Source organism: Cuculus canorus, chromosome Z (genome assembly GCF_017976375.1).
Source record: "Cuculus canorus isolate bCucCan1 chromosome Z, bCucCan1.pri, whole genome shotgun sequence".
Lineage (NCBI taxonomy): Eukaryota > Metazoa > Chordata > Aves > Cuculiformes > Cuculidae > Cuculus > Cuculus canorus.
Window position 1 is genome coordinate 44,094,427 of NC_071441.1, and position 70,572 is coordinate 44,164,998.

The 70,572-nt window shown below is 41.5% G+C and overlaps 3 protein-coding genes across 3 annotated transcripts; 1 reads left to right on the top strand and 2 right to left on the bottom strand.

Moving 5' to 3' along the window:
* Positions 1-6,361: 6,361 nt before the first annotated feature.
* On the top strand, positions 6,362-30,562 carry PDE6B (phosphodiesterase 6B). The gene is made up of 22 exons (XM_009564697.2): positions 6,362-7,515; positions 9,780-9,932; positions 10,269-10,358; positions 13,307-13,447; positions 15,126-15,200; positions 15,291-15,355; positions 16,428-16,494; positions 16,638-16,685; positions 16,906-17,055; positions 18,008-18,151; positions 18,725-18,790; positions 19,419-19,565; positions 21,083-21,190; positions 22,234-22,343; positions 23,347-23,434; positions 23,939-24,039; positions 25,385-25,492; positions 26,174-26,237; positions 26,961-27,035; positions 27,901-27,984; positions 28,263-28,419; positions 29,337-30,562. Exons 1-22 carry the CDS (start codon positions 7,105-7,107, stop codon positions 29,393-29,395), a joined length of 2,511 nt encoding a protein of 836 aa, XP_009562992.1. The 5' UTR covers positions 6,362-7,104; the 3' UTR covers positions 29,396-30,562.
* Positions 30,563-32,987: 2,425 nt separating this feature from the next.
* On the bottom strand, positions 32,988-35,836 carry ATP5ME (ATP synthase membrane subunit e). The gene is made up of 4 exons (XM_054054418.1): positions 35,732-35,836; positions 35,514-35,568; positions 34,840-34,938; positions 32,988-33,127 (listed from the first exon to the last, which is right to left on the bottom strand). Exons 1-4 carry the CDS (start codon positions 35,765-35,767, stop codon positions 33,102-33,104), a joined length of 216 nt encoding a protein of 71 aa, XP_053910393.1. The 5' UTR covers positions 35,768-35,836; the 3' UTR covers positions 32,988-33,101.
* A 1,556-nt stretch (positions 35,837-37,392) lies between these two features.
* TMEM175 (transmembrane protein 175) lies at positions 37,393-51,172 on the bottom strand. The gene is made up of 10 exons (XM_054054711.1): positions 51,036-51,172; positions 50,282-50,320; positions 48,572-48,669; positions 46,614-46,665; positions 45,308-45,343; positions 44,016-44,099; positions 43,197-43,361; positions 41,847-41,925; positions 40,225-40,366; positions 37,393-39,691 (listed from the first exon to the last, which is right to left on the bottom strand). The coding sequence occupies exons 1-10, from the start codon at positions 51,150-51,152 to the stop codon at positions 39,028-39,030; spliced, it is 1,476 nt and encodes a 491-aa protein (XP_053910686.1). The 5' UTR covers positions 51,153-51,172; the 3' UTR covers positions 37,393-39,027.
* Positions 51,173-70,572: the final 19,400 nt, after the last annotated feature.

A 70,572-nucleotide genomic window follows, 5' to 3' on the forward strand; every position in this document is an offset into this window, starting at 1 on the left:
GTGCAAGTGAAGGGCTGCCACTTTCAGAAACCCAGGACTTGTTCTAGAGTGTTGGGCAGCGCAGCCTCCAGCTTCTAAGGCACTGTCATTCCCTTGAGCAAAGTACCTGTTTTTACAGCAGGTGCTCTTATGCCTTCTCTTAATATTAGGCAACCACTAAAACAATCAAACAACAAAATACTGGCATTTATTTTAAAAGACTGCAACATTGCATTTAGGGGGAGGTTGGGTTTTTCTTCAGAAATAGAATAAAGCAACTAACTAAGAACTAGATTCACATTAACCTGAAGAGGTACTTTCTGTCTCTTAACAATTTATGGAGCTATTCCAACATGCTTGTTGATTGTTGCTTATTCAGAACACACTACTGATCTAAGGTAAAACTTGTATTTATCTTGTCCGTAACACAATCTCCTTTCCATGAGAACTACTAAGATTCAAGTCTCTGTTTCCTGCAACTCACCAGTACAATATTTAAATTAGTAAGCTATTTTTAAAGTAATTCTCCAAAAGAATTAATAAGGTGAGTGTTGATGTTCCCTGGTCATGACAAGATGACCACCTTGTCATGTCCCACCTGCTAGTTGCCTGACACGGGGTAAGAGTTCCCAGGTGGCATGGTCATATAAATGTGTGGTACCACATAAAGGTCCTTAGCCAGCCACAGAGGGGAAAGAAAGGCCAAGAGATGATGCTGAGCAAGAGCCCTGACATTTTGCACACTAACCGTCTGTGTAGCGAGAGACAACCGTATACATCTGGAGGAGCAGGCTGGACTTCGGGGCAGAAAACAACCCTGGTCCAGGACGGGTAAGGGGCATGGCTCTGCTCCTCACTTGGCCCACGTGGCTCTGGGCAGGAAAGCTTATTCTTGGATACAAGCAGGTGGTATCAGAAAATTACTTGGTAAATCAGATAAGCTGCAATCTCGTTATGCCAACAGATGAGCGGGCCAGAAATATTTGAGTGTAGCTGTCAATATAGCATCCTGTAAAGATAATGCCTAATCAGATTCATCACTTGCAGTTCCCCTATCTGCAGCCTTTCGGTTAGGAGGAAAATATTGTTCCCATGAAAGAAGGACAAAAGCATCTTCAAACCTGGCATCCCCAACGCTTGCCATCACCCTTTCTGTTTTGCAGGCAATATCCGCACCATCTGCCTTGGACACAGTCCCATAAACAGCTTTAACAGTGCTGCTTCTCTTGGGCAGTATGTTTTACTCCATGTCAGCTGGATGATTTTAATTTGCAATTGAAGTTTTTAGTAGTGTCCACTCTACTACTAGGGAGGGACTGTGATATGAGTTGTAGGGAAGGGGGAGAATTTTGTTTCCAGAGACTCCAGACACCAGCCAAGCCTTCAGGACAGTTAAAGTATTTGGAGTTCCCATTTGAAACACTGTTTAAAGGACATCCACCAATACTCAACAAGGCAGAGGTCTTATGCCAACTCTGCAATTCAGTTTTAAAGCTATTAAAAACAAATGTGTGCAACCACACGTGCACAGACATTATTACATTGTGTGACAGCTTAGTGCAAGTTTCCTAAAATAGCAGTTTCATCCTCCTCAAAATCCTTCGTTGTCTGCCTAAGTCCAATCAAACAGTATTATCCTGTTGAAAGCTTAGACAGTACCTACCTCAGTTATCATTAGTAAGCCAGCAGTGGCTTTCATGGTGCCACCTAAGTTTCTCTGAAGGCCTAGGGGGCACCTGCAGCCTTTGCACCATGCTTTAAATGCTGGGTACATCACCCCAATCTTCTCCAAAGGATTTGTTCTGGCACCGCTGCTTCTCTTTTTGCAGGTCATTTCGATTTCCACCCACCATTCCTATACGGTTTCAGTTGCACTGCAGTTATACAGCCCTGATTTGCCTTAACTGATATTACATCTTTGATATTTCTCCACTTCTGCAGCAATAAACTTCAGTAATTTAGGATATTTATTCCTTCGTCTTGTTAAGAGGAAATCGTCTTGTTAAGTTTCGAACTCTGTGTGCAGAAAAAAAGTCGAGCTTGGATATTTTGTATTTTGAACCTGGAGTATCATTGTTGGACACTGCTTGTTTTTCTTACAAATACTTCAATATGAAAACATTTATCTTGAACTGAATAGAAGGCTTCATACCAAACAAAGTAGGAACATCTGGGAAGTTTGGGTGCAAATAAATGCCAGCTCCAACTCAATGTGAATAGTTCATCCATTTGCAATTTTTCAGACAAATCACAATGCAAAAGCACATGCACATCCCTTAATACACCCACCAAGCCTGTTTGTGTCAGCTTATACATAAAGAGTGAAGCAATAAAGCCTGGAAAACACCATATGTTACCAAGCCCGAAAGACCTTCTGTTCAGACGTAAGGACATCCTGAGTACATCCTCTGACTGTACAGCTCTGTGCTGTGACACCTATTTCATATACAGCCTGATTCCTGGATATTGGAATAATTCAGGGAAGTGGCTATAAGCTCTGAGGGGACCTTCTTTCCTTCCACAAATCTGAACTCCTTGCACAAGGGAGTCCCTTTTCTTCCCCATTATTGTGGGATGAAACAAGGCTCATGCTTTACAGCACAGTGAAAAGGCCTAGACTGATACCGGAATGAATGCCTTGCAAAGCAGAAGGATGCCTTTCTTCATTGTGAATTAATCGTCAAGAAAATTACTCCTGTTCAGCAGATCTACACTTGTGCAAGTGAAGTTTTTCCTGGCATCCAGGTAAATGTTTTCCTCACACATGACTGGCCTGCGAGGCCATGGATTGTGGCAGGCTGGGCCAACAGAAAAATGGGCTTCCCTCTGGGTATAAGTTTTTTTTGTCCATACCACTTCTAGCAGGTCAGTGTCCTTGCATGTACATCACTTCTGACGAGAGGTGTTCACTGGAAAAGAAACGACGTCTCTTTTTCTACAGATATCTAAGATAAGGTGAAAGTAATCTCTTCCCACCGCTGTCGAAACCATTTCAGTGCTGATCTGAAATCTCTGGTCTGTTATGGAGGACAGCCTTTTTCTTAGCAGTAGTCTTTTAGACTTTTTGGGACTGTTTTGTTTAGAAAAGGATGACTCAAAGGACACAACAAACCTCAGTCTTTCCTCAGAGGTCACGTTTTCCCACTGTCCTCCAGGTGACACATTTTTTAGTACATCTTGGCATAATCTGTTATACGATAGAAGGTTCATCCTTACGGACATACACCTCCTTCAGCCTGGCAGTGCAGCCTGTGATAACCCGAGGTAGTGACTCACCCCCATGAATTCATCAGGTGACTGTTCTCCACAAAAGCAACACCTTCCACACACCCTTGGTGAATTCTAGTGTCCTTCTCCTGTACACACCTATATGCAATTTAGTTTATGGACGGTGCTCAAACATATTTACAGACACCTGACTGAGGCTCATATGCTGCCTTAATATACACTGATGCTTAATATGCCTGCATGGAAATACTGAGATGCTCTACACCTAAGACGTCCTCTGCAGAGACTCTTACTCAAGAAGTTCTTACATTTCATTAGTAAGCTATTAACAATGACACTCCAGCTTCTAAATACATTTGCTACAACCTTTTAACAGTTTCATCTAAACCTTTTCCTTAAGAGACAGACTCTCTTGTTTATCATTCCCTCATTAATCAAGACCTGTGGCAGTCACTATTTTCCTTGTCTTCACAGACTTCTTACTCTGGCACAAAAGAAGTTACACCAGCATGACACAGTTTATTCTTGAAAAAACTACACTGGCTGTTACTTTTCTCCTCTGCTTGTTAAAGAAACATGTATATTCTTACATTTTCTTAGAAGCTAGATTTAAAGTGGTTTGTCGTGGAATTGTCCAGTTCTACCTTTTTGTGCCTTTTTTTAAATAATCCTACCATCTACTTTTTCCCAGCATTTCAGGACTTCAGAAGATCATAGAACCATAGAACAGTTCGGGTTGGAAGGGACATTAAAGATCATCCAGTTCCAACCTCCCTGCCATGGGCAGGGACACCTCCCACTAGATCAGGCTGACCAAGGCCCCATCCAACCTGGCCTTGAACATAGGGATGGGGCAGCCACAGCTTCCCTGGGCAACCTGTGCCAGTGCCTCACCACTCTCGTGGTGCAGGAATTCTTCCTAATGTCTAGTCTAAATCTGCCCCTCTCCAGTTTATACCCACTCCCCCTCGTCCTATCACCACAAGCCTTTATGAATAGCCCCTCTCCATCTTTCTTGTAGCCCCTTCAGGTACTGCAAGGTCACTATAAGGTCTCCTCAGAGCATCCTCTTCTCCAGGCTGAACAAGCCCAACTCTCTCAGCCCGTCCTCATATAGAAGGTGCTCCAGCCCTCCGATCGTCTTTGTGGCCCTCCTCTGGACCTGCTCCAACAGCTCCATATCCTTCTTTCATTGAGGATTTCAGAACTGGACACGGTATTCCAGATGAGGTCCCACAAGAGAGGAATAGAGGGGCAGAATCACTTCCCTCGACCTTCTGGCCACGCTTCTTTTGATGCAGCCCAGGATATGGTTGGCCTTCTGGGCTGCAAGTACACGTTGCCGGCTCATGTCAAGCTTCTCGTCGACCAGCACCCCCAAGTCCTTCTCTGCAAGGCTGCTCTCAATCACATCATCTCCCACCATGTACTGAAAATGAGGATTGCCCCAACCCAGGTGTAGGACCTTACACTTGGCCTTGTTGAACCTCATGAGATTCTCACAGCCCCACTTCTCCAGTCTGTCCAGATGTTCTCGATTCTGTCCAGGTCAAGATCCTCTGTTAATTATCAGAAAAAGCTATTAACAATGTAGAATTTACTTTACACAACACTCTGAGCACTCCAGTCCTTCAATTACTTTTGTTGTTAATCTTATTCTTCCTAAAATAATAATAGAAAATGTTCACTGTCCTTCATGTTCCTCATCTAATCTCATTTTACCTTTCTGATTTCTCATTTTTACTCATTCACAGTATTTTTATACTCACTTTCAATAATTTTACCACGCTTACACATTTTCTGTCTGCTTTTCTGCTGCTTAAGATTAAAAAGGGCACATAATTTACAAAATGGCCTGTTTTTTCCAGTTTCAAACTCTCATTTTGGGGTCTCACTAACCTAAACTGTCTGCCACGCTGAAGTTCTTAGCTAGTTCTTTCCCTTGCTTACAGTCAAAACTAAAGACAATTTTCTTTTGCTCTTTCTGCCCGACTTGCTGAATGACCCAAAACCTGAAGAATGGCCATCCTTACAGATGTTAGGCAATTGAAATTCCCTGGTGCTACCAAGTCCTGTGCTTGGGACAGTCCTGCTTGTTGCTTATGAAAGGCTTCACCCACCCTCAATCTGGAGACCTGGAGCAGACACCCACTAAGATACTGCTGAGCTAGTCCTCATGCCTCTGTTAGAACATGGACATTGGAGGCAGTGCATAAACCCCTGGAACACATCACCTCCTTCAAGCCTTTTTGAGCAGTAATTCTATTTTAGTATTCTGACTGTGAGAATCACCAGAGCAAGTCTCTGTCATGGTAACATAAAGGTATCTAAGACATTCAACCAGTTGATGCAACATCTCCCATACTGTCTCTCCAATGATCCGTGGAACTGAAAGAAGGCATAGGAGAAAATGGAGTTTTAAGTAATAATGAAATTATAAATAATATAAATAATAAGACCTTTATCGCAGCTTCCCCCATTTTACCTGCAACCTTCTGAAAGGATGTCTCTTAACCCTCTTCCCCTATGTTCCCATGCCTTTGTGCAAGGGTATTCACCTCTTATTTCAGAAGTGGACATGGGTGGATCAGCAGCTCTCTGTCCCATCCTTCCTGCTGACGGGGGCTCTCTCCATCTGTCCCACTCCTGAGTTCCAGACTCCTCTACATAAACGTTTCCAACACTGAAACCACAGCCTCTTCTTTCATCATCCTCCTCCCAGGCACTCACATTCACTTTTGGGCAGGCCTGCAGCACTTCCAGCAGAAGTGGTGGCACCAAGGGATGGACAATCTAAACCTTTATTTCTTGAGCGGGTGAGCCTTGGTTATCTACCAGCACACAGCGCTGGAAATTAAGCCTGTTCCACCCTGATGAAAATCCTTATGCATTTTTTAATTCCACTTGAAGACTAGTGGCCTCTGTGGCATTTTGCCTCCCAACATGACACTGATCCCCATCTGCTGTTTGCACTGCATGGTGGCTTCATTGATCTGAAACAACTTCTGACCTTCACATCCATAATTGCCACCCTTTCTGCACCGATAGTGATGAGGGAGGTTTTTCTACCCTCCTGGATGGTTGTTCTTTTAATATCTGGAAAGCTTCCCATAATTCCTGACAATCTCCTGATTCCTTCCTAAAAGCATGTCTCTAACAGACATGTTTTCTTCTCCTCATTCTTACTAGCAAGGAAAAGAGGTCCTAGAGCTCACAAATTCAGTTCAAATCTGGACTAAAGCATTCAAGATTGGTGCTTCTGTTTGAGAACAGGCCTTATAGCAGCAGATAAATAACAAAGTAATAGTAGAGGGAGCCCTGAAAGAGCAGCATTACCTCACTATTTTTGTTCTGATCACTATGTTCTTTTGTGGAGGATGCACTTGTTACTACTGCAGGGAGCTGGGAGAGCAGAAATAATAAGATGCTCACCTTGCAGCAAAGGATTAGGCCCAAGCAGTATATATTTAATTAGACTTTAAAGAGCTTATTTCATTGTTAGGAGATGCAGTCCTTCCCTGTTGCTGCTGCCTCAATATAATTGTTTCAGTAAGTGTTCTGCTTATCAAGAGAAAGGAGAGTGTTTTCAGATATTGCGAGTACTCCGTTTATGTTTGCACTTAGATTAAGAAGAAGAAAGTTGACTCAAAGCTCTTGTAGAGGTCACTTAATCTGTTTGGTTGAGAAGATCTGTCCTCCCACAGACTCCCCTTCGGCACTATAAAGGAATACCTCTTACTGATGACAAGCTCTCTTTGCAGTGTTACCTCACCCTTGGTCATTCTAGAAGCAACATCTTCTATTACAAAATTTAGGAACGACATCAAAAATTAGAGTGTTGTTTGCATAGACAACATCTTTGGACTATCACCTACTGCAAAATCCAGGGCATTCACGATGAGCATCAGTGAAGACGACGTGGAGAAGTTTCTTGATGGTAACCCTGCTTTTGCCAAGAAGTACTTTGAGAAGAAACTAAGAACAGAGTCATCAGATAGCAATGAGAGTGACATCCTTTTTGAGTTGATCCAAGACATGCAAGAAAGCATCAATATGGAGAAAGTTGTTTTCAAGACCTTGAGAAGAATCAGGTCCCTTATTCATGCTGACCGCTGTAGTCTTTTCATGTACAGGCAGAGAAATGGCACACCTGAACTGGCAACAAGGCTTTTCAACATTCAAGAGGGAAGCACCCTGGAGGAATGCCTGGTCTCCCCAGACTGTGAAATTGTCTATCCATTGGACATAGGCATTGTGGGCTACGTTGCGCAAACCAAGAAAACCATGAACATCAAGGATGTCAGTGAGGTAGGTTTTCTATTTATTCATTCACTCAATAGGTAAAAGACTCACATGATTGCTAGTACAAGGGGGTCAAGAGGCAGCAGGACATTTTGGTGCTCGGTCAAACCTCTTGTGGTGTAATAGGTGTATAGTGGAAATGGACGCACAAGTGGTAAGTCTGTAAATTGCTTCAAATTTTATTTATGGAGTAAGATGAAGTAAGCACAGGAATTACATTAGGTGTTAATGTCTACAAACAAGTACACTGTCACACTTTAATCGTCTAATTAAAAAAAAAAATAAATCATATTAAGTCCAGCAGAGAAGAGAGAGTGAGATACAGTCAGATGTCCACTGAATGCACATGGAATTTTCCACACATATTTATGTTCCAATAGTAATTGCCAAAGAGACAGAAACCCTTTACATTAAGTCCAGAAAGAATTTTCAACCACAAATGACATTTGGAAATGTTTGCTGTCTGGTGTAGCTTGAGTCAGGTGCATTTAGAGGTGTTTTTATCAACCAGAGGGAGTGAATTTCAGAACAAGTGGGTTAATTGCAGCCTGCCTGTAGGTGATCTTCATCAGAAGCAGCAAGAGACAAACTTTGACCAAAAAAAACCCTCTTTCACCAAACGCTGCACACTGCAATACCAGGATGGATCAAAAGAAATGGAATGTTTCATTTTTATGCCTTCCTAACAATATTTATGCCCTCATAGTCCTGAGTTGAATCATGCAAAACTGTAAGGCAGCACTTACAATCCGCTTGTTCTAATCATATGTATAAAACTAAAATCCATGTGACCCAAATATGACATTTGGGATTATTCCATCTATTGTTTGCTAGTTACAAAGAGACCATCTGTCTATCCATCCATTATTGCTCAATACAAGCCTATCCAAATCCTTCAGCAAAAACTTCCTTGTCCTCCACAGAATTTTTTTAGGGAGACGGAGAGAAGAGCAATAAAATTTTGCTTAAAATTCTTAAAGCTCTTTGACTTTAGACATTTCTTCAAGAATATGGAAGGATTTCATTGCTGTGAGCCAAGTGCTAGACTGCAATTCTAGAACTTTCAGGAAGTGCCATAAGGTGATTTCTTTGAGGAAGACACAGAGACTAAATGCTTGGTCTACCCCAACTGGCAGAGAATGCCAGCAGTGGGGGAAGTGTGGGGAGAATGAGCATTAGGGAGCATTCTTTCTGGTGCAGCCTTCTGAATGTGGTCAGAGCTCCAGGGCTTTTTTCTAACCCAACTAGAAGGACTTGTAGCTGATAAGATGTTCAGCTGAGCAGGGACAACACCTTGGGTCAGCAAGACCATCCCTGCACTCACTAATGGCAAGTGATGGTGGTGTCAATAAGGCCCTGTGCAGGTGAGGTGATACCTGACTACCCTTACTCTATTTTGTTTTCTACTGGGATGGTGGTCTGTGGCATTCATATAAGGAACAAATGGATGAATTACCTTTGTTCCGCCCCTCCAGCATGACCTAGCCCTCTCCCAGTGGTGTGAATGGCAATTCCCTCACGAGCAGCTTCCTTGGCAGCCTGATCCATAGTGATGCTAGCTACAAGTTGCAACCACTGCCAAATTGCTCCTGGGGCAGAAGTGGATGGGTTGCTCTCAGGGGCAGGGAGAGAGTGCCAGGAATGACACACACTGCTGGTGTCAGATGCATCCTCCACTGGGATACCTTTCCAATCATCTCCCATGCACAAAGACCCAGCAACATGAGAGGAAATGCCTGGAAGAACATTTTCAAGAGAAATAAGGGGTAGATGTCTTTATGGACGCTGCAGCAGCTTCAGGGTCCAGGCAAAGGCAGGAGGAAATTGACGGTGTATAACAGACAGCACTGGTTTCTAGATTATGGCTACGCAGTGCTGTGTGGTGACTGAACCCACTTTGCAGTGTCAATGAGAAGTCAGAGGAGAGGATGGAGGAGGTACTGCTAAAGATGTCAGTGATCTGATGATGACCAGTGGAGAGCCTGCTTGTTCTGACATATTTTGACGTGTTAAAGTTTATGATTTGCAAGACATCTGCAAAAAGTGAAAAATGCATGTATTGTAGTCAGAAGCCATAGCCAGTTCTCAATACTAGTTTTGTCCTCTGAACCTTGTCCAATTTTATGCTAATTCATTTCTCCTCAATAATTTTCTAAGCAAAACTTTCTTTAGGCAGCTTACTTCCAGGCGCTGTGCTTTAACTCAATTTTAAGACTACAGACATTGTGGAAAATGCTTAATTAGTAAATTTTCTGGTTTTATTTTAACAGTGTGCCCAGTTCAGTCCATTTGTTGATGAGCTCACTGACTACACTACAAAAAACATCCTTGCGACACCCATCTTGAATGGCAAAGACTTAGTTGCTGTTATTGTGGCTATTAATAAACAGAACGGCCCACACTTCACCAGCTCTGATGAAACAGTAAGTGGTCAGTAGCTCAGTTTCTATCAATCAGTTATCATTTTTGCCATGTAACGTGGCCTGTTCTACACTAGGGGTGTCTGCTTTAGAGAAGTTCCACTGGTGTGAATTTCCCTACAGGGGTCTCGCCCTCTAATGGAAGAGGCTTATTATGAGAATGCTTATCTCAGAAATCTTTCAGGGAAGTTACACTGGGATAAGCCTTATCTCACACCAGTGCAAAGCAAAATATTTAGCCGGGGGAATTACCATGACGTTGCTAGAGAGGTCTTGTGAAATACAGTATACATGAGGCTGCTGATGCATTTGACTCATTCTTGTTGTTTGCCTTTCCAGCTTTTTCTGAAGTACCTGAATTTTGCCTCTTTGAACTTGAAAATTTATCACTTGAGTTATCTTCACAATTGTGAGACTCGAAGAGGCCAGGTAAGAGTGAAAATGCAATTAGGCTATATCTGAAAATCTAATCAGTGCATTCTACTTATTTCAAAAGTGTAGCTGGTCTGCTTCAGAGATTGTTCCTGACAAGTAGAAAGAAAAATGTTCCTTCTTCTGCTTGCAGTTACTGCTCCTTCCCCAGAGTTCTTTATTAGTCTCTCTTCCTGCTGCTGTTGGCAAAAAAGTAGGAACTGACACAGTAGCACCAGCTTCAGTAGGACTGAGGTCCAGAGGTTTTGTTGAACTCAGGCATTGAAACAATCTTGGAGTATTTAAAAACTTCAGCCAGCAACACCAAGAGATTTCCTCAAACAATTAAGAACGTGGGGCTTTCTTTTTCTTATCTGCTTATTAAAAGTTGCCATCAGATTTCTTCTTAGTGCCAGCAAAATGATTCTCATATGCTTGTTTCATTGGCCTCCCTCAGTAGAAATGAACAAAGATAAAAGGTTTAGGGTATTCTGAACTGAAATAGTTCAGCCACCATCGTTTTGCATAACTTTGGTTACGAGACTAGTCTCAAATCTATTGGGATGGATGTCAATCCATGTAATCACTTCCTGCAGCAGGCAACTGGTTGTCATTGTAGAAGACATGCAGTCATGTCTATGCTTTTTGACAGCCATGCACTTGTCTCTAGTGGGGTTTCTTGTGGGGATAAATGCCTGTTTCAGCAAAATGGATGCAGAGTGAAAGCATTTTTTAGAAGTTTTGGGATAATAATTTACCCATGGCAAGTGGCGTTCCTTAGGGTTCATAATTGGGACCAGTGTTGTTCAACATCTTTGTCAGAGACCTGCACAATGGGTTTAAGTGCACCCTCAGCAAATTTGCCAATGACACCAAGCTGTGTGGTGTTGTTGACAAGACAGACAGAAGGGATGTCATCCAGAAGGACTATGACAGGCTTAGGAGGAGGGCCAGCATGAACCTCATGAATTTCAACAAGGCCAGGTGCAAGGTCCTGCATGCAGACTGGGGCAATTCTAAGCACAAATGCAGGCTGAGTGGACAATGGATTGAGAGAAGCCCTGAAGAGAAACTCAGCATGAGTCAGCGATGTGCCCTTGCAGCCCAGAAAGCCAACCGTACCTGTGTGCATCCAAAGAAGTGCAGCCAGCAGGTCAAGGGAGTTGATTCTTCCCCTCTACTCTGCGTTTGTGAGACCTCACCTGGAGCACTGCATTCAGTTCTGAGTCCTCAGTACAGGAAGGACATAGATCTGCTAAAGTGAGTCCAGAGGAAGGCCACGAAGATGATCAGAGAGCTGGATCACCTCCTGTGCAAGAACAGACTGAGAGAGTCCAGCTCATTTAGCCTAGAAAAGAGAAGGTTCTGGGAACACTTATAGTAGCCTTCCAGTACTAAAAGGGAGCCTACAGAAAGGCTGGGGAGGGGCTCTTTATCAGGGAGTGCTGTGATAACACAAGGGTTAACCATTTTAAGATGAAAGAGGGTAGATTTAGATTAGATATTAGGAAGAAATTTGTTTACTGTGAATGTGGTGAGGCACTGGAACAGATTGCCTGGAGAAGTCAAGGATGCACTGTCTCTGGAGGTGTTCAAGGCTAAGTTGGATGAGGCTATGAGCAACCTGATCTACTGGAAAGTGTCCCTGCCCAGAGACAGGGACACTAGATGATCTAGATGACACTAGCCAGCTGGAACTAGGTGATCTTTAAGACCCCTTCCAGCCCAATCCATTCTATGATTCTATGATTTTATGGTTATGTCATGTACTTCATCTAATTTGTTCAGTAATCAAAAGGATGAACAATGGTCCTGTGATAAAGCCATCTAGTAATGCTAAGTAATTGAACTAAAGTAGAACTAGAAAAGGTTTATTCCTATTTAGGACTTAGTAGTACTGACCATTCTTCCTTCCTGTGAACTGGCCATTCTTCAGGTGTTTTATTCAGTCCTCATCACTGGGCATGTGGCTTTCAGCGTTACTTATTTCATGCTGTAAAACACCAAAACAGAAACCATTACTTATTTTCCTCTAATGGTTTGTACAACAACACTGCAAACCTATCTGAGGGATGCTCAGGGGCCAGTGACGTTGAACACCTCAAATTTTATAGGAGTGGCAGAGTTGTTTCCATTTACAGTTTAGAAACAGACCAATGCAGATCAGAATTCTCAAAAAAACCTACTAGTGCCCCATGAAGAAGTAAGACACACTTTTCCCGACTGTAGCCATGTAACAGCACTTCTTGTTCAAAGCATAGGTCCAGTCAGCTTCAGCACCGATGAAGTACTGCTCCTCGTGTCTCCTGGGCTTGGCCCATAAAGACTTTCCTTGTATCACCAGAAATACTTGCCTAATTTGCTGTATTTTCACAAATGGAAGAGCCTAATAGCTGTAGCTTTCTTAAAGGTACACCTGCAGGGCACAGTATTGGGGAAAAATATCATAAGTTGATGCACAAAGAAGCTGTGCAATGGCTTTGAGGAAAGTGTTAATTCAGATATTTCCAACTCCAGCCTCTGGAAATTGCAATGTGTTTTGTGAAAACTAGCTTGGATGCCAGATTTTACTTACAGGTATAAAATGTATGTGGGGCCATCCTTCGTCTGGCACTACTACTTTTTTGTGCTACGTTTGTAAGACTGGACTTTTACACAACACTCCGTGATCACAGAATCACAGAATCATGGAATCATAGAATGGTTTGGGTTGGAAGGGACTTTAAAGATCATCTAGTTCCATCCCCCTTGCCATGGTGATGACCTGACTCTTCCTCTTAGTGCATCTTTCCCTAGTAATTTCTGGTGTGAATAAGCAATGCTTTTATACTGTGCGGTATAGGTTGCTACTGCACTTTTCAGAAACTGTAGTGAAAAAAACAGTTGTTTACTTCTCACTCCAAAGACATCTGGGAAGTCCTGCTCTCAAGGAGACACTATGTTTACACTTGGATTTTATCCTGCAGGTGCTGCTGTGGTCAGCTAATAAGGTGTTCGAGGAACTGACAGACATCGAAAGACAGTTCCACAAGGCTTTTTACACAGTGAGAGCATACCTGAACTGTGACCGGTACTCAGTAGGTCTCCTGGACATGACGAAGCAGAAAGTGAGTGTTTACATGTGTGTTGTACATCTTTCTGCATTGCTGCTATCCACTGTGAGGTAACATATGGAGATAACTTTCAATGAAGCACAAAAAGCACGAGCTAGATTTGAGTCATTGTTCCTATTTTGGTTGGCGTTTTTTTTTTTTCCATTGTGCAAATGAAGAATATATGAAAAAGAAAAAAGAGGAAAATGGAAGAGCTTACCACTGTGCTGGGACTGTTGAAAGAGCCGCAGGATAGGAAGACAAAGGAAGGGTAAACGTGACTGATCACGTGTTTTACCACAAGGTGCTAAGCACAAAGTGCTATCAGCATAAAAGCCCAAACTCTCAAATACTCTGTGAAATCTAGCTTTACTCAACTTATTACAACAATAAAGGTAACAAATGATCAATAGTGATCAACAACAAGTTAACAATAACAACTTTAAAGGCAATGTATCTAATCATTACTACAAGAGAATAAGTATAGTAATTAAGAAAGATACATCACCAATTGTACCATTATCGTCATCCAGATCAGTAGGCACTGGAGAGCCTCTTTTTTTTTTTTTGTTCTGCAGCAAAGGTTTGGAGAGCCTGACAACTGGGGAGTCCTATGCAGTGCATCCACTTATAGGTGAGGTCTCCAGCCATTGCTGTGAGGGGTCCAGAATTTATATTGTTAAATAAACAAATTATATCACCCTAAAACCACAGAGGGTCTGGCCAGAGCTGCTTACTGCCTCTCTTTTTCACGCTCTCTGCACCAAAATAGCACAGCACAATTCCACTGATAAAAGCAATGTGAGAAGTTACAATTTAAACACTACATATGGCAATGCAATACAAATCATTCATCGATCACCTATTTTGTTTTAGGCCTGATGATCAGGCTCCGTCACTGCACCATGGAAATCCTGGTCAAAATTTGCAAAATCATGAAGTCTGTGGGTATCAGGAGTAAAGTGAAAGGGCCATGGAAAATCCCAGCAACGAAGCATCTACCTTCCTCAAGGACTCACCCATACACATGTTATCCTGTCTTTCACATGAGATCTGGCTTCATGGACATGAGCTGACAGAAGCTAAATTACTTCTGCATCTCTGATTCAATTGTTCGCACCTGTGGCAAGCTTTATGTGGGGGTTACACAGCATCCTTGTCATAGGAACCCTGCTTCATCCCATGGTCAGGCTGACTGAGGCTACCACAGATTTTGATTTTCACCATGTTGCCTTTATAGGATGCTGGCTTGTGAAGAGATGCATTACAAGACCATTCGTGTGCTAAAGACACTTTGATCAGCATTATAAAGTAGCCTAAGAAAAACAAACAAAAAAATCTTTCACTTTAACAAGCTAGTAAGTAGTAGATCAGCCACACCAGTCACACTCTGGAAAATGAAGAACACATAAAATATTTTCATAAGTCATTTGCCCTGTGAATATAGCCCATACTGTTCACTCAACCAAGCAGCATCCTGTGTATAGGCAGTATATGACTATGTATGGCCATATAATACGTCTGACTCTTCCTAATTTAAATATACCGTTCTTCTGCCTAGTATTGAACAAGTATTATTTCATGCCTTATTTACACAGTATCAACCCCAGCATGGTAGAGAAGTGTTTACTTTGAGGATCAAGGTAGAACACATTTTTCTACTCTAAAAATACTTCTTCCATTTTAAAACCAGGAATTTTTTGACCTGTGGCCAGTACTGCTGGGAGAAGTTCCCCCATACTCAGGACCTCGCACCCCAGATGGCAGGGTACGTGAGAATCAGATTTCTTAAATTTTCTCCTCTCTGGCTGAAGTGCCTTAACATTAATTTTAACACTGTTCTTCTTTATATCTGTAGGAAATAGTCTTTTACAAGGTCATTGATTATATATTACATGGAAAAGAAGACATTAAAGTCATCCCGTAAGTTCTCAGTTTCTGTATGCTAGATACTGACATAGAGTGCAGTGAAAACCAAAGTTCCCCATGGTTTAGACATTCATGAGAATATATGTAAAGGACAGATAGAAGACTGCATAAAAGAGTCAGAGCATAAGTTAGTGCTTCAACTTACATTCCTGCAGGACAAAGATTTCTCTGGAGCATTGATATCCTGACTTGCAAGTCAGGCTCCAAAAGTCACTGCAATCAATGGTTCTTTTTAGATGCAGAAGTTAAATTCCTTAACTGCCTGCAGTTTTGCCACTCTCCTTGCTAGACAGAGGAATTAATCCTTCTTGATGGCTTCCCTGGGTCAGTAGGTGAACCTATAAATATTGCCCTTGTGTTGAGGTACCTGCTGTCCCAGCTCTGCCTCTCACCCCCCTACCACTCTCCCGACCTCTCGTGGTCACTCCTGCTTCTCTGCCTGTCTTCCAGGTTCCCTGTTACTCTCTTACCCTCCAGTCACAGTTACCCATCTCAAGCCTACCTCTGGCCTTTCCTCTTCTCCTGACACCAAACAGAGACTCCTTCTTTCCGAAAACCACTCTCTTATTGCCACTGGATTTTTCAGAGGAGCCTTGGGTGCCTTGGTTAAATACGGGGTAACAGGAGTTCCACCCAGTTCTAGTCACTACACTTTGTCTCAGTGGAAAAGCTGCAAAAAAGGCTCCCATTGCTTAGGTATAGCAGTGTGCGAAAGTTCAGGCTGGAAGTCACTCTTAAGCAGGGACTTTCTTTTATCTTTCTTTGTGCTGAAGGTCTGAAACATAGCCCCCACTTCCAGGAATCAATTTTTCTTAAGTGTCTGCAGTCTATGACATTTTATGCATTATTCTGTATAGGTTATTCCTTGAAGGAAAAGTATTTATTATACATGAAAAATTTTTGCTGCACATACATGGGACCTTTGAATGTAACAGGACTGTTTAACAACTGAGGGTGAAACATGTAAGCGCAGATTACGCAGTCAGCTGAATACCTTTTGGCTCTGTGATCTTTCTTCAGTAAATGTGTATCTGTAATTTCCCTTATGCATTTTTCTTTCATTCAGAAATCCTACCCCAGATCACTGGGCGTTAGTTACTGGACTGCCAACCTATGTGGCCGAAAGTGGATTTGTAAGTACTTAACTTAGGATCCGTCAAGGCTTTCTGAGACTAAGTCAATATTTGCTGCTTTCTCATCAATTCAGGTTTTTGATTTGGTATTTAAACTTCTCATTGCCCATATTGTAAAACTTTTCTTTTGTGTGATCCCCTAGATTTGCAACATCATGAATGCTGCTGCAGATGAGATGTTTAACTTTCAGGTACTGTGAAAACTTCCAGACCCAAAGGACTCTACTTTGTTTGTAATTGACTCTAATATTATGTATGACTCTAAATGTAATTACTCTAAATGTAATTTAGAGTCAATATTAGGCATATAAACATTTCTTTAGCTTATAGTCTTGACATAGAATGGGAGCGCTATTCTATCCAGAAAACACATTAAGTACATGGTTTCTTTCTACTTGCTATTGCTTCAAGGAAGGTCCTTTAGATGAATCAGGATGGACTATCAAAAACGTTCTCTCCATGCCAATAGTCAACAAAAAGGAAGAAATTGTTGGTGTTGTCACATTCTATAACAGAAAAGATGGGAAACCATTTGACGAACAGGATGAGACCCTCATGGAGGTACAGTTCCTTGTTGTGGCTGAAAGTAGTGCATATGGTTGAAAGAGGTCACTATTGCTCACTGTACACGTGCAAAACATTCCCCATTGTTTTGTAGTGAAGTAAGATTCTTTGTTGCTTATAGAAGTGTTATGCATTAGCTTGAAGGTTTTGAAAGCAACTATATGAAATACTCCTTTTTCAGTTTTGGAAACCCAGCTGGTTTTGCATCGTTTTGTTTCAACATTCCTGGATTGGACACCTAGCGATGAGCAGCTATGATGTACTAACACAACTAATTTAAAGTGATCACTTACATGACAGCTGGGCAACTCTCTCAAGAATTTACAGACAAATTGTCTGCATAGCTAAGATACAAAGGGTGGCCAGATATTGAATGTACCAACAGTGGCTGTAATTAAAAACCTTGCTGCTTAGAAATGCTTCTATGCTAGTGTCAGTCCAATACAGATATTCAGCTCTTGGCATCTGTTATCAGTGCATTTCCTGAAAGTGAATTTTCTTATCAAAAAAAAGGCTGTGAAATAAAAAATCAGTTTGAATTGGCAACTGGACAGCAAATAAGTAGAGATTAGACATAGCGGATAGGTAAATATGTGTGAATAGCAATTAGACCACCTCATTCTCCCTTGATTTGAGGGTTCCTGACCCGCTGTCACCATTGTGACACCAGCATTTCCACAGGCATGGAGACATTTGCGGCAACACAGAAATAATTTTCCATGTGCTGAACTGAACAGAAGGTCCTCAGAATCTAGGCAGATTCAACAGCTGGGAAGCTGCTCTGCTGAGGAGCAAGTAGTAGTTGGAAGCAAATGCACAGTTGTTCATTGCGAGACTTCTTGCCAAAGTGGAGCTTGTGTTTCTCTAAAAGTATATCAAGCCCTTTCTGTGAGTTTGAGGAACAGATGTTTTGGTTATTTCAGCATTTCCTTCTCTTTCCCTCACCAAGTCCTTGACACAGTTTCTGGGTTGGTCTGTACTCAACACGGACACATATGATAAGATGAACAAGCTGGAGAACCGGAAGGACATTGCTCAGGATATGGTGCTCTACCATGTGAGATGCGACAGGGATGAAATCCAGGAAATTCTGGTAATGCCTCGTAATGTGCAGTACATCCCTAAGTGTACTGGCCTGGCCCTTGGTTTATGGCACAGGTCTTCCATCCCACAGAAGTCCTTCCAGCAACAATAGTGTGGAGGCAGCAGCCACAGTTATTTCACAGCAGGAGAACAAGCCTTTCTTTTGACTCTGTGGTCTGCCCTACGCATCAGCCACATTGTGTCTGCTGTAATTTTCTCAGCAAAGCCAGCCCTGGAAATAAGGTTCATACAGGTGCTACTCAGAGCAGGGCTATAAGGGTGGAAGAAAAGCTGATTTATTCCCCAGAAACCCCGTTGTGCAGAGGATGTGGAGTTAGAGGGCCCAGCTGGAATACTGGCTCTAGGGGGATATTTGCAAACAAGGGCAGCACAAAACAAAATACAGGAGAGGAGAACATTTTTACCAGGAAGAATGGATTGAAAGACTAGGAAAAAAAAAATTAAAGTCTGGGGGGAAAACACAATTTGCATACAGGAGCTGCCTTAGATTGCCCCAAAGCTGCATAGTGCAAAGTCCTGTTGGGGTTCAGCTATCAATTTAACACATTCATGCTCTTTGCAGCCAACACGAGAAAAGCTTGGGAAGGAGCCAAGTGAGTGTGAGGAAGAGGAGCTGGCAAGCATCCTGGTAAGAGCAATTTAGTTCTAGAATGGACAGCCCTGGTAAACAAATATTGCTTGTAGGTGGGTGGATGTAGGGAACAGTTCCCAGTGTTGGCACACTGGTACGGATCGGCAGGGCACCTGGTGAAGGGTGAAGGCAAAGCATACATACCCTATTCTGCTGTGTGAGTTTGAGGTTATTATTATCAGGTGGCAGTGAATGCCTTCCTCTGCTCCTGAGGAGACCTGCTCTCTGCCTCTTTATCTCAAGGCATTCAAAGTTCACCTCAAAAAACATCAGCCACCTTGACTTGTCACACATTTTGTTCTCTGGAGTAAACATGGAGAGCTCTAAGTCTTCCCTTGTAAGATCTTTCAAGTTTAGAGTCTCCAAACTATATCAAATTGACAATGAAAGTACTTAACAGAATACAAGCACTATTTCCTGCACTCATCCAAAGAAGCCCTCCCTTTCCACCCATTAACAGGGTTATAATGAAAAGCTGCTTTTCAGTCTATTTATGTGTTATATTCCAAAGGGAAAAGTTCCCAGCAGTATCACACTGACAATTTTTATTAAGCAAAACCCATTCCATGTGCCTCTAGGGATGGCATAAGCAGCACAGCAACAAACAGCCCTTCCTCTCTTACAGAAAGAAGAACTTCCAGGACCCACAAAGTTTGAAATCTATGAGTTCAGGTTCTCCGATTTTGACTGCACCGAGCTAGAGCTGGTGAAGTGTGGCATTCAGATGTACTACGAGCTTGGTGTGGTGAAAAAGTTCCAGATCCCACAGGAGGTAGGAGATGGAAACACCCATGGACTCTCATCTTAGATGGCTAGCAGACTTGCTGTGTGGCTAAGGTCCCCTCATGTCGCCTGTGCAGCTCATGGAGTGGCCAGAGGTCTGGTTGCACAGGGGCTTGCAGGGAGAGGGACATGCATCTTGGGAACGCCCTCTCAAAGCCCTTGGTTTCTAAATGCAGGTTTTGAACATGAAGCTGGCCTCTTCTGCTCTGCATGATCTGCTACAGGAGCAGTTTGCTATTTGATCTATATAGATGGGGACTACACAACACCAAAAAATCCCCTCACTTGCTATGTCTAATGTCACTCACAGACACAGCATAAAAGCATCGTTTCCAGGTGCAACACGGGGCAGTGCATACTTCTCTGCATATTTCGTTTGTTATAAAGTGTACCCTATTGATGTCGGCGAATACACACAGAAACCCATACTGCTAAGTCCATCTGCATTTCTTCCCCTTGCAAACACAGACTTGCCTTTACTTGGTGCAGTTGATACCAGCTTCCTGAATTCTGGCAACAGGGGTGGTGTGATTCTGTGAGAACAAGGACCCCATAGCTCCTGGTGTGCAAGTTCAAGCCTTCTGCCATGGTTCAAAACCATGTAGGACATGTGAAACTGGCATTTCAGTGGCTCTGCCCTCCCCAGGGCATTTCTCAGCACCTCATGTGAGGTTTATTTCCATCTAGTGGTATCTGGAGGTAATTGGAAATGCAGACTGGGAATTAGGAGGGAACAGAAGGCAACTGAATTCACTGAATGGGAATTACTGTAGTGTTTCTTATTTATAGCATGTCATTGTCAAAAAGCATTCAAAGTATCTACTCTGGAACAGCTAACTGCTGATACAGGTGTGGAAAGGAGTCATTTTTGGCTGCCGCTCTGAGCAGCTGAGATTTTAAAAAATGCATACTCATCCACGATCAATTTATCTCTAGTAGGAAAATCTCTATAGCTACAAGAGTTAGTACATGTGGAGAAGTAGAAAGAAGAGGGGGAAAACCAGTTTGTTATTTAATGCCCTATATTGTAATGTGATATGAGCACTACCCATCTCTATGTCTATGGAACCACATCTCTTGAAGAAAGATATCAGTATTAGTAAATTACAAGACATGGGAGGGACAGATCTTACAAGTGACGACATACAGAAACACAGAAATTTAATAAATTCATGAACAATAGGATAAAATCTCTTTTACTGTGGACATCATTGCTTCTTGTTTACCCCATAGGCGATATTATTTTTCTTTAAAAAAGAAAAAAGGAAGGAGAGGTATTAAAAAGCAGAGAGCTGTATTTTAGTGTCCTGTTTAGATCTCCATTAAGCTTCTCACTGTAACAACACCATTAGGAAAGCCTGGTGCTATTAGAGCTTCTGATCCATTTCTGAGGATCTGTAGACATGGTCTGAACCTCACCCATGACTTCTGTACATGGTCTCTATTGCAGGAGCAACAAGCAGTAGCCTCAGCACACAAACTAACATCCTCTTCCCCAATGTGCAGGTTCTGGTAAGGTTTGTGTACTCAGTCAGCAAAGGCTACCGCAAGATAACTTACCACAATTGGCGCCATGGATTCAACGTTGCACAGACCATGTTCACACTCCTGATGGTAAGGTAAAACCACACCAGTTAAATCTGTGGCACAGCCTCATTTTACAGGAGGTCTTCTGCTGCACCCTGGAGGCATGCAGGGCTCCTCCTGGTGTAAGACAAGAGTTTGTCACTCCTAGCAAAGGTCCTGGTAAATGAGATATTTGTTGGCCTGAAGTGATCGTCCTTACATTACACTTAGAGTTGCAGCCAATACTGCCCGATGAATGGAGTAATTTAATTCTTATAGGTACAGATGAGTATAGTGTTGAATAACTTCCAGATTAAATTCTTCTCCAGAGTAGGATATACAGACTATAGGACTTCCCCTCCTCCAACAGCTTCTGACGCTAAGCGCCAAAGATAGCTGGCTAGGATGGTGACAACCTCACACTTTCCATTTCTAAGCTGGGATGGAGACAACCTCATGGTTTCCATTCCCAGGCTGGGGTAGAGACAACTTCACGCTTTACATTTCCAGTCAGGATAGGCACAGGCTTAAGTCTATCACTTACACTTATGAAGTGGCAAGTGCCATTCTTCACTGGCCGTCAGGACAATAGGTGCCCCAATAAGAAAAAAAAACTATTAGACTGGAGCTCTGCACTGGGGATGGACCAGTACCAGGACCCACTGCAGACAGTATGGCCCACACAGCTGGCAGCAGAATTATGCCTACAATCCATGACAGTCTTTCAGGTAATTCAACTTGGAGATCCTGTTGCCCAGAAAGATACAGGGCCCCTTCACACAGTACTTTGTATTGGGTGACTGGAGGGGTGCTTATGAGGACCCTGGTGTCCCTAGAGCATGAGGCTGCTATAGCAGCAGGTAGGCATTGAGCACATATGCACAACACACATACCTACCTGAGTCTGAAACATTCCATTTCCAGCTGCTTAACCGGTTTAAACTAAGAGTACCATATATTGCATCTAGTTTCACAAGTGTTTTCTGTCCTGCTGGGCTCTTCCAATGAGGAGATCTCTAGCACAGAGCCGTCACAACTCATAACTTTTCCTATAAGACACACTAACAGACATGCAAATTCTCACCCTCCAGACTGGCAAACTAAAGCGTTACTACACAGACCTCGAAGCCCTTGCGATGGTAACTGCTGCTCTGTGCCATGATATTGACCACAGGGGAACCAACAACCTCTACCAAATGAAGTAAGCACTTTCCCACCTTCCTATCACTTCAAACCATTTACTGTTGCTCTTGCATGGTGTGGGATTAGGCCATGATCCCATCAAACTCCAGTACAGCCCTATATTGTAACAACCTTCTTTTCCCCATATCCTTGCTTTTCAGCTTGATACAGCATTTGGGCTTATGCTCTGGCCAGTGGGGAAATGGAATTTTTGCAGCGCTCTGTGGGGCTTTAATCCCTTAGCAAAGCTTCTTTTGTTAAAGCAACAGTCTGCAGGGTGGAACAAGCGCAGCACAGGCATTTAGTAGACTGCGCATCATAGGAGACTCAGGATGCTACCAGGAGAATCCTGGACAAAAGAAGACTACTTTTTGCTGGAAAGTATCTATAGAGAAAGCATCGTACATGGCACTGCCCTCACTACCTGCAGAAACAAAGCACATACAAGTACGAGGGTCTAGCTCTCTGTAGGTAGTTACTAGCTACAGAAGAAGAGTTGCATTATTTCATTGAAAAGTCAAGCCTCTGTTGATCACTTAAAGCATTGTCACATCACAGCTCTTCTGCAATGCTTGCTGGCAATACTGTCTTACTGTTTCCCGGAGCTTCGGAAAAATATAAGTGAGGGTGGCTGGTGTTTTGTATACAAGAGGGTCTTGCTTTTTACCTAGAAAAGTGTCCAAGGACTGCTACTTTTTCTATTCTTATTACTAGATATCAAAATGTAGCTATTCAGGAAATAAATAAGCTTAATATGCTAAGTAATAAAAGTTCAGTCATAAACAACGTTTTGGGTGAAATTTGCAGTTGGAAGACTGTTTTATACAGTGTTCAAATAGTTGCAAGCAGTGTCACAGAAGTCTTTTACTAGTCTGAAGTACTTAACTATTAAAAATATTACATTTAAGGCTTTCAAAATTAATTGAACTTATGTGTGTAACAAAACTAAATATAAAATGAGACATTTCTTTTTAATTTTAAGTGCCACACTAACATCTTTAATTTTTTGTTTATGCAACCAGATCTCAAAATCCTCTAGCTAAACTTCATGGATCCTCAATTTTAGAGAGACATCACTTGGAATTCGGAAAATTCTTGCTCTCTGAAGAGGTTGGTAATGAACTGTAATGCAGGGACACAAAGTTTTTCAGCAACAAGAGAGGTTGGCACAATGTCTTCCTCTGGTTTTGATACCTGAGGAACTGCAGCTGCCTCACTGTGATGTGCTTTCTTCAGAAGCCATGTCATTATCCCCAAAGGAATATGTTAAATACAGAACTGTTCTTCTGTTGCCCCTCTAACAAGGCCAAGGCTGACTCTTACCTGGCTAACTTTTCATTTCAGTCAAATGCACACTGGGGTCAGGGTTTGGGCACACATTGTGTTCCAGTCTTCAGGACACCGACCTTGTTCATTGAACAAAAGGCAGCACTAGGCACCAACATACAGTGAATAGGGCTCACAACCCCCGCACCTCAGGGGAGAAAGCTGAAGCTATTGAAAAAAAAGCAAAAAGTGAGCACTCTTAGCTCACTAAAGGGGAGAAAGGGAGATGGCTAGTAACTCACAATAGCACAGTGCCTGGATTCTGCAGCTCCTTTTGCTTTGTTTCAGTCACTGAATATCTGTCAGAATCTCAACCGCAGACAGCATGAGCACATGATTCACCTGATGGAAATTGCCATTATAGCAACGGACCTGGCACTCTACTTCAAGTAAGTCAGTCACATACACTGTGTGCAAAAGGCAGAAAGCAGCTGGTACTTCACAAAGACAAAATGTGATGATTTGCTCTGAGAACCACCCCCACGCAGCAATCCTCTTCACAACACTGCCTCTGTGAGGCTGCCTTTAACACTGACATCAGAACTGGTGGGGAGAAATTGAATAACTCAAACTGATTTTTACTCGCTAGATCATTTTTGTGACTTTTTAACCTCCCATTTGCAACAGAGCAGTGCTATATGATCCTTTAATGGAAAGAGATGTTTAGGCTTTTTTTTTATATCTAGCACTTCAGCAGTAAAATACTCTTACATGGCAAGCAGCCTGGCCAGGGCTACATTAACTTCTCTGGGATATCAGCACAACCCAAATAACAAGTGGACCTTTGTAGGTGAATATCCACTTCATAGTCTATTTCACACCCAAAAGCCAAAATTGCCAAACATCTTGGAGAAGCATGCACTGAATTCCTGGGATATAAGGCTGGCAGTCAGCAATATATGACTTCCTAAAAAGCAAGGAGCTTTCAAAATGTCCTTTCAAAATAGAGTGCCAAGGCCACAGACTGGTTCTGTGTTTTGCACTGAAGAATGATTACGCAAAACTTAAACACCCCACAGAACGATATGAGGAAGGGTGCGATATCCAGTCCTCTTACTCCAGAAGCAGAGTTGGCTATATGGGAATAGATACCCACTTCCCTACCAGGTGTCTTTGCTCTCCTTTGTCCACAGTATGCAAGCAAAGGGTTGGTTGAGATTAGACCCAGGCGAAACTATATGGACAGAACACATACGCGAGTAGATTTGTGGATCTGGCCTAAAATATGATCTCTGCTAATGTTGAAACAGAAGATTTTTCTTACTTCTCAAAATATGCCTGTGTTACGTACAAACCCCTGCACAGAATTTGCTGCTTATATTTAGGTGTATAAATAAGATTGACAAGGTTGGACTAAGGATGAAAAGCCACGTAGCTTTATGAACTTTCCAGACAGCTCTAGGTTTCCATAGTTTGCTTGACATTCAGGGGAAAGTCCTTCTTGTGCTGCCTACAAAGGTAGAAGCATTTCTCAGCTGACATAATTTGCAGCAGCAAGTTCCTGATTATGTCTCACCACTACACTTACTTTTAAGTAGTTTACAACAGTCTCCTCTGCTTAGGAGAAGCAGGTGATAGTGTTTAGTTTTGTTGGGAGCTTCCTTGAGGACCTAAATGCCAGGACAGCATTTAGCTATCAATACAGCTATCAACACCAGGATCAGCCATCCACTGTTAACACATTTGTTTCCTTGTTTTGGAACTTCTTTTTTTTTTTTTTTTTTCCCCTCAAAGAAAGAGAACAATGTTTCAAAAGATCGTTGATGAGTCTAAGACATACGATAATACAACCGCGTGGACTGAATACCTGTCTCTGGAGACAACAAAGAAGGAGGTTGTCATGTGAGTAGTGGGCTCTGGAAAGGTTAGTGATGTGGTCACCTGGTGAGAGCTCCAGAATATGCTTAGTGCATCACTGTCCACTCAAATCTGATATTCTGGAAAAACAGGAAAAGAATAGGTTTTGGAGTGTCCTTCTGGTCATACACTCCTAAGGAGATGCAGAATTCCTTCTGGACGTGTATCCTACCAGGCCACTCTGTAGGTCACAGGCAGGAGCCAGCTGCAGTGGCAGATTAGAGTTATCCAACCCATTAGATGTTCTTCCCAGTAGCAAAAAATCTGAAAAGTGTAATGCTGTTGTTTCTGAAGGACAGATGTTTTGCAGAGTGCTCTGCACTGCCAATGAATTGCATACACAATGTTCCCACAGCCTGCACTGCTACACCTCCATGAGGGGCCAGACCTGGTACTCCAGTGTCAAGAAGTTCAGCCCAGCAGTGACTAAAGCAGAAAAAATCCTAGCGCCAGAAGCAAGCAATTCCCTTGCACAAATCCATTTTAATCAGGACAGCAATCCTTGTTCAGTGTTCCTGTCAGAGCCAAGGCTGTTACAGCAACCCATCTTTCATAAAAACAGGGACTGGGGGAGACTTGACACAGTGTTTGAGTAGAAGAACCTTGAGCCTGCAAGAGGTAGAGTGTAGGCTATAGAGAAGAAACTAACATCTTTCCTGTTTTTAGGGCAATGATGATGACTGCCTGTGATTTGTCAGCAATCACAAAGCCTTGGGAAGTCCAGAGTAAGGTCAGGTGCTTGATATACTATTAGATTTGTTGAGCTTATACTTTAACATAATGGAATTGCCTAAGCTGCCTAGAAGCTGAAGCAAAGTTTGCTACTAGAACTGCCAAAAGGACTTTAGAGTAATGGTCTTGATTGTAGTTATGAATTCCGTAGAAAATTCACATTTACCAAAAAAAAGAAAATTACCTCAAGTATTTAGCTTCTTGGGTTACAGCGAGTTTTTTTACATGTGATACGTGGGTTGGCTTTTTTCCCAGCAATATCTGCTGTTTGCTTAGCTATTTGATGCCCTTTAGGACTTCCTGAACTATACTCAAGCAATTGCTAAAGCAATTGCTAAAACCTAAAAGGATGAAAGAAATAAACCCCACCTGCCTGTTCAGCATGAAGAAACGACAACTAAGAGAATCATAATAGGCACATAATAGGTCACAAGTCTGACCAAGAGGTAAATCCTCAAGAGGGACATGCTGAAAATATTTCTTAACTGATGAACAGTGGACTAATGAGCTCCAGTAAAATAACGTTGTTGAGCTATCACTACATGAGTACAATTCCATTGCCACTGCTGCCCTTCTGAGGAGAAAGGCTGGGGCTGGGTATGGACATGAAGTGACAGAGGGGCTAAAGGTAAGGTTTGCTTAATGATGGAGACCTAAAGTGCATCAAGTTATAAAGCTGAGGTCAGACTTAATTTTCCTTTTTTGCTTCTTGACAATGTAGGTAGCTCTCCTGGTAGCAGCTGAGTTCTGGGAGCAAGGAGACTTAGAAATAAGCGTCCTTCAGCAACAGCCTATTGTAAGTACCATGCAAGAGCCAGACAGTTCAGTTCAGACATCAAGTCTCAGCAGAAACTTAATACAAGCAACACTGTTCTGTATCTTCCTGGAATCACCATGCCTGCCAAAATCCATTGGAAAAGAAGGCATTCAGCTAGGGAAGACCTTCTGTGACAGAACCCCTTAGATGAGTCCCAGTGGCTGTGAACCATCAAGGATTCTCCCCCTGGACTTTGTGCTGGCCCCTTATGAAAAAAGTGAAAATGAAATACATATATAATAGAGGAAACCAGAGTTTCCAAAAAAAAAAAAGAGGAAATACATAAATTATTTCTGGTAAATGGACATATATTAAAACAATGTTTCTTAATATATTCTTTCTGCTATAATAATATATACTTAATTTAGGCATTGAAAGACACAAGAGTCATTTCCTGATGCAACCTCCACTTTTGTGGTTTGGGTTTGCTTAAAGTAGACTTTCGTGCACCCCATCTACCCACAGAGGTACCACATATGATACAGTAAGCAACAAGAACTTATAGAGTATTATTTAATATTCAGTTATGTTTTAGAGAACTGAAACTCTCTTTAGCACTTTATAAGATGAACCTTTTCTCAGGTATCTGGTTGCAAGGAAAAGGCTGTCCTCTTTGCCATCCAGAGGCACTGAAAGAGCTGCCTAAAATTTCTGCTAAAATGTTGAAGGAAATAAGCCCACTTCATTTCTCTGCAGTGGAGGAAGTGGGCTGTGATGGACAACCTTTATAGACAGCATAGAATTGTCAGGCTGACACAATAAGGCATTTTTGGGGGAAAAAACATGGGTGTGTTTTCCAATGAAGTGTTCTCACAAATTATGGTGAACTTGTGTCCTCCCACAGCCCATGATGGACCGGAGGAAAGCTGCTGAGCTTCCAAAACTTCAAGTTGGTTTCATTGACTTTGTGTGCACATTTGTCTATAAGGTAAGCAAAGTGCCCCTTTGCACACCTCATTATTCTCAACAGGAGTTCAAATACCAGGTGGGTGAGTCCTGCTGCAGCAACTCATGGGTAGATGGATAAGTAGAGGAGATAAAAACTGCCCCTTTCTGAGGCACTGCAGCATGGTCCCTCTTTGTGTAGTTAATGCTTCCCTGCATAAGCCAGCCTCACAGCAGGTGAAGTGTTAGGCTCTGTTCTGGGGTATGATAGACAAGCACTGTGTCTACACTCCATTGTGCTGGTGGGTGTGTTTTGGCTAGGAATTTTCCCGTTTCCATGAGGAAATTCAGCCTATGCTTGATGGGCTGCTGAACAACAGAAATGAATGGAAGACCCGTGCTGATGAGTATGATGCAAAAATGAAAGCTCTGGAGGAAGAGAAGAAAAAAGAGGAAGAGAAGATGGCTGCAAAGAAAGGTCAGAAACAGTACTTAGCTTTTCAGTCCTGAATCAAAAACATACTTATGAGATACTCTCCAAGACCTACAGCAAGCTTTGCTGACATAGCAGAGTCAGATGCCCAGAACAAGTTTTCCTCCACCTGCTCCACTGGCAAGGTTGAAGACACCTGTCAAAATAAACAACCTGCCCAAATGCCCAGGAGGAGCTAGTGGCTGAGAAGCTAATGACACTACATTCAGCACAAACAGTCATGCAGCTAGGGACAGCAGAAAGTCTTTTGTAGTAATAATACCTAGTAGCAATTATCAGCAACCAAATTCTGTGGGCCCAGCTTGAGAAGCACAGAAATCCATCAGCTGCAGTGGGCATTGGGTGAAAGCTTGTTTGATAGCCTGAGGATTTGTTTGACTCTCAGAAAGGTGGAAGCAGAAGGCTCTTCTGGCCTATCCCAAGTGTCTAAGCAAACACTTGTCAGAACTTGGTGCTTCCACTTCAAAGAGACTGCATCTGAAGTCTCCTTTTGTTTCAAACTGGACCAAAATCCCAAGAGCCCATGGGGTGGAGGACACAAATGGCACAGTTTAAAATTATTAGAGCTTTCCAGATGTCTTATGTCCATTTAAGTCATAGTAATTAACTTTAAATATAAAATGTAAGCAATTTAGCTATGATTTGGAAAAAATCTGAAGAATTATTTCCTAACTAAGAAGTTGGTATTTAAATGAGGAAGGATTCTATTGACAACAAAACACTTTTTCCAAGGCCTTACACCTATGATTATTTTGCACAAAAGACAGCTCTGGATATGGGTACTATAGGTACAACCTACATTGATCACTGAATAAATTAAAAGTACTAAAAAACTCCTTTAATGACTCAGAGGAACATTTATGACTGTACCTCTAATTCTTGTGTTTCTTTTTATACGGCAGATGGAATAACCTGTAATGGAGGAACAGCTCCAGCTTCCAAAACCTGTAGCATACTTTAGAGACATTATCAAGGCAATATATGCCACCCAAAATGAGAATGCCCATGCTTTTTAAGAAAAAAAAAGAACAAAAACCCCTAAAAATCATGGCATACAAATATATTTTTGATTGGACTGTTCTGCTACTTTAATTAGGCTTATGACCAGCCAGGGAAGGGCTAGATCTCGTTTGCCTTAATCGCATCTCTTCCTGATGGTGAGGAGCCAGTTCTGTTCTGTCTCTTGCTCAATTTAATGCACCTGATACCACATGGCATGTGGCAACTCAGAACATTTGGCCTGATAAATCAGGTTGCATGACTATAGAAGAGCAGTTTTCCAGCACAGGAACACTGCTTATCCCAAAGCTGATGGAGCATGTTGAATACCTATCCTGCTCCATACAACCCCATGTGATTGACAATATATGTAACCATAGCATGCAGAGTAGGAAAGCTGGAGAAGAGCCAAATTTATCGTATCTAACCCTGTACCTGTTATGATATCAGAAAGAAATCTGTGGGTGGGGAAAAAACACAAAAACTGACCATAGTAAACCTTTAAACTGCTCTAAAATATTACGATTCCATGTAAGTAAAAAAAAAAAAAAACCACTCACACAGATGATAGTTCTGCACTCACTAGAATTTGGATAGGTTGGTGTTCTCTAGAACATGGAGTTTACATGGAAACATGGAGCAACACCCAGTAGCTGCCATCTTCAAAAGCAGGATACACGCTGTGCGTTGAGGCTTCACTCTGTAAAACATGGCTGTAAGACAACAGAGTTCTCATTATCCGTTACAGTTACCCAAACAACCTGAATCATGGCATCTTCTAAATGTATTCTGGTTTGCCTCATAATGCCAATGTTATCTAACATAGTCCTCTCAGATCAGTATCAACCCTCCCTCCTTTCCTCCTGTTGTTATGTCTGTTTTTTAGCTTCCCCTTCAGACTTTGAAAGACTGTTGACTGTATTATTGTATTTCACATAAAAGTTAGTTTTCATGTTTATTCCTGCAACCATAGTAGGATAGGACATTCAATTACACTTTTGTAGCAGTAGAGACACCCTTCTTTGCTCCCCCCCCCTTCCTCTCTCTTTCTCTCTCTTTTTTTTAAGTGTTTGGAAATTTGTTTTGCTGGGGATTTTCTTCTTCTGTTACTCATGCTACCTTCAGTGCTTTTACCCTTCAGTATCTTGTTTTGCATTACAAAAATACTGCAAGTAAAAGAAAAAAATAGACCTGTGGTCGTACTGGGTGATCATTTATCCATGTTTTAGTAGGCAAGATGTAATCCTCTACCACGATGCAGCAATTCTGTGAGCAGCCAATTGTCCTTCAGGGAAACACAGAAACCTGTCCATTTGCATGAAAGCTAAATATGCCACTAGTTATGACTTCATGCTGTGCCTCTGTTTAGTTAAGAACCATACGGGAGACTTTCATCGTACAGCATAAAAAGTCAAACAAGTCTTTTTTTCGGCAGGAAAAGTGCCACAAGGTTATCATAGATCATCACAAACCACTGTGCACTTGAATTCTGAGAAAAGCTCCTTATGGCCTCAAACGTTATATGGGAAATCAAACCAGGAGACTAACCTTCCTGCTCCCTGTGCTCAACGTAAGGTGCTCAGAGTGCCACAGGGTGCTCCAGCAGGGCTTTTGACACAAGGAACACAGAGTGCCTGCCCAGCACACCGAACAGTGCTAGCAGGACCTGGGGCTGTGGGTGGAGGAGGTTGTTTCTCAAGCGTGGCCTGTTTTCAGGAGAGCAGGAAGCCCTCCAAGACTCTCTTCTGCAAGGAGGTGCTGGGGCAGCCCAGGAGCCCTGCTGCAGCAAGGACCTGACGCGCGTGCACCATGGAAAGCTGTGCTCCACCAATGGGGACAGGGCAAGCCTCTCCCCCAGCCCGCGCGCCCTTCCAGCTCCAATGTATGCTTGTGACACTCCAGGCAGAGCACAGAGCTCAGTAGGTCATTTCTGTAGGTCAGTGGTTGCTTATCCTAACTGCTCTGCCGTCGATTCTCATGTCACCATGGGAAGCCACATGGAGCAATTTGAGAGCAATAAGAAAAACAGCAAGCTGAGACTTTTAATCTTCCTTTTATTTTCCCCTTGTACTATACCTGTTTCTGATAGGATACAGTCTGTAGATAAAGCATTTTTCCCTGCAGCTTAATCCCTGGGGCTGCAAAGTTCTTGCCTATCTTCTGCACAGAAGTTGCATCACTGTTGGAGAGTCATTGGTAACTATTTTGAAGGGAAAGACGTGACAGGCAGCAGAAGTGATCCTTTCAGGCCACATGCAAGCAGTCATTGAAGTGCAAGCACTGACGAAGCTGAGAGAAGGTGCAGGGTGGGATGAAAGGACTGGTGAGACAACATAGAGCTGCAGTCTGAGATTATCCAACAATATCCTGCAAGGTAGCACCTGTCATTCATCCATAGTACCCTGGGAAAGGCCCTAACCCCTGGCCTCCTGGGCTGGCTCATCCAGGGAAAGCATTAATGCAACAATGCAATGCCCGAGACAGGCAGCTGGTGAGAGGAAACTCTTCCCACACATGGGGAGACGTGATGAGATGCTGCATCTGCTACTCCCACTGCCTTCTCATCTGACACACAAGAGCACGTATAGCCCTGAGCTCAGGGCACCCTGCTCTTCCCTTCTGCCCCTCGCTGTGGTTCCTTTCCACTGAAGGTATTAGTCACTTAGATTCAGGTGAAACCTGGCATGGCTCCTACCTTCAGTGCTCCCCCTTGGCAACTGGGAACAGGCCACCCAAGCTAATTTGGCATGGAGAGGGCAAGCACCAAGGAACAGATTTTCCAGCATTTTCCCAGCCTTGGAAGAAAAGTGATGTCATTGCAACACAATTCAGGAGAGGTCTCCTGACCGACGAGTTGAGTGCTGTGTTCAGCTCTGCTTCAGGCATATCTGCCTATAGTCCAGGGAAGTATTTTCACCTGTGGCTTGATGCAGCTCTCAAGTCCAGGGGCAGATGAGAGGTGGCCTGTCTTTTAAGTATCTTACTGAAGGAGGTAACACACACAGACCCTTCCATTCTTGGTTTTGAAGGCACAGGTGGGGAGGTAGGGATATTAATATTAGAGCGGGGGGGCGTTTTCTCAGAGAGGAGCTCAGGGGCTAAGACTAAATTCTCCCTCCTGTGCAGGATGAGGGGCTTGCCTGGGCACAGAGCTGCCAAGGGATTTTTAATGCTGTGGTTGGATCATCATCCCAGATGGAAGGGGTAGGACAATCTGACCAAGAGAGGACCCCTTTGCTCTCCTACCGAAAAAAGAGCATGTGGGTGCACTTCAGCTGTTCTTTTGGAACCTAGCTGCAGGTAGGTTGTAAGTGGAAGTGGCTGACCTGGCACTGACAGAGATGCAGAAGCATGCATGAAGTCTCTTCAACTGGCAGAGCTGTAAGGGTGGCAGTTCCTGCAGAGAGGGAGAAAAAAACTGGCAGGGAGAGTGGAGACCGTGGTCCTGTCTTCAGCCACCTCTAAAGAATCTGGGAAAAATTCTGCCTTCTCCCAGCTAGCGAAGGTCAGCACTTCTGCTGCTGTTCTGAGCAATTCAATCAAAAAATACTAGCTGAAGTGTTCCAAATACTTTATTGATAGAATAGCATGCAGAGATCACCAATGACTGAACAGCTCAGAGCCTAGCCATGTATTTCCATGTGTGAAATTAAGATCCAATCTTTTGTTCATTTCAATATGGACTCTTCACTCGCTAGAAGAGAAGAAAAAAAACACAGTTAGGACTACTAGTCACTCCAATGCAGTACTAAAACATGGAAAGCATTAGTGGGATTCAAGGCTACTTTTAAGTATGCCATTTCTTTCTAGCCAGTTTCTGATTCCCACTTCTGCTTATTCAACAGAAGTGTATTTCACTGCTTTGCGGTAAAGGGATTTTTTGGCTTACTCATCAGTAAATGAGTTTTTGATACTGACGATTCAAATTATTCCAGAAAAAGCTATCAATCCTGGCATGGACAGTTATCCATCTTAAAAGAACAATTTCCAACAGCAGCACTGTACTGAATGACGTTTCAAAAATTGCTTTTCTAACTGGAAAACCACATCAAAAACACTGCTGGGAAAGCAGACCTGTCGTGTGTAACACTTAAACAGATTAAATATTCTGAAGAAGTAACAACAGAATTCCATTAATGCAACAATGCAATGCCCGAGACAGGCAGCTGGTGAGAGGAAACTCTTCCCACACATGGGGAGACGTGACGAGATGCTGCATCTGCTACTCCCACTGCCTTCTCATCTGACACACAAGAGCACGTACAGCAGTAGCAACACCATAGTATAGCGTTTATCTCCGAAATTAAAAAAGTTCCTGCTAAACTAGAAACCATTTAAAAGACCCATTTATTTAGCCCAGGACCAATGGAGACAAATAAAGATGGTAAAACAGCTGTGCAAAATAGCTTTACATCTCATAAGTAACACAGTTCACCAGCTTACATATTTGATTTCACACACAAGCAGCTTATTTAATTTTACAGGGTTTTGTTCAATATGAGTCTTATTTAGGACAATGCAAGTGTCACTGTTTACCAGAGGAAGAGTTACTACGTGTGTAGCTGCACTAAGAATAGCTGGGATTATTAGCCTAGTTTTTCAAGTTTTTCATAACTGTAGGCCCACCTAAAAAACTTCACTGAGGTGAATTCAAGCCAGAAAGCACACTGCTCTGTAAGAGATGGAGGGAAACCCTCCGTTAGAAATGCACAGGGGACCCAAGAAATAATCACCAGGATAAGAGACAGTATGCTGCAGCAGGCATGCTGTAGGGTGGAAGGCAATGAGAAAAAAGCAGCAGCTTTAAACCCAGCTGAACACCTTCAGTATATTTTTTTAACGTAACAGATACAACAAATGAAGACGACCTCTGACCCTATGCTAGTGATACCAGCTAAAATTTTGAGGTGCAATCACAGGCAGTTGTCTACAACTTCCAGTTTTGATCAGCAAATTTGTGAGATTTCTGTATTGCATGGAGGAAAGTGATCATAAGTTTGCTGCATCCAGCTGAATAAAGGACATCTAAGCACTGTTGAGATATAGGTACAGTTATTCATTATGGAATAATCAACAGCTTTTAGCAGTTTGTTTTCTCAGCACAAATTCAGGCAGCCTTTAGCAAGTCCCGTTCAGTTGCAAAAGCCTTTCTAACTTTCCCTCTACTGATGATTACATCATGGAAAACATCCTGAACAGCAGCACTATTTACCCTTCACATAACCCTACCCACTGCTCTGTGGATGCACATGGGTCTGCAGCCCTCTGGCTCCATGTCTGATTTTCTCCAAGAAACACTGTAGTAAAACAGTACTCCATTGGCAAGCCTGTGTGTGCACCTTATACGCGTATTCCACCAGTAGGTGCACTCTGGCATAGGATGCATAAATTAAATTGAGAAACTACCTTCTGCAAGTTCTTTTGCAATCCGCTCAAGTTCTTCACGTTTCTTCTTCTCTTCAGCTTCTATTCTTCTCTCTTCTTCAGCAATAGGCTTTAGGTAGTCTGTCAGTAACAGGATTGCTTTGAAACACTATTTCCATAACCAGGCAGAAAGCTCTGCACCCACCAGCTCACAAAAACCACACAACAATACGTGACTTCAAGCCCATGCGAGTGGGTCTGTGTGTGGCAGCTCAGCCGGTCTGGGGCAGCTCGCGGGGAATTGTGCGGGGCAGCAGGGGTGAGGTGGGGGGAGGGAAGGGGGCAGATCCCAGGGCGTGGTTCGGTGCGAGGCAGCAGGGTCGGGGGGTCCGGTGCGGGGCAGATCCCAGGGGGAATCGGTGAGGGGCTGCTCACGGAGGTCCGTGCAGGGCAGCAGATCCCGGGGGGGGGTCGGTGCGGGGCAGCAGATCCCGGGGGATGCCGGTGCGGAGCGGCAGTGCCGGGGGAGCGGGGCGGGGCAGATCCCGGGGGGTGCTGTGTGGAGCAGCAGCGCCGGGAAGGCGCTACGGGGCAGATTTCCGTGGTGTCGGGGCGGGGCGGCAGTGCCAGTGCAGCCCCCGGGGCGGGGGCGGGGCGGAGCGGGCGGTGCCGCCTGAAGGTGCCCTTGCGGCCCGCGCGGGGTGTCGCGCACTCACCATATCGCTTCTTGCCGTAGATCATCCCCACGAGCAGCGCCGAATACCGCGTGAACTGCGGAGCACAGACAAGGGCGCACCCTTCGTTTACTGCGCTCCCGCCGCTGCCACCGCCACCGCCCCCGGCGCCCCGCGGCCCCCACGGCCCGCACCGCCCTCCCCGCCCCCCCAACGCCGAGGTCAGCGCGAGGCCCGCGCGGAGCCGCTGCCGCGCTCACCTTGATGAGGGGCGAGACCTGCACCGGCGGCACCATCCTTGCGGCGGGCGCGCGGCGGCCGGAAGTGACGCACGGCAGCGGCGGTGTGCGGGGAGGGGCGGGGCTGAGCTTGAGGCGCGCGGGGTGGGGCGCGCATCCAGAGTGGTGGGGTCAGCGCTGGGGGGGGGGGAGCGTCTGCCCCTGTATTCCTCTCTTGTGAGACCTCGCGTGGAGTATTGTGTCCAGTTCTGGAACGCTCAGCGTAAGAGGGACATTGAGCTGTTGGAACGGGTCCAGAGGAGGCTACAAGGATGATCAGAGGGCTGGAGCACCTCCCACACGAGGACAGGCTGAGAAAGTTGGGCTTGTTCAGCCTGGAGAAGAAGAGGCTCCGAGGAGACCTTATAGTGACCTTCCAGTACCTGAAGGGGCTCCAGGAAAGCTGGGGAGGGGCTGTTCACAAAGGCGCAGAGTGATAGCACGAGGGGCAATGGGTATAAACTGGAGAGGGGCAGATTTAAACTAGCTATAAGAAGGAATTTCTTCCCTATGAGAGTGGTGAGGCACTGGCACAGTTTGCCCAGGGAAGCTGTGGCTGCCCCATCCCTGAAGGTGTTCAAGGCCAGTGAAAGAAGTGGTTATTTGTTATAAGTTAGTAACCTATTATTTATTTGACTATCCTGTATAGTTTTTGTGATTTTAGAACTAAAATATAGCATTAGCTTGAATAATAACTTCTAGCTCGCCTGTGCGTGAATACTTATGCTTATGTGAGGACTTTCAATAAGGCTGCAGTTAGAATGGGAAAGAACGTGACTGTATCTATGAAGCCAGATAACAAGGACTAGCGCAATGCTAAGGGAAAGAAGAACCAGCTAGGACCAGATGCAGCCTTGAAGAGGTACCCAAGGAGTCTTAAGAGCAAATTGTATCCACCAAAAGGAAGGAACTTACGTAAATAAATTCCGGGAACTGATTATAATAGACACAGGAGAGACACATTCTAAGGTAAATCTACCAAAGGGTGATGGAGATGATGAAAGGACTGGTGCATCTCCCATGCAAGTAGAGACTGATAGTGCTGGGACTATGTACGACACACAGAAAGGATCGGGGGGATCTTATCAATATTTATGAATATTTGAAGGGCAGAAGAAAAGACTGAGTCAGACTCTTCTCAGTGGTGCCCAGGATGAAAAGCATTGAGCACAAACTGAAATATAGGAAATTCCTTGTAAATGGAAAAGAAAAAGAACCCTTTTTTTTTACTCTAAGGCAGACAGGCCACTCAAACAAAACCTTAGGTCAAGTTTTCTCTCATGTTTAGGTTCTGAGATATTATTAAATTTGGGCTGGATTATGGTTATCTTGACTACAAGCTAAAAAAAACCCAAAACCAAGTTCTTTTACGTTGCAATTCACTGCTCTGCAAAGCATCTCTGTAAACACTCAAATGAAACTCATTGGTCAGATTCAGTTTCAGGTCTCATTTTCACAATGTAACAAAAGAATTTGGATCGACATTTCTTTACATCACATTAAAAATTTTTCAGCATTTCACACAAAATGACAGAATGGTTGAGGTTGGAAGGGACTGTGCTGCTTCTGAAGGAAAAAAAGAATGTCCAGCATAATTGTAATTGTAGACATCAGATTTAATTTCTACCCGCAGAGCAGAAATAAAGGGCTAGAAGCTTTGTCTTTTCACAGGTTGAAATTTATTACAAATACACATATGCATATTATGTGCCTGCTGCACAATATAAATGGAACCATAGAGAAACAAAAGTGCTTTTATTAAATATCAGAAAAATCCTGCAATCCCCAACAAGTGCAGAATCCTACTGCAAGTCATTTAACCTCAACCAGGTATAAATCCCCTTGAATATCTGAACATACTCTCTCACAAGAGGCAAATAATATTAACAATTACATATTGGTACCAAGGTGCTTCAAACCAAAAGCACAAGTGCTTCTGAAACTGATCTCAACTGAAACAAGGTATCTGAATTTGTCTTCACTAGCAATTATGTTAGGCATACTTTGCCACAGTATTTTAATATTTTTTTCCAACAACAAGAAAATCCCTCAAATGCCTTTCAATATAGCATTAATCAGGCACTAAGATAGTTTAAGATCTAAACTAATGGCTCTGCCAAAAAGAAACGTGAAGGCTAGATGACTGCTCACTCCTCCTGTACAGCCTGCTGCAGGGTAATGTTTAATAAGCACAAAGCTTATCAAACTGCACACAAGTGTTAAAAAAAAATTCAACATGCCATAGACTGGAAATTCTACAGCGTTAAGTTTCTTCTGCTGTCTTGCTGACTCAGAAATTTGTGAGATTCCTTAGTTAGCCTCTACTTAGGGAAAAACTCAACTCCCTCACCTGATGGAGAACTCTCATATGTTTTATGGGAGTCTCATACTCTGAATATGAAATCACACCTTCAGAATGACATAAGGATGTTCCTTTCAACAGGCATGAAAACAGACAAGAAAAGCATGAGAAAGCCAAACCTTTCATTTCAGATGAGCAGCTGAGCTGCTTCAGAACTAAAAATAAATTTACCTTTAGTCCACAGCTCTTTGAATGCCTGGGAAATATTAAACTACTTAAAACCTTGGACAGATAGACCCATGACTTCTCATTTGTTAAATACATCCTTTTTTAAAAGGCCAGATATGCCTGAAGAACTGTGTTCAGGTAGCCCGGAAGACTGTGTAAGGGTCACAACTGCAACTCTCATCTAAGCTCACGCTTGGAGCCACTCATACACAAGTAGTTTTCAAAATGCTATCACAAGTTTGTGACTTTTTAAATTTGTGACTAAAAAAGGGGGAAGAGGAGACCAGCAACCTGTATGCACAAACCATGATGCCCTATCCAGAAACCCAGAGGTCTCCATGTCTTCCAAGCCTCACTCCCTCTCTTAAAGCAGCACAACCAGCTGCTTCTCTTCCTGTGTTTGGTTGCCATAACAACTGCTGTATGTCAGAAAAAAAGGGCATTTTGCTGGGTGTCTGTGCACTTCTTAATCAATCATCACTGCAGCAACCTGTAAAGCAGTATTTTTTCCAAAAGGATAACTCTAAAGGAAGGAGGACATGCTTTTCTTTGTATCCCCTATTTACTCAATTTTTTCAGTTATAGGTTTTGGAGGAAGGGTATCAAGCACGACCAGCTAAAACTTAAATATGCCCTAGTTATGGCCAACATAGGCTTTGGTTTAGATCAATATAATCCACACATGAAGATAATGTGAATCAGAGGAACTGAAGTTAACGTTATAACTTCACATGCACTGCACGGAAATTTAAGACAACGTTTCAGTAGGAGACAAACATGCCTCCTCTTCTTCTAACAATACGACCTTCCGCCTGGAGAGAGACACACCATACTTTATGATAGTTAAAGAAATTCTAACAAGAATGCGCAAGGCAAGAAAGGCAAATGGGATTATAATCTGCATAAGATGGAAAATTGCTGTACTAAATTCACTTAACAAGCATGTTAGAAAGAAGGCTCCAAGGCTTACGCATGGATAGAGAGCCAGCTTGGCAAACATAAAGGCATGCTCCTTTCCACCGTATCTAGCAAAAGGATGCAAAGTCTCCCTTTCATAGAGGAGGGCTGTAGTCCATATCGCAAACTGAAATATACTGGCAAAGAAAGTGATAACACAACTGACCTGAATGGCTTCTATTTCATTGTGAGACCTCTCTGCAAATTCACTGGTCAGCTGGTAAGCTAGTGGAAGCCCACCAATGAAAGCCAATGAAAGTATGTTAAGCAATCCCATTAATCGTGTAGCTTTTGTTACATAAAGGAAAAGTGAGTGATGGACAAACCACAGGAGACCAATTGTTACAAATGAGCCAAAGTAGGCAAGGTAGTTTGGCCCATATTCACTTAAAGCTTCAAGAAGGCTGCCATGGAACTTCTCCTCAACTTCTCTGGGATCAGGGACGTTGTCTTCACTGTGGAGAGAAAGCTTACTTTATTTTGCATATTACTGTTATAAAAACACACCTGAAGCAACACTGAACTGCTTTATTCTGAGCAAGTAGGAAACAACAAGCATCTGCTTTGTACTTCTCTAATTTGTAACTTAAAAACAGCATTTCCAATAACAGCTCTGCAAATAAATCAGACCTGAAAGGAAATCTGAAAGAAAATTAGGTTAGTGATAACATTGCCACAGTGACTAAGCAGCTTCTGTTGATAAAAACCTTTTATCTGAAAACATGACTAAGCAAAAAAAGAAAGCTTTCTTCTCCAAGACTCCCCATCCCAACATCCCATCATAGACTGATGGTCACTACTGCTGAAATGTGGGCGTGAGAAGTATCTTTTGTGTTCTGTATCTTTCCAGAAAATCATTCTTAATCATTCAGTGTAGGTTTTAAAAGTCAAAGATAACGTTTGCTCAATTTCATTTCCTCAAATACTACAGATAGACAAAAGTTAATATATTTAAGAACACAAAGTAAAAGACAACACAAAGCCTTACCATATATCCAAAATGAGCAGAGTTGCTACAATAGCATAGACTCCATCACTGAATGCTTCTACCCGTTCCTTACTTAGAGGCTCACTAAGGTAAAAGGTGAAAGTTTCTAAGCTATGGTGCTCCTCCTCTTCATCACTGTGACCTGGGAACAAAAGATGCGTAGTGTACTAGATGTGTACAGATGTGTACTAACGAAAGCAAGGTAGTTAAACAACTTACTGTGACCTCCCTTTCTCTTTCTCCCCACCTGCCAAAATCTTTCTGTAGATAGAAGGGTACTGTTCATCCACACAGGTCACTCACTCTGTGCCTCTCCCTGAAGTTATTATTGCTTTCAGGACAAGTGCTTCAGGGACAAAAAAAGCTCTGTTTCTTTAAACCATATGGCAAACCATTTCCATTAAGTGAATAATGACTCAAAGCTGTAACTGAACAAAACATCTGAGCTAAACCAATCAGATGCTGTGCTGCAGGAAGTTATAGATCCTATAAGACAGTGCTGAGAACTTATATTACATGGGAGAAAAAATTCCTGGAGCACATGGCCTGCACTCAGACATCAAATGGCTTGTTTTGAAATACATCCAGTTTTTGGTCAAAAGGTTGGGTTCTGGAGCTTTTACAGGAAATAACAAACACACCTCTAAAGACTGGAGTCTGAACTGCCCAGACTAGCTAGCCAAACTCCACCGGTTCAGGAGTAAAGACTGGATGAAGAAAAGGTTTACCACTTCCAGAGGAAATAAGGAGAGGAACTGAATGAAAATCAAGTGTGATCACAACTCCGTTAATAAAGCAGTAATTTATGTCAGCTGTCTAACAGGGTGAGAGCTACATAGACATGACCTGAGTGCAAACTACAGTGCCCTGTCACAGTGGGCACAGGCAATAATTGTGTTTATTCTCTGGCTCTGAAAGTATGGCTTTAACCCTCTCAGAGCATTTCTGCCCCATGTCTATGACTGACACGGAGGAGTCAAAAGTCTGTCTCCATTTGCAGTGTACACAGGTGGACTTGTACCAGGCTGAACAGCAGCAGCACAACCAAAAAATTGTTATTCTGACTCACCGTGGGAGTGCTGATTCCAAAGACATGATCTGTTAAGTGTTTTTGTGGTCAGTTACATTAATGAGATTTAAGACCCTAAACAGTTAATTATCTTGAACAAAGTTTGATTTGTAAGTGCTCTGCTTACCAGTTTGACAATGTGGGACCGTACAGAAATGCTGGGAAGAAAGTGATACAGGCATAGAGCTTCCTTCCTATATTTCAAACCTGGGCTCCCTTTTTAGACAGGAAAGGGATAGATGGCCTGCAGCCATCATTCCTGTATGTGTGTGTGTGCATGCACGTCCATACTCACAACAAAACAGAGAGGTTGTGCACTCAGAAATTATCTTTGAATGGTTTTTGCCTTACACAAATCAAGTCACAAATTAAGGGAAACCAAAGAGTAAGAGAAACAAACCACTTGGAAGCACAGCAATAAATCCCCAAATCACTGTGTTTCAAGAACGAAAATGGAAGCAGAACTAAAATTACTTCATTCCAGGCCATTGGGATAACATATTGACAACTTAATAACATATGTGAACAAAACCCTAAGAATATTGTTACTTACCAACAATCTTGGTTTTACACCATGTAATGAATCGAGTGAGGTGCGGAAAAACGATTACGAGCCCAAGAAGTACATAAGACTATAAAGAGGAAAAGGAACACAGTTTAAATCTAGTTTTAAAAACATAGATTACATTCCAAGTTTAACATGAATCATAGAATTACTAGGTTCAAAAGACCCACTGGATCGAGTCCAACCATAAACATGAACTATTACTCTCAATCTTTAAGCATAATCACATAGAGAAAAAAAAATCTTGGGAAAAGGTTCACCTGAAATGCACATGCACCTCCTGAATATTGCCCGTGCAATATAACATTGCTTCTTCGTGGCTATTCCAGTACCAGTAATGAAGCAAGCTAAAATAAGAAGGGAAGTAATTCTGCTAACAAAAATGCAGTAGTGACTTCCTTGGAAGTTGGAGAACTATTGTATGTGATCCTTATGAGTCCCTCCCAACCTGAGATACTCTGATTCTGCTTGTGTCCAAAAGACACCTCAGTGGGTCATAAGTGGTTCACAGGCTCTGCACAGGTCTAAGCAGAGAAGAACTTGGAGACTAATTTTGTTGTTATTCATATAAAGAAAAAACACTAGTGAACAAAGTGAGTGAAAAAAGGGAAGCAAGGATTTAAGAGGAAAACAAATTTTCAGTTAAAATTAGGCCTTTTCATGTTTGGACTCATAACTTTCCCCTTTATCAACAACAACCTGTGTCCTCTCAAATCTGGGGATTATTTAAACACTGCTAATTCCCATGGAATCTTTCTCAAAATTCATGTTTTCCTTAAGAACAAGACTGAGGAAAAGAAACTCAGGATCTACCCAAAAACTAGCTTTCCGTTACAAGTGGGTGTTCTGAGAAAGATAAAAGCTATTAATAAGTAGGAACAACTCACTGCCATTTAACAACAATAGCAAAGAAAAAGGCTGCATAATAGTAGGCTTTAGCCAAACACATTTGTTTTGAGATGCAGGTTGGTCTGCTCATTCTGTTTGCTCTATTTCCTGAGTTACTGCAGCAATTCACTTGCCTTCAGTTTGTGCAATGTCATGTTTATTTATCTCACCTACCTATGATAAGCAAGATGCTAAGTTACAGTTTAGAAGAGCAGAGTAAGTAGCAGAATTTTCTTCCAAAACTATCCAAGCCCATGGATCAAATTACGAATTAGTAACTGTGGACTGAACACCTCCAATGCAAAAATAGCAGCCATGATTACTACACCACAGAATTAGCAACTTAAAGTCTACATATTTAATGTGGACATCATTATTTTAATACACGGTCCTAAATACAACTAATATAAACTGCTGCATCAAAGGTTGCAGTTAACTGGCAGAACTTACCAAAGGAATAAAGAAAAAAGAAAATATTGCTGCTAGAAAGCATAAAATTGGTCCTCTTAGGATAATCTTTAAGATATGGCGTTTATAAAAATTCTGATTTTCAGACACCTGTATCCGTTGATTCAGCAAGTGTGGGTGATAGAATCCATACGCTACTATCACAGCCTGGGAGAAAAGCATTACTGAAGTTATTAACACGCAAGTATACACAGCGTTTCAAATATAAGCTGGCAAAACTATAAATGAACACACTTTCAAACTTATTCCTGACACCTGCATGGTGCATTGGTCTTAGAAACTCTCAGATTTTACAATATGCTGCATGTCAGGATTTTAAGTCTCCTCTGCAGAGCTTGTCATGACCAGGAATCTTCTATGAAAAGGAATGAAGATCTCCACAACAAGGAAGTGACAAGGCCCTGCACCAGGAGAAAACCACTGCCATCAGACTGAGGCTTGAAACCCAGTTTTACTTAGTCAAAACTGTTCAGTAAAAGCCTCAGCAGCAAAAGTCAATTGCTATTCCCCAAAGGCATTTTTATTTAAAGAGTGGGAAAAGAATTACTATTCTGTGGACGTGAAGATCAGCACACTTAGTTGCATAAAATCAGCTTCACAGGGAAGTGGCAATGCAAATTTTCATCATGCATACAGACACTATGCTATCACAACAGGCACAACTTTGAGTAAGAATGCTATATGTACAAAAAAGACATTTAGCAACTTATATCCATAGTTAAAAATGTAATTTTCGTTCTACAACGAAACGTTCAACAAAATCTATTTAAAAGTGAGAATATAAAAGCATAGCTCCAATACCTGTATAAGGCCAATGACAACAGCACAGACACTGAACAGAAAAATGCCAAAAGGTACGTCTGGAAAGGAGGCCATTAAGGAAAACTAGAAAAAATGCAACTAATCAAATATTTAATTAAGAAGCAATGTAGGAATAACACTCTTCATTTAATAAGGAAATTACAAAACCTGAATAATACTTCAATATCATCCCACTAAATGCAATTACAACCTACAAATATATGCAGGCACCCCAACCAAATGAGTCTAGAGACGTGGCTTTGCACTCATGTCAATATCACAAAGCCATAACCTCTCTGACACTATGTCTCCATAATAAGTATAGATTGGCTGGTAGCTGAGCATAAGGATTAACAGTGGTTTTGGTGGACAAGATGTTTGTAGCTCCGAAAATTCTTGATATTAGGATACTTTTTTGATTCTTTTAACTTCTCTACCTCCATGGCTCCCTGTTGTATTCATTTCTGCAGCTACATTACAAGTTAAAAAAAAACCCAGCAGGGAGTAGTATTGAGGTACCACTGTCAATTTTCTAAAACTTACTTCAGCTTCAAGGCAAAGTAAAAAGCATGTGCTCTTGCTGATAAAGATCACATTACTGACCACAGTCTTATTCTTTGCAGACTAGTATATAACACAGAAATAGCCACAGTGAAACAGGTGCCTGTCATACAAATCTGTTCTACACATACAATAATAGTCAAGATGTATTTTAAGCAGCTGTTCTGTTTTGCTAATACTGTGTTCAGCTGCAAATATTCTTGCTAGGTCTAAAGGCTATCTGACCAGAAATTGTGCAGAACATCAAATTTGCAGATTTAAAATATGAATGATTAGCTGCCAGAATCAACCTTGCTGAATTAAGTCAAAAGTGATACCCAAATCTCCAGTCTAGGTAACAAAAGGAAAATGTTTCACCTAAAGAGGAGCTTGAAATACAGCTTTAGTTTCCTTACAAAATTGCAAAATTTTCAGCAGGCAACTCTGACACTTTTTGAGACAGGTGCTTTTTAAAAATTTATCATAGGAAACTATGACTTTCTATGATTACCATTTTTCTTCAAGAATACTGATTTTTCTGCCAGGTCTATAATTTATAGTAATTGAAATTTAAAGCCTGTCCTCATAATTTTTAAAAAAGTAAGACTTAACTTTAACATTACAATGGATTCAGCGTTTATAGAATAATAACATTTTCCTAGGTTTTTGAATACTTTGGTGAAGTCTTCCCAAATAAATACAGAAAAAAAATTGTAATTTAAATATATGTCAAATTTTAGAAAAGTACTTACTGTGTAAGGCAAGAAAGTTATGATCATCATACAAGCCTAAAACCAAAAAAAGCACATTGAAACACTAGGTAAAATAGAAAGCAAGCAATTTCCTCACTAAAAACGTGTCAAGACAATGCAACACAAACAGACTAAATGTTTGCACTGTGTCACAAAAGACTCCACATTTCTGAAGTTGCTGAACTTTGACTGCAACAAATGGCTACTTAGGTGCACACCTTCCATGTTTGCTATCTAAACTGTACAGGCATATTTTAGAAAGCACTACAGTTTTGTTACCAACACCACAGGTAAAAGCTTTCTTATGGTTTTTAATAGATTTATTTCTAAAGTAGCAATGCCAAAAGTACCAGACCTCCTAAAGAGATGATTCTGATTTGTAAAAGACATTCCTCTCTCATCACAAATACTTCATATATAAAAAAGCCAAATGAAAAAAAAAAAACCCAACACCTCAAACACAAAGAAATGCATCGCTTTGAAAGCTACATTAGATAACAATTACGCCCCTTAAGCTAGTCCTCTAACTTAATTTCCAGTAATGTTATCTTTTGGAGTTTAAACTCAGTATTTTTATTAACAAAAATAAACTAACTGTGTGGTTGCACACAGTAAGAGAACAGAATTTTAAACAACACAGTAAAACACAAAGCTCTAGCTCAAAATAAGAATACATTCACCACTGCAGTATCCCATTGCAGCTATCAGTAACCAAGATATACAAGGTCGCTCATTAAAAAAAAGACTCAGATAAATGAAGAATTTTTAAGAGATAAGGTTTAGCCAAGTGTAACTCTCAAAACAGTGATTCGGAGATTGATCTCTCAGTGGTAGTTTTTAAAAGAGTATATAACCCTCTGTTTCAAATAAGCCTCAGAATTAATTTCTGAGCAACTTAAACAGAGAAATGACAGAAAATGTAATTCAGACCTATCACTAAGATTTTTTGCCACAAGAGACATAGCATTTCATTTTCTTAAGCCTGGAGGACAGATACTTCAGCTGGACATAGATTAATAGAATCAAAAGTTGTGCTGTATCTGCCTCTTCAGTTTCCTCAGATGAACTTCAGAGTAACCTGTGGCAGAGATTCTTTTCTGGCTTACAGTAAAACACATCCAAGATAAAAGCAAGTTAATTATCAATAGGCACTGTGGAATGGAGAAATTTAAGTTCTTTGTATCTTCCCAACTTGGAAATTTGGCAAGAATTATGCTATTTAAATTAGAAACTTTAGGATCTGTATATACAGAGCTAAGAAAAAGTGATTTGTACTTCCTAGTCCAGCATGTCTGACAAGACTCACCAGATTTAGAAGAGCGAGGACATCATCTATAAACTCTATCACCTGAAACAACCTGTCAAGTTAAGGTAAGATACCATGAACAAGCCAGGTCACAAAATATGTTTTACAACACTATACAAATTGTAGATTTATTCTATTACAGTGGAATCTGACTTCCTTTGCCCCAGAATTTATACAAGTCGTCTAGGTACTACCAAAATTCATTAACTCTTACATGGAAGTAATTTATTACAAAAATTTGAGAAGCAAGATATGAATAGTCAAGTTCAATAGTGGAGCAGTTATCAAGAACCTAATTTTGATTAACAGGACAAGTGACATGTGATGTAGCAAACTGGCTTTTTTTTTCCCTACTCTATCCTTCATCTACCCCTGAAATTATATATTTACTTTGAAGTAAATTTCACTGTTGTTAAGAGCCAATTCATCTGCAAAGAATTGATCTACATGTCAGTCTTGACCCACTGAATCACATACCAAAAACCTAACAAGGCCATAAGCTACAAATGGATATCATTCCTTGGAAAATGGAAGATACGCGGGTGATTCGGGAGGAGGAGCTGATGATGATTCTCTGAAGGACTTGCTATTTCACTATAGGATGAAATGTCACAGAGCAGGCCACTGGTTTGCTTTCTCCCACAGCAGTTCTTTTCCCAGAACAGCTCTATCTTCTGACACCTGGCACCTGGGACAGGATAGCCAGCAAACTGTTAGTGAGCTGCACAAGGCTTGGGAGCCACAGGACAACCATCACTACCTGACAATAAGTCACCTATTTGCTTAAACACAGGCAAGGCCCAGAAGTAACTGCAGGAGGACAGTCTGCGCTCATTGCTCAAGCAAGTGCTTCTGTAGCATTAACAAAGGCAGACTTTCACCAGCACACACTGTTCACTGCTTACACAAGAACACTAACAAGTCTATTTGACAGCACTGCAGGGATCTTCCAGAGCAGATCCAGATGTTCAGCGTCCATCTAAGGTCTCACATTGTTCTTTGTCTCACATGTCATTGTGAAAAGCTACAATTCCAATTTTCTCTGAGTTTTACTTGGGAGAACAACAGCAAGTTCATGCTGTTAGAGCCAGAAGAGTTTCAGAATTTTAAGGCTTAAAAATTATTTCTCCTGAAGATTCAGCATAGTTACTATTAAGCAAAGAAAATATGCTTTTCTTCTAAACTGCCACACAGTTCAAGAAATTCCTGATCCACAAAAGGGTTACTTAGAATCATCAAAACCAATCACCCTCCACAAAACCCTAAGCTATTCAAAGACTATGCCTCAGTATTTACTTATGTAGGCAGAGAAAAGCAATGTCATAACAGCACTGATGTGAAATATCAGCATCAAATAATGATTAACAGCTTGCACACCTCTAACTGAATGTGCTCAATCTACTTAAGGAAAGAATGTTATAACATTTGTAAATTTCAAAATGCAAACAAAACCCGCCCTGACTGCAATATGATGCCTGCAAGTCAATTTCCTTTTAACCAGGAAGCCACAGGCAGGGAGTTGTGTCCAGGGCCCTATAAAATGCAGCATCTGTAACATTACAATTGATTTTGTGAGAAGCACTGCTGAGGACAGAGAGACAGGTTTTAGGCCAGCTATAGTACACCAGTTTCTCTATTTGTGTACCACACAAGTTACAAAGTTAAGTATACGTTAGCAGCATAATTAGAATTTTAATTCCATCTAGAACATGAAGTAAAATGACTCTAATTTAAAAGATCTATAATACTTGTTTTTTATCTGTATCACTGTGCCAGTGGTGCAAGAGTACAGTTATTTGCCGCTCAGGGAAGCATTTCTTTACCATTCATTTTTTTTATATAACCCAACAAAAGACAATTCAGAAATATATCAGCCAGACAGAAATGTATCAGACACACATCTAACTCTTTAAACAATGCCTTTTCTTTAACTTTGGAGTTAAATGCTGTTTTCCTACCTTACATGAGCTGCCCATGCCACCGTGACTATTAAGAAGGTCATCAAGTAGACTGCAATTTTTGCTAGAAGAAGTTGCTGAACACTTTCACCTAGTTTCTGAAACAGGAAGTGACATCCACAGACAGAAAAAGAAAGTCAAATGCTGCATTGTAAAATTATTAGCAGTATCTGCCAATGAGGAAGGACATGCAGTCATGCAACAGATTTTTTTGAAAATGCCTGCCAAGAATGCAGTTCTCTTCCAACAATCTTCTTACCACCATGCAGTGTGACTGGTTTATTAGACACTTGCAAATATGCTGAAATGAGTAGTTAGGGGCATAAGATGTACCAACACATCTCTTGGATCTGTACAAGCACTTCCCAAAGCTCTGGTTCTCCTCCCGATTCATTTACGCACTGTTACTGTGATAATGCATTTCAGAGGAAGTTTTCATGTGCTGATTGTAAACAATGAGGAAGGGAAGGGATTAACTATTTTGCATTTAGCCACAATGGCTTAAACAGACTAATGCAATGTGCATCTTGCCAAATGATCACACTTAAGCTTCCTGTACTAAATGAGACAAAATATCTGTGCTTAGATATATCTCTTTAAGAGCAGAAAAAGAGAAAAAAAGAACCTGTAAACTTTCTCAAATGTTTATGCTCCCTAACATTCCTGTTTCTTTCATAATTTATTTTCTGTAGTCTTCTTTCCCCACTTTTGCGCTTGTTCTGATTACACTTATTATTGATGTGATTTTAAAACCAATTTTCAGCTTGCACTATGTAAGTGGCTTCTTCTCTAAGTGATGATTCCTTACTAAAAAGAACAGATGCTTTTGGAAAGGTATTTTGGTCAGATAGGCAATTAATTTTTCATACAGAAGTAACTAGATAAAATCTACGGCCTGTAATATAAGGCTCATTCAAGCTTTATATCACAACTTCTGCAGATTACCCACATGTTCAGTATTTCAGTTTCTACCCTTAAGCTCAACAGCTGCTTCCCTTAGGGAAAATTTCTGTTGACTTTAATGTTACTCAACGGTATGGGCTTTTTTAAAGTCTGGAACTTGTGATACTGAAAATGGCAGCAACTCAACTCTCTAAGACTTGTTCTGGAGTTTTAGAAAGCAAGCATGCTTTATCAGGCCTGGGCAACACAAGGCAGTGATCTCCATCAATCATGTGCAATGAGACAAAAGGTGGTTAATGAATATATTTCCCATTTACGTGCATATGTATAAATTTTTCCAGAAATCTTACACATATTCTATTACTTTACAAGGACTAATTGTAATGTTGTTACGAACTTCACTACAGTCAAATCTCTTGCTAATTTGGCTCTTTGGAGCCAGCTCTGCCTGACCTTGCATGAGATAGAAAAACACTGCAAACAGAGATGATTATAGAAGAAGACACATCTGTTCAGCACAGATCACACAAGACGTTATCATCTTCAAAGAACAAACAATGTTAGAGAAAAAAAACACTGTCTGAGAGAAATCATGTTATGAGAGGTATATTCTGCCTAACTTTCAAAAAAATACAATTACTTAGGTGAAACCTAACTCTACTTCAGCTTAAATCAAAAATATTTTACTTTTTGTGATAGTAACTACTTTTGGTATCTCTTGAAATGAACTGGCGGTGCCAAATTTGAATGTTACACGCACTTGCAAGGACATGACAAACAACGACAACAACAAAAGACGCATGATACCTGATCCGGATGTATTTTTGTGTGAGCCACAGGCAAAATCTGAAATAACAAAACTTTATTAATATGTGGCGGTTTTTTCCTTATTATAGAACCATGGAATGGTTTGGGTTGGAATGGACATTAAAGGTCACATAATTCCAATTTCCCTGGCATGGGCAGGGACACCTCCCACTAAATCAGGCTGCCCAAGGCCCTATCTGACCTGGCTTTGAACACCTCCAGGGACGGGGCAGCCACAGCTTCCCTGGGCAAACTGTGCCAGTGCCTCACCATTCCCATGGTGCAGAAATTCCTCCTTATGTCTAGTCTAAATCTGCCCCTCTCCAGTTTATACCCATTGCCCCTCATCTTATCATTCCCTGCCTTTGTGAACAGCCCCTCCCCAGCTTTCCTATAGCCCCTTCAGGTACTGGAAGGTCGCTATAAGGTCCCCTCGGAGCCTCCTCTTCTCCAGGCTGAACAGCCCCAACTCTCTCAGCCTGTCCTCGTATGGGAGGTGCTCCAACCCTCTGATCATCCTTGTAGCCTCCTCTGGACCCGCTCCAACAGCTCCATGTCGTTCTTATGCTGAAGACTGCAGACCTGGACACGACACCCCAGCTGAGGTCTTACAAGAGGAGCAGAGGGCAGGATCCCGTCCCTCAGCGCTGGCCCCGCTCTCTGGGTGCAGCCCGGGACCCGCTCGGGGCTCCTGCCGATGCCCCGAAGCCTCTCCGAGCCGCGAACGCTCCCGGGACGCGCCTCCCGCGCTCACCATGACGGTGGCGATGATGGAGAGCAGCGCGTCGCTGTAGGCCAGCAGCCGCTGCGAGGTCTGCGCGCTGCGGCCCCGCTCCGGGACCGCCACCGCCGCGCCGCCCGCGGCCGCCATCGCCCTGGCGCCAGGAAGGGGAGGGGACAGCGCAGGGAGGGGAGGGCACAGAGGGAGAAAGGAAAAGGAGGGGAGGGGAGGGGAGGACAGGAAAAGGAGAGGAGGGGACAAGAGGGAAAGGGAGAAAAAGGAGGAGAGGGGAGAGAAGGAAGGGGAGGAAAAGGAGGGGGAGAGGGAGTGGAGGGCAGAGAAGGATGGGGAGGAAAAGGAGGAGAGGGGGAGGAGAAGGGAAGAAAAGGAGAGAAGGGAAGGCGAGAGAGGAGAGAGGTAGAGAAAGGAAGGGAAAGGAGAGGAGGAGAGAGAGGAGAAGGGAAAAGAGGGGAGAGAGGGGATGGTTGAGAGGAGTGGAGAAGGGACGTGCGTGGAGGAGTGCTGTAGACACAACCATATGTGAATGATTATGGACGTGTGAAGGGTGCTTTTCCTTAAATGCCTGCGTTGGTGTCTTGAAACCTTAATGTTGCTGGCTGATAATGGGTTCAATGGGGAAGGGGGAAGATGTGCATCATAGAATCACCAGGTTGGAAAAGACCTCTGAGCTCATCGAGTCCAACCATTCGTATCTGCCACTAATTCATATACTTAAGCACTTCATCTCCTATCTTTTAAACATCTCTAGGGATAATGACTCAACCAAGCCCCTAGGCAGTCTATTCTGATGCCCAACAAGCCTTTCAGTGAAAAATTTTTGCCTAATGTCCAATCTGAATGTCCCGTGGCGCAGCTTGAGGCCATTCCCTCTTGTCCTATCATGTCGCTTGGGAGGAGAGACCAGCACTCACCTCTCTACAACCTCCTTACAGGTAGTTGTAGGCTGCAATAATGTCTCCCCTCAGCCTCTTTTTCTCCAGGCTAAACAACCGCAGTTCCCTCAGCTGCTCCTCATAAGACTTGTCCTGATCGGACATTAGAAGGAAATTCTTTGCTATCGGAGTGGTGAGGCACTGGCACAGGTTGCCCAGGGAAGCTGTGGCTGCCCCATCCCTGGTGGTATTCAAGGCCAGGTTAGATGGGGCCTTAGCCAGCCTGGTCTGATGGGAGGTGTCCCTGCCAGTGGCAGGGAAATTGGAATTATATGGTCTTCAAGGCCCCTGTAACCCAAACTATTCTATGATTGTGTGATACCAGTGACGTGAGTTGGCAGGGTCCAGGGGAAGACGCAGGGTTACAAATGACGTGTTGATATGTCACACACCACCAAAGCCCCACGCAGGTAATGGGCATACACCAAAGATTACACTTACCAGCACTGTAGTGTCTGCAGGTACTCCCCCTTATTTATAAATCCTATTTTAAAATCCACATCTGGATTCTAAAGTAGTTTCCCTCCCAAGAGTCACTGAATCATAGAATGGTTTGGGTGTTAAAACTCAAAAGATAGAAGGTGTTAAAACTCAAAATCTAGAAGTGCTAAATAGATAGTAATTGTGCGTTTGGTTCACAGGAAGGTAAGTGCACACTTAATTTGGTTGTGATTCTGATCAAAGTGGCTTGCCTTTTTCCTAGAACTTGCGGTTAGGACTACCTTGTATCCTGCATGGGCATTGTCACTAGCAACATCACCTCTTCTAAAGGCTAAGAATATATCTCCAGGCTAGAATGGGCTGTGTTGCCAAGGTTGAATGGACACAGAAGGGGAATGCATCTAGGCAGATCTATGAATGCAGTCATGTTTTTCTTAGAACAAGTCATTGACGCAATAGTCAGTGACGCACAGAGGACTGGTTGCATCCCACAAGTACAGTGATCTAATACTCTTCATCTGAAAAATCTCATGTGATCCTTGATCCATAGATGTAAGCAGTAATGAGCCAGAGCAAGGAGGGTCTAGCATATGTGTTAGATTTGGTGAAGCATGTAGTTCAGTATTGCAGGCCATTCTGCTTCCAAAACTGTTCAAAAGCTGGAAGCAGTAACAGCAAAATGCTGCAAAAATAACAAGGACTCAAAAATGTGTCATAAGAGTTGCAAGAAGCATGATCAGTTTGTCTTACCAACAGAGACAACATTATTGTGATTACAAATGTGATTACATAGAAAATTCCTGATTTCTGTAACCTGTTGGGAAAAAAATTCTATGAAAGCTGCTCACTGAAGCCAGAAAACTTGAGTATAACATTAAAACGTAAGTCCGGAAAAGATAAATTTGTTGACCAGACACAGAATTTGCTAAAAAAGTAGTGGTCTGGAGAACAGAAAGCAGTTATGATACTCAGTACAGGGTTTACAGTGTGAAAAATAGAATTTCTGTTTAGTTGTGCAGGCCTTGACTCAAAGTTTCAGAAAAAAAAATCTGTAAGCATTATGTAATTACTAAGTCACTGTACTTTACAAAATGATGAAATGTATTTTATGGAAATGGCGAAACTAAATACTGTCCACCAGTAGTAAAATGTGTCTGTGGTTCTCTGAGATTTATTTGCTGCTTGGACTTTAAGAGTCACCAAGTTTCATATGTGAAGTTCGAATTAATACACCAGCACTTCCTCATTTCAGCAGGACAGAGCTGGTCTGTCTTTGTGCTGCCAGCGAACTGGCTAGCAGTAAAGTCAAGCAAGAGAATATTGGCTGCAACTAGCATAAAGCAGAAAAATTATTCTACATCTGACCTGGTTAAGTGAAGCCAAATGCTTTCTTGAAAAACAATCCTTCCCAGTATGCCCAGCACTTGAGGGTTGAGGGAGAAAATGACATTTCAGTCAGGATGGAAAGCAGTCAAGAGCAGGAAGATGAACGTTTCTTATCCTACTGAAAATGCATCATCATGCTGCAAAGTCTTGCATCATTATCAAGATTTTTTTGGCTGTTATGAGCCTGGGAGAGTTTCTAAGAGCTGTACATGGTGCCAGCAGCCTTATTCTTCCACTTGTCTAAGACCTAAGTCCCCAACTTTGTGTTATTCCAGAAAGGCTTCCCCTTTTTATAATGCCCACAGTGGAAAAGTTGAGAGCTGTTCTCTGCCTCACACCTGTAATATAGGGTCTCTTTCCTCTGCATGGGATTCAAGCACCATAGATGCCTTGCACACACAGATGGTCTGTTAGGGTGTAGCAGACAGGAAGAACACTTCTGGTCAGCAGAGCAGGGGCACAAGACTGGGTGTGAAAATGATCCCAAAATAACCTACGTTGTAGTGGTATGACTACCTGGGGTTAATGTGCTGTATACATTTAGGCCTACTGTGTTATTAAAGGCTCTCGCTGTGTCCACAGTGTAATTCTAGATACCATGCCAGCAAGCATGTAGCTTAATAGTTTAATATAGACTAATTCCTCTTGCAGGCAAAAAGAGAAAGTTTTCCCTGTGCTAAGTTCTCAACCATTTGTCTGGATTAGAATCATAGAATCATAGAATCATAGAACCATTAGGCTGAAAAGACCTTAGAGATTATCAACACCAACTGTACCTGTCTACTACTAAATCACATCCCCAAGCACCTCATCTACCCGCTTTTTAAACACCTCCAGGGGTGGTGACTCAACCACCTCTCTGAGCAGTCTGTGCCAGTGTCTGACGACCTTTTCTATGAAGAAATTTTTCCTAATGTCCAATCTAAACTTCCCCTGATGCAGCTTGAGACCATTCGCTCTTGCTTGGTCACCTATCACTTGGGAGAAGAGACCAATACTCACCTCTCTGCAACCTCCTTTTAGGTACTTATAGAGAGCTTTATCTAAGCTAAGCTGCCAATTAAAGATAGCTTGATTCTCTTTATGTCATACTGCAGTCCACAGTTGTGCAGTTTTACACAGTATTCCTACCTGTCTGTAATACTTAAAATGAAATAAAATTATTCAAATGAGATAGTGACTAAATGATACAAGGTGGATTAAATTCAGTGTATGCTAATGCAAGAGGGGAGGGAACAATCTTATCCCCATATATAGAAAATAAAGGTTGCACCTCATTGCAAACATTCAGAAGAGAGATTTTGCGGTTGTAATAGACATAAGGCTCTGTGAAAAGAGTCAGTGCTCAGTAGCAGCAAAAGTTCAAGCTGACTGTTAGGACTTGCTGTGAAATGAAGAGTGGAACTGAGAACATCACTAAGTCATATAAATCTATGGTTTCCTGTCCCGAATACTGTGTGCAATCTGTTTCTTTTTCCCCATCCTCAGAAAGGCTATAGTAAGATTGTATGGCAAGAGTATAGAACATGATCATAGGCATTCAGTGTCTGTCAGTGAATAGCCTAGACCTTCGCAGTCTGGAAAAACAGAATCGAATGGGATATGAAGTAGAGCTGTACACTTCTAGGTTGTATTGATGTGGTGATTTTTTGTTATTGTCTGCTATATGTTTTAATAAAAAAACCCAGAAATATTTGGAAGCCAGAAGGACACTTGAAAGAAAAGTATTAAATGGTTCTGCACAAAATTTGTAATGAAGTTGCATAGCTTCTTGCTCCAGGATCCCATAGATGATCAAAGCTTTTGTGGCTGCCAAGGACAGCTGGATGAATTACAGTAACAAAAATCTACCAAAGACTGGTAATGCCATCTGTTAATAAATTATGTCCCTTTAGCTCCAGTGAGACCCTGAGCTGAAATTGTTGGAGGCAAGGGAAGTGTTTGGAGAAGCATCACTATATAGTTTATAGAAATCTGCTGCTAGCCACAGTGCCAATAGGATAATTAGGTAAGATGGACACCCCATGCAGGCATTTTAATGTTTGTAACAGATAAAAATGGTTGCACAGAGACCTATATGTACACTAAAGCTTTACAATGAGTTTCCCGTGTGACTAATTCTTTGTTCCCAGAACTATCCCCATGTTTTCGCTGTGTAACTGTAAAATATTTGCAGTAAAATTCTGATGTTTCACCTTTTTTCTCCTGAGTACATAGCAAAAGCTGGAATGGTTTTGCTTTGTGGAGAGATCGTATCCTAGGATATAGAAGATTACCAACAAATCATAGAGACATCCTTTAAAGGACATGGTATGATGACTTTTCCAAAGATGAGTGAGATCCTTTGTGTTTTCATTCTTGGATCTGTTCTGCATGTGACAAAAGTCATGTTTTTACTATCTGGTGGAAAATAAAATGAAGTGTGTATCCAGGCCTAGTAGAAAAGTGCTTTTGACAGGCATTTTTCAGTGCCTGGTAATGAAGGAAATATTTTAAGGTGCCATACTTGTTAAAGACTTATTCTTGAAAGTGCAAGGTACATCTTGCTTCTCTGATGCAGAAGAACGTGTGTTTGCACAAATGTCAGAAGGTGGTAACATCTACAGGTGTGTACAGTGAAAATTTTAACACTGATGTTTCTTGTTCTTGGCGTGTATACACCTATGAAACTTGAAGTTCACACCCAAGAGGATTCCTTATGTATTATTAACTTATTTCCAAAAGTACCTTCCTTTCAGCAGCTGAACCTCTTATGTAACTACTACCTTTTCTTTTTCCCTTTTCATGCATGATATATACAGTTAATTCTATCAAACCCTAGAACCTACTACAAGAAAGACTGAACACCAGTTTGTGGTGACATTTTCCTCACATCTCCCAGCTTTAACACCTAAATGAGTTTCATAAGGTACTTTTGTGTGTAGCACACATGGTTTGTTTAAACTGTTCTATCTGTATTTGAGCAGATTTCTTCAAAATAACATTTGCGTTTTGCTTCTTTCACACTGGATACTAAGAAGATTAACAAATTACTGATAATCATCTGGGTTATTTTTTCTTAATAAATGTCAGCATTCCAGAAGAATAGACTGGGATAGTGCTATGGTTTCCCAGTTAAAACAAGGCTACTCTTGATCTAAACATCATGTATACTATATTTGATCAGTGATCAGAGCCTCTGATGGGTCTGTTGCAGAGCTGAGTGGATGAGTCACTGAGCCTACTGTAACAGAGTGATGTACTTTGGTAATTTCAAACACAGTAGGCTGTGAAATCAGCAAGAGAAGAAAAGAAAGCCATACATGTGGCATTTCCAAGGTGTTTTTAGTCTTAATTGCTGTTGCTTAGTAGGGATGAACTGCCTTGAGTTATGCTACTGCTGTTGTTGCACTACAATACAGATTTTGTCCCTGCCTTTTGACAGGAGTGCATTAGAACTTAGGAATAGACTGATTTCTTTATGATGTATCTATCCAAGCATTTTGGAAGGGTGGGAAAGTAGAGAGGCCTTCTTAGTATATAAGAAAACCTATACTAAGGTTGGAGCAATGCTAGTATATATTGGCACGTACATAAAAGCTGTTCCATAGGTAGCAAAGAATAAGCCTATTATACAATTATCTAAAGTTGCTCATTTTAGGAGGGTCCTCCAGAAGTTATGAAAGTGATTCACTATTTATATTTCAAAAGTTATATTTGGTGATTCACTATTTGAATTAATGTTAACACTCTTGTTGTGGTTTAGCCCCAGCTTGCAACTAAACACCACACAATTACTCACTCTGTCCATGCAGTGGGATAGGGAAGAGAATTGGAGGGGTAAAAGTGAGAAAAATGAGTTGACATAAAGGCAGTTTAACAGGTAAAGCAAAAGCTGTGCATACAAGCAAGCAAAGCAAACCAAGGAATTCATCCACTACTTCTCATTGTCAGGCAGGTGTTCAGCCATATCCAGGAAAGCGGGGCTCCATCGCGCATAACAGTTTCTTGGGAAGATAAATGTCATCACACTAAGCATGTCCCACTTCCTTCTTCTTCTCCCAGTTTTATATGCTGAGCATGACATCATATGATATGGAATATCCCTTTGGTCAGCTGGGGTCAGCTGTCCAAGCCCTGTTCTCTTCTAACTTCTTGTGCACTCAACCTGCTCACTGGTGGGGTGTGTGAGAAGCAGAAAAGGCCTTGATTCTGTGTAAGCACTGTTCAGCAGTAACCAAAACATCCCTGTATTATCAACAGTTTTCAGCACAAATCCAAAACATAGCCCATACGAGCTGCAATGAAGAAAATTATCCCAACCAAATCAATACAGATGCCAAACTGTGAATGATTTTAGCATCCACCAGCAAAATCTTAGGCTTATGTATCTCTCTTGGTGTTATTTTGCTTCTCTGACACATGTAATATCCTTTAGTTAACTCTTTTGGTATTGGTATTTCAGTACTTTCTGTTTTGTTCATTTTTTTTCCTTACAGTGAGTTTTAAGCATAAGCAACAAGCCATGATTTTTCATCCACTTGCCTTTATCTGCTTAATTTTGCTGCAGAAAACAACTTGGAGGTTCAAACTGGCACTCTTGGTCTTGAGCATTCACTTCTTTTTTTTTTTTTCCTGTAGATCACAACAGAGTACACAGACAACAATGATGCAGTGGAGCCCATCTGAATGCATATACTTGTCATTTCAGTACATTGTGCCCTGGACATACCTGTACAACAAATACAGAAGGAGCTAATAGAGAAAGTTGTTAAATAAGTCATTCCAGAGAAGTATCCTAATGAGGGTACAATTTATTACTTCCAAGTGAAAAGTTTGTAGAAGGTGGTCCTAAGGTATAGAACTTTGAAAGAGGACAATCTATACAGACTTCAATTCTACATTGACACTTGCTTCTAGATACCCTCTTGCACAAAAAAACCAATAAACTTTAACCAAGAAAGTCTATACATTTTCAAGGAAACTTCAGTCATTCCTACTGGACAGCTGGTATCTAAACTCAAGCTGGACCTGCTTGGACAACCAAATGTAAAGACTCTTGGATCTTTGCCTTGCTTCCAGAAAGCATTTTAAATTACCAAAATCTAGCCCTTAATTTATAGTCTAAAATGTCTGACTGGAAGTGTCTCTTTTCTTTCACAGCAAAATTAAAAAACAGAACTTATCTGATCTTCCATGTTGAAATAATTCAGAAAGCTGAATAAATTTCAAGGGAATCATTAAGTTTCAATACTCATTAGAATTTGACACGTGTTCTGCTTTCCAGGTGCAGGTACTAGGTAAGCAAATCATTGCTGTGAAATTGTAAAAAAATTGTACACAAAACTGGGCTTTTTTTTATAAAGAGTTCAACGAAGGATTAAAACTATAAGCTATGCTTATGACAACAGTGGGATGATGCAGGGATAGCGCTTTCACTGAGAAATAAATGTCAGCTTTACTCCCATATGACCTACCTGAGAATTTAAAATTATTGGATTAATGCAGGCTATCCTCTTTCAGGATGGAGCTTCTCAACACTCTGGAGCTCATTTATCAGCTGCAGTCATCAGCTTTATTACTCTGACAGAAAGAGAACAATTCTCTGCCGGTTGAACAAGTTGGATCAGCTCACCAAGTTGTAGGAGACAGGAAAGCAAGAAGAAGAAAGGAGAGTAATATGAAATGGACTTTGTGTCACCAGTAAGGTGAACTCAGATAGAATTTCTTAGTAGTCTTATGATGGCAGCACTAAGCTACAGCTGTATGAAGCTCACCTCTCCCTTTCTATGTGTATCTAAGTAAAGCTTGTCAATGTTTTATGTCATATGTGACCTGTTTTGCAGGAGGGCTTTTGTCTCTCTATTCTTGGCCTCCATCAAGTATTTGATTGTGATGCTGGACTAAGTTGCAGGAAGATCATTGCTCATACCTATAGAGGCTGGTGAATCCATGGTAGAGGTGGTTCTCTGGAAAAAAACCCTCCAAAGCTGATGATATGCAGCTTGCTGGATTGCAAAATCTCAGGTGAAAGCTGGTCTCTGTAAAAGTGTATCAATCCAGGTAAGAGCAGCCATGAAAGTAATATACCACAAAAGAAATTGTGACTCATATGTGGTCACCCCTTCAGAATACATACTCCCATTGCAGTCCCACTCTAGAACCTCATTTCTTATGCTTGAATGGGGCTCCAGGAACTTCCTTTGGTGGGTGTGTTATTAAGGAGCTCCATAAAGGAAGCCAAAGACATGGTCCAGAATGGACCTGAAACAGTGACCGTGTTCTCTGTAATATTTTTTCTCCAACTCTCTTGCTATCCCTAGTCTAGATACTTCTCTGCATCATCTTTGCTTTTACTTCCAGTAGCTCTAGCAATCCTCTGCACTCGCATGCGAATGCTAGGCTGCACTGCACATTACAGGGAGTCAGGTTAGCAGTGTCTAGACACAGTTGTGCAATCTGCTGTACTATATGGTCATAATAAGTGTAACTTAAACCATTTTAAGTTTGAAATTACCTTAAAATTACTGTGAGTTCTCTGCTGTGTGCTCACTACTATGGTGTGAGATGTGACTAAGAGAAAAATTTGATTGTAAGAGTCTAAAACAAGAACAGTATTCATCAGTCTTATATGCTGAGAAGAAATGCACTTCCTTTCTTGTATATGATTTTTTTGACTACTAAGTCTAAGAAGTGAAAAGTAATGTTTTATTGACCCCTAGACATTTTCACCTTTAAATGGAAACCCAATGTGAATGCTAAACAATCAAGGTTTGTCTAGGCAGTTTGCAATACTAGTTTATACACGTACTTGTTCTGTAATAACTATAACCCAGCACAACAAGTTACTGCAATAAAAAATAGCAGTGATCTGGCTGATGTTTTGCTGCAGAAGTCCATTTAAAAATTTTTATTTTCTCTGTGAACCACAGGAGAGGCCCACTGGTATGATTAGGATCAACGACATAGTATCCAGACATCGCAGTTAGGAATGAGGTCCCTTGCTTTAAATATTGTGCATGTGTCTGATACCTGATTAAACTTGAAGTTCGGAGTCAGGCAAAGAAAAGGGAGATTGGGAATAGTTAAACACAAATAGTGAGAGGTAGCAAATTGTTGATGATGGTTTTTTTCTGAGGGAACAGAAGATAAACTTCTGGTTCCTTATTATGCACATTTGGAGTGACATTTTTGAACACAATACCTCAATGTCTTAATTCTTTAGTTAAGCATGGATGTTGTTATGAGTGTATTTTGCTTTATAGCACTTCACTTCATTGCACTCTACAGATATTGCCATTTTTATTGCGTCATATTTTTGCAATACATTATTTTTTAATTAAGGTATGTGCATTTTTTTTCAGACATAATGCTATTGCACATTAAATAGACTATGGAATATGCATTTTATATGCATTGAGAAACCAAAAAATTAATGTTACTTACTTTATTGTGATATTGGGTTGTTGCACTGGGCTGGAACCAAACCCACAGTACCTCCAAAACAGCCAATAGTGGATGAATTCCAGTAATTTCCAGACTTTCCTTAAATACCCGAGCCTGATTCTAGGCAAGGCAAGATGGATTTTGTTTACAGCAAAATAAGGAGACATCAGATATCAGTAATGAAGGTAAGATGGAAGGAGAGAGAAGGATTGGACAGCAGCAAAGCAAATGTCCTATGAAGTCAAAGAAGGCTGGGTTAAAGATTAACAGGAAGAAAAATTTATCAAGCGGAAATGCAAAAGTGTTTTCAGCCCATTAGTGCCTATGTGCCACAGTAAAGCTTGTCAGCCTAGCCTCCACTGAGGCTGACAATTGACCTGACTGCTATGGCCATTGTCTCCATGCTAACCACCTTTTCATGCTGCAAGGGCAAAATAGATAGGGAACTGCATACTAAATAGCTGTATATTATCACAAATACTATGTAGGCTGTATTTAATGTGTTATAGAATGTCAGCTTGTTGCTTAATAAGAAGCACACGTAGCAGGATCTCAAAATTAGCTGAGAGGAAGATAGTCATGAGTAAGGCAGTTCCTAATAAAACTCAATTCTTTGTTAGTAGTAAGTATATAGATAGAACTAAGCTATTGAACTATTACTTCTGGAAATCTGTAGAAAGCAGACACAATGAGGGAAACTAGTGACAGCCACAGAATGCTTGCATTGCTTAGTGACATTCAAGCAAAACATATTTTCTTCCAAATATACCATGCTGGAAGAAAATGAAGAGTATACTAGTCTATACTGCAGGAGGACTGTGTTTTTTATAAGATGTGACTGATAAAAGCAAATACATTTCAGGGGAGCCTCTCAGTGCTGTGCTGTGCAGTGCTGTGTTGAAAAGAAGCTAATGTGATAACTGGATGTCTTTCTTTGAATGAAGTGAAATTACAAGGAATACTCCCTGGGTTACTTTGTCTACTTCTGATAACTGTGTTTTAAAAAGTATTTGAAAATATTGGATGAAGTTCCAGGGAGTGCATGGAAATAACTCACTGTGGGGGTAAAAAAGTCTGAGAGTGCTTTAGTAACAAGCAAAGCTTTTTCTCATCTCATCCTACATAATCCTTCCTCTGCCTCAGAAAAAAAAAAAAAAAAAAAGAAAGAAAAAAAGAAAAATTGAAACAAACCAGAAATATTTTTAGATTTTGGAGCCTCCTGTCTCAAAGGCATGAAATCTTTGTGTCTAGCTGAGGCTGAAGGATGCAGAATGGCAGTGTCTGAGGATGATTTGAAAGTACCTCTTTTGTTTTGATGGAACGTCGCTTAGGTCCAATATTTGACCAGGCTGAGCATTCTCTGAGGAGAACAGATAAGCTTCGAACATAAAAGACAAATAGCAAAAATATATCTCCTAGCTTTCTTTATGCAGAACACATATGCACAAATCTTCCCTTCATACATAAGATAAGCCTTTTATTTCTCTTCAGCAAAAACTAGGAAAGACTGTTTTAACTCTGTTTGTGTTGTGTGCATGTGTTCTACAGGTATCATATGCTTATCAGTCTGAGTCATCCTTTTGCAATCTCAGTGTTTCATTGAAGAATGTCAGACACATCTGAATGAGAACTGCTTGCTTTGATCTATAGCTTGGAGCCATCATAATGTTGGTGTGCTATTAGTATTTACTGAAGGGAATAATACTTTTAATGCTTTTTAGTACTGCAGTCAGTACAGTGACCTACAAAAAAAGATGGGGTTTTCTTCCCTAGGAATATCAAATTCATTCTTGGAATAAAAGCTGCAATTCTTTTGTGGCCTTTTTTCCACGTCTTTTATTTAATGACAAGGCTTCCTTATTATCACAGAACCCTGGACACTGTCTTGGCCGGCAACTAATCCAGTTTAGTATGGATATGGCTATAGAGGATAATACATGTCATTAACCTTTATTAAAATGTTTTCAAATTGTTATTGCCTAGGAAACAGCAAGTAGATCACTAAAAATTTTGAAATGCCAGAATAATTTCCATTCTTAGTAGTTCAGGAGTAAAATATTTAAATGGCAATAGATTGCAGAGATATATACAGTAAACTGACTATAATCTTTGAGAAAAATTACAGTAAATGGGCCTGTAATCTCAATTTTACAGCTGTCTCAATTACAGCTACTATCAGTTTTACTGCTATGATACTTCAAACTTACGAAGTTGAACAGCGCTTTGGTAAGAAGCTGTGATCCTTGCTTCGTGACAGAATACCATTTTCATATCGTTGACTGTTAAATTTAATGAGAAAATTATTTGTCCAGTGGAAGTGAGAGGAGGCAAATTGGACCATGCTGTGTTTCAGGCAGTGAGAATAAGAATACATTTCTGCAACAGTTCTTTCACCTTGCTTTCTGGTTTCCTATGAATAGACTTAAGATCAAAGCAACAGATCTTTTTGCAAGGAGTGGGGAAACTGTCTGTTGCCAAAGACAAACCTCTCTTTCCCTTGTTGTTCATCTGTGTTTCAAAGTACCTAGGAGCACTAGCTGCAGAAAAAAATCCCAAACTACAGACTGGAACAGGTACATCATACATCCAGTCTCCAGAGATCCTATTTACAACTTTTATCAAGTTTTCTAGTAACGAGTTTAATTTAATTTTAGTAACATAGGGCAGCTAATTTGCCCTACATGAATTTTTCAGAATAGCAAGGCATACGCCTTGACCAAAACAAACAGAGAAAAACTACCTCTGCTACACTTGTAGTGCCTAATCCGAAGTCAGAAACAAAATTACTGCTGCACAAAATCAGTGAAATAATTGTTTTGAATGATTGACATGTTTTCCCATTATTATTCTAGAAATTAATCATGTGAACTGAAACATCAAAAATACAAGAGTGCCCAAATCAGGCATAATCATTAACATGGCAGTTATTGCTGAAAGTTTAGCTAAAAAATTATAATGCATACAAGCATCAATCAAAATATTTTTATTTCCAAATCTTGCAACTATTACACTATCAAACTTGTTATTTTAAATCATGTGAACAGGCTCTTCTTTGAAATATGTTGTTACATTATAAAAATTTTCCAAAATATAGTGGCTAATAACCCAAGTAAGAAAAAAAATTATAATCACCTATCAGAAGAAGAACACAACAGTTTATGCATTGTGTTTTGCAGCTTCATCCAAAGTAGTAGGCTATACAGATATTCAGTTAATACAAAAAAGCTACATGAATGAAAACCCTGTACCGCAGAGAACTACTTGGGTGTCCCATACACTGTAACGTTAGTGGCTACTCTAGAAAACAATTTTTTCAAAGAGTGAATTTTATTAACACTTCCAAAAGTTCATGATTCTTGCTGAACTGTGTGAAGTAGATTTAAAACTAAATCTTTCAAAAGGGCATAGTATCACTCAACCCTAGACTAGCCAATTAGGGAAGAAAATGGATCAAACAGAAGTGCCAGCTTGGCTCTGAAAGTACTTTTCAAATATTTCTAGTCTCAGAAGAGACGAAAGGTCTCTGCTTGCAAAATGAACATGTTAAATTAAGAAAGGTCAAAACGTGTTCTGCCTGCTTTGTGTCAGGGTTAGTTAAAAAACTTATGACTTAAGAGTACATCGCAAGTACACCTTGTATATGTATTTAATCTTCCTTCCAAGATGTTCTCCTCAAATAGATTTTCAGCTGTGCTGAACCTAATATAGCCTATCTAGAGCCATGCAGACATTATTATATATGCCATTTTCCTAGCTATATTTCAATTAAATGTTATACAGGGAAATGCAAAGTAGAAAGCCTGCTCAATTACTATTTAATTAATTTAATTCCTAAGGAGCAGAAAGCAATTACTGGAATGAAAATTAAAGTGCTTATCTTTACTACATGCTAATAGACAGAATTAACATTTCATTTAATAATTCTGCAATTTATAGCTCTGCCCTACCATGACCTTAATACTGAAGGAAATCCCTTCTTTATTACCTTCCCTCACAAGATTTCTGGCCAGAACAACTCTTGGCTTATGCTGGATGAGGCTGTATGAGAGGACTGGATGAGAGTTAAAACAGGAAGGCTGGAGCAAAGGTTTTTTAGCAGTTCAACCATCCTACAGTAGTCCAGTGTTGCTGTCAGAAGTGGGATGCAAATTAGTAATAGATGGCACAACTTGTTTTCCTCTTTTAAGGAGGTATGAAGAATGATGATCCAGTCTATAAATGGATAAGCCTTACTGCCTTTAACAACTTCAAAAAAGGTCCGTAAGCCTCTCAAGCTGCATGAATAAAAAGAATACATTACTCTTTTTGGCCAAATACCATTAAATTTACCACACTTTTGTCTCAGCAATAAATAAAACAGTCAGCCCCAGTACTGGAGAGCCTTCTAGACAGCTGTGGACATTTTCAAACCGCATCAAGGCTCTCCTAACATACCTGTAGTAGCAGGAGTGCTCAATCTACCCTTATTTTTTTCAAATGTAACATTCCTGCTTCTTGTTCTACATTTTTTCTTGTACTTCCTTCTTAACAGATAGTTACTGCTTCTGTGATCTTTCTTAAGACAAATTTCTGCTGTAAGCTGTGACTGTCCTATTTGAGCAATTTCAAGCAACCAATGGAACTTTCAAAAGCTTTTGATAGGGTTTTTAGGACCAGACCTCACACTTAGAGCTTATCTGTATATTATTTTTACTGAAATTTTTGATGATTTGTGCTAAGATCCTTTCTCAACAGTACAAGTAAATCTCACTTGCATAAGTAGTAAAACTGCAAAGTTTAAAATAGTCAGTTTTCATTAACAGAATTTGATTTGCTGATTTTTATAAACTAGAAATGTACACATTGACAGAGAATCAAGATTCTCAGTCAGTAGGTTTAAAGGCATTTCAAGCAAGCATAAATCTGTACTGCTGCTGCTGAAAGAAACAGTTATGCTGCCTTGTCATCCTCAGCTGATTCTTCCAGCCTTCGGGAAGTCTCTTCTGCACTAAGGTAAATGTGAAGCTTAACAGCAAAATTGTCAGGGAACTGGCCATGTTAAAGCCAGTTAGGAACAGAAAAAAACAAACCACCACCCACAAACCCAAAAAAGAGGTAATTTTAACTCAGATCACTCAATCTGTTACTGAAGATACGACAGAAACCTCACTTTTCATCTAAGCTGAAGTATGAGTTTTAGCTGCCTCATCTGCAAGAGAGTCCTCCTTATGGGTACAAGAAAGTGGCCAACGTTCTGTGGTTCCTCATAAGAGATCCTGTTCCTTTTCTAGTGGCCTTATGTGAATGAGTCTTTGAAGAGGAATATTCAGGTGAATGATAGGACAATGAGCAGTGAGCAGAACAGTATGGTGCAGCAAGCCTAACAAGCAGTATTTGATTGTCCAAAATAATTCCAGCCTTTGCCAGGAAAAAAATAACTTGAAAAGTCAGAAACTGAAATGGAATCGAAGGTAGGATGCTCCTGCTGTGAATACATACTCTGCTGTTCTCAAAGTGGTGATGATTGTATGAAGTATGATAGCAGGAAAGCTTTCTTATATGGAGAATTTAAAGAGAAAAATAGTAGTTGACCTCTATTACAGATAGAAAGAAGTTCTCCATATAATCAGACTTGAATAATACAAGCCTTTCTTTTTTATTTTTGTTTTGGTAAGGATATAAACCCACAAGATCTCTGTACAAACCTACTGGCTTTTAAGACCACCCTTGCTGATCAGTAAGGCTTTACAGAACGAGGAGAGAAGCACAAGATGCTGTGAACTTTAAATTTTTGTTGTTGTCCTTCTCTTCTTCCTTGTGCAAACTTGGTATCAAGTTAGCTTGACTTTGTGATTAATAGCATCCGGAGTATGGTACAGTGTCTGTTGTTGCTGTTGTTATCATGTGGACATTGTGTGGATACAGTGAGCACTTCCTGGAACACTTTGGACCAGCATAGGTTGTGTATAAACAAGCCCTGATGGTCTGTGCTGTGAGGCAAGATAAAACCATATAAGGAAGGAGGACTAAAAGCTCAGAAGAAGGATAAGACAAAGAACCCTCATTACTTCACCAGAGACCACTAATAAAATGATAACAAGAGAACTTTGGACATGCGCAGACAATGATGATGTGGTACTAGGAGGGATGAATGTAAACAACTTCCCTGAAATAATTACAATATGTAATAGTTTTCCAAGAAATGTTAATGAATATGTATCAGTTACCTGATTTAAGGAAACTGAAGTCATAATGTTGGTGCACGTGATTTGGCAGAGATATCCCCTATGTGCCTGGATCCACAATAAAGCCATGTACGCTCTTTATGACTACGTGCTAAGGAGTTAGATTCTGGCAACAATGCCAGCACTGTAACTTACAGGATGAAGAGCCTCAGGTTCCTAGTTTATGGAAGTTGACTGAGAAGTACAACTTCAAAATATTTAACTATTCATGTGTGCAGGAGAAAATAAGCATGGCCACCTGAAATCTTATGGAGTTTGGGGATGTCTGGGATTGTCTCAAAATGATGGCTGCTGGCAAGGAGCAGACTGCAGAGACATGACTTTTTGAAGGAGAATTGTGGCTAGCAGTGTTCTTTTTGAGACAGCCTTGCTTTCAGTGGGCTGCTGTATCTGGCCATAGAACCTCATGCAGCAGAATGGCCTTACCAGTTAGTGATCTGCCATTGCTAACACAAAGAGGAGTGGACAGTATACCTAAACGGACAGGCAAAGCTCTACACAAATTGCAGACTACAGTGACTATGAACATTCACGTGCCTGCCATGCTATGACACAACAAAAAAGCAACACAGCCACGTTCTGCTGTGCGTTCAGGTGCAGGCAGTGAGGATGCAGGAAGGGCAGGGGTTGGTGAGTTAGGGTTGCATGTAAAAGCAAAGAATTACAGTAATAATCTGCGGGAATGATATTGAAAATGTTGGCAAATAAACTCTCTAAGACTCGTTTTGGAGTTTTAGAAAACAAGCATCCTTTATCAGGCCTGGGCAACACGAGGCAGTGATCTCCATCAATCATGTGCGATGAGACAAAAGCTGGTTACAGAACGTATTTCCCACTTATGTGCATATGTGTAAACTTCCCAGAAATCTTATGCATATTCTATTACTTTCCAAGAACTAATTTTAATGTTGTTATGAATGTCACAACAGTCCAATCTCTTGCTAATTTGGAACTGGCTCCAGCTGTGTCTGACATTGCATTTGAAATAGGGAGAATAGGGAGAGAGTGCAGTCAGAGGTGATTGCAGAAGAAGAGACATCTGTTCAGCACAGATCACACCTCACGCAAGGCATTATCATCTGCAAAGAACGAACAATGTTTGGAAACACACTGTTTGAAAAAAAAACAACAAACCAAACATGCACCAGAGAGACATTCTAACTTTCAAAAAGTACAATTACTTAGATGAAACTTAGCTCTATTTTAGCTTACACCAATATATTCCACTTTTTAGTAGCAACTACTTCTTGTGTCAGGAAGAACACACATCCTGCCTGAGGGCCATCCCTTGGCCTGAGTTGCTGACACAAGGCGCGTCCCCTCCTGGTGACCACCAGGCTGCGGAGTGTTATTGCTGTGGCAATTAATTGGTAAGTTTTGCTGCAGCTGGTTTGTATGTTTAATTATGTTGTCATATAAATCTTCCTTATATGAAGAGATAATATGCAGACAATCTCCAGACATTATGCTTAGTTGTCTAGAAAGATGAATCTGGTTTTAGGTCAAGAGATAACCTGTCCTAGGGATGTGAAAATGTACTGAAATGCTTAAGTTGTCTTGTAAGATATAGTTATCTTAGGTCAAGAGATAACCTGAAGGAAGTCTCTGGACATGGTCAGATACTCCAAAAAATAGCAAGCATTCTTTGAAGATTTACGGAGTTCTTTGTCTAAAACTAGTATACATACTCATGGCTTTTGTAAGATGTTATGCCTTTTTTAGAAGGGTATCCAGTTCAGTGCTGAATTGTAAAATAAAAATATTACTGTCTTTGCTTCAAAGACTTTGTCCTTTTCAATATTTTACCAGTGAACGTTCTCACATTGGGGAGGGGAAAAGCTGCCACCCATGACCGATGTTCCTTCTCCCACCCTGTGCCCTGACCCTGTGCCCAGCCTGGCCACCTCTGTGAGGAGCTCGGAGGGCACCTGGGCCCCTTCCCGTATGTGAATCTCATGAGGTTCAATAAGACCAAGTGCAAGGTCCTACACTTGGGTTGAGGCAATTCCTAATTTCAATACAGGATGGGGGATGATGTGATTGAGAGCTGCCCTGCAGAGAAGGACTTGGGGTGGACTGATTGATCAGAAGCATGGCATGAGCCAGCAATGTGTCCTCAGAGCCCAGAAGGCCAACCGTGTCATCAAAAGCAGCGTGGCCAGCAGGTCAAGGGAGGTGATTCTGCCCCTCTGTTCCTCTCTTGTGAGACCTCACCTGGAGTATGGTGTCCAGTTCTGGAATCCTCAGCATGAGAAGGACATAGAGCTATTGGAATGGGTCCAGAGGAGGGCTACAAAGATGATTAGAGGGCTGGAGCACCTCCCATACAAGGACAGGATGAGAGAGTTGGGTTTTTTCAGCCTGGAGAAGAGAAGGCTCCAAGGAGACCTCATAGTGACCTTTCAGAGCCTGAAGGGGCTGCAAGAAAGCTGGGGAGGGACTGTTCCAAAGGCACGGAGTGCTAGGACGAGGGGCAATGGGTATAAAATGGAGAGGGGCAGGTTTAGACTAGACATAAGGAGGAATTTCTTCACCATGAGAGTGGTGAGATGCTGGCGCAGTTTGCCCAGGGAAGCTGTAGCTGCCCCATCCCTGGAGATGTTTGAGACCAGGCTGGATGGGGCCTTGGGCAGTGTGATTTAGTGGGACGTGACCCTGCCCATCAAACCAGGGATGGAACTGGATCACCTTTAAGATGCCTCCAACCCAAACTATTCTATGATTCTATTACGTTGTTTGGTGATGCACAGATAGCGCAGATTTTCCAACATTTTGCTGCTGACACAGCAGGCGCCTTGCACTGCAAGCCATGATGCTGACACTATCACACATGGAGAAAATAAAGGAGTAAACGGTACCATGTAATTACCTGCAATAAAATCTCAAATTATAAGCATTAGAAGAGACACGTGGTTTCTTCTCACAACAAAACCACTCATCTTTCTTCCCCATCCCATAGTAGCAAAAAGAGGAGTGGAATTAGATGATCTTTGAAGTCCCTTCCCACCCAACCACTCCATCACCATCATAGGACACAGCCCCGCCCCCTCTCCTTCCCACGCCCTCGCTGGAGGCGGGGCTTCGATGGGAGGCGGGGCTTTGCAGGGCGGGGCTCCCGGCGCGTGTCGCTGGGGGCGGGGC

What these genes read in the sequence shown, in the direction of transcription:
- PDE6B (XM_009564697.2), top strand. Translation starts at nt 7,105, where the DNA reads ATGAGCATCAGTGAAGACGACGTGGAGAAGTTTCTTGATGGTAACCCT. An exon ending in TCACCAGCTCTGATGAAACA is followed by an intron (nt 9,933 to 10,268) that starts GTAAGTGGTCAG and finishes TTGCCTTTCCAG; the next exon opens with CTTTTTCTGAAGTACCTGAA. An exon ending in GACCTGGCACTCTACTTCAA is followed by an intron (nt 24,040 to 25,384) that starts GTAAGTCAGTCA and finishes TTCCCCTCAAAG; the next exon opens with AAAGAGAACAATGTTTCAAA.
- ATP5ME (XM_054054418.1), bottom strand. Translation starts at nt 35,767, where the DNA reads ATGGTGCCGCCGGTGCAGGTCTCGCCCCTCATCAAG. An exon ending in AGGTCTCGCCCCTCATCAAG is followed by an intron (nt 35,569 to 35,731) that starts GTGAGCGCGGCA and finishes TGTGCTCCGCAG; the next exon opens with TTCACGCGGTATTCGGCGCT. An exon ending in CTACGGCAAGAAGCGATATG is followed by an intron (nt 34,939 to 35,513) that starts GTGAGTGCGCGA and finishes TGTTACTGACAG; the next exon opens with ACTACCTAAAGCCTATTGCT.
- TMEM175 (XM_054054711.1), bottom strand. Translation starts at nt 51,152, where the DNA reads ATGGCGGCCGCGGGCGGCGCGGCGGTGGCGGTCCCGGAGCGGGGCCGC. An exon ending in GCATGGGCAGCTCATGTAAG is followed by an intron (nt 46,666 to 48,571) that starts GTAGGAAAACAG and finishes TTAACTTGACAG; the next exon opens with GTTGTTTCAGGTGATAGAGT. An exon ending in CTGCTCATTTTGGATATATG is followed by an intron (nt 39,692 to 40,224) that starts GTAAGGCTTTGT and finishes TTCTCTCCACAG; the next exon opens with TGAAGACAACGTCCCTGATC.